The sequence below is a fragment of the Sminthopsis crassicaudata genome, chromosome 5 (assembly GCF_048593235.1).
Source record: "Sminthopsis crassicaudata isolate SCR6 chromosome 5, ASM4859323v1, whole genome shotgun sequence".
NCBI lineage: Eukaryota > Metazoa > Chordata > Mammalia > Dasyuromorphia > Dasyuridae > Sminthopsis > Sminthopsis crassicaudata.
The window spans coordinates 305,955,997-306,027,224 of NC_133621.1; the positions used below are offsets into that span (position 1 = coordinate 305,955,997).

Sequence of the window (71,228 nt, forward strand, 5' to 3'; positions counted from 1 at the left end):
TCTCCAGGAACCAGGGGAGCTGAGATCTTAAGCTCTTCTTAGTAAATGATGCAAAGCGTGGAGCTCAGTGGAGGGAAGTCGCTGCCCGGTAACCAGACCTGGGCTCTTCTTCTTGGCACTTTTGAATTGGCTAAGCTCTGCCAGTCCTCCTGAGGCTGATCTTTTCTCGGTGGGTCCTGGGCATACAGCTGGAACTCACAGTTGAGCAGTGAGGCTCAGTGGTTAGAGTCTTCTGCTTCAACTGAATTCAATTCAGCTGACATTTATTAGGCACTTATGGTATTCGGATTCCATGATATATGTGCATAAAAACCCAGTCCCTGCCCTCAAGAAGTTTGTAGTCTAATTGGAGCTGGCACTTAGCACATAGTAATAGCAAATGTTTATTGATGGAATAATCGATCGATGGCGGATGAGGCAGGAGCCATTGACTATACAACCCAATATTCTAGGACAAGTGTATTAGAGAGGATCAACAACAGGTTGAGTGCAGCTTTATTTTAACAAATTCCAAAAGAGAGCGACCAGTTTTGGAGCCTGCAGAGATCGGGCTTCAAATTCTGACCCTGCTACAAAAAAGGCAAGTGACCTTGGATATGGAGGCAGCTTTTCTGCCTCTTATGGGCCGTAGCTGCAAAATGGAAACAATAATGAGCTCTGAAGCTCAAATGAGACAATCTGTTTATGCTTTTGAAGACTTCAAAGGACCACAAATATGCCAGCTATTATTATTGTTGTTATTATCATTATTAATATTTTAGATCAAAGCTGAAGACAAAACTCATGCACAAGAGGGCGAGACTTCATTGTGGACACCTTCCTTAGACAGATGAGACACTCTGTTGGCTGCTCTCCTTAGGAGAGAAAAATATGTTATTATACCATCATTCTCCTTGTGGGGAGCCCATACTCCTTGTGTGAGAACCGTGGAGGGCTTGAACACAAAGGGAACTGCAAACATTTCAAGACCACCATGACTGCATGAACTCAATGAGTCAGCAGCTGCTCCCAGCTTCTACCCCAGAATGTCTGGGCCTTCACAAAACTCTCTGTCTCTGTTTCTGTCTCTCTGATTCTCTGTCTCTGTCTCTCTGTTTTTCTCTGACTCTGTCTTTCCCTCCCTCTATCCCTTCCTCTTTCCCTCCCTCCTTCCCTCTCTCTCTTCCTTTCTCTTCTCTCTGTCTCTGTCTCTGTCTCTCTCTGTCTCTCTGTCTCTCTGTCTCTCTGTCTCTCTCTGTCTCTCTCTGTCTCTTCTCTCTCTGTCTCTGTCTCTGTCTCTCTTCTCTCTCTCTCTCTCTCTCTCTCTCTCTCTCTCTCTCTCTCTCTCTCTCTCTCTCTCTCTCTCTCTCTCTCTCTCGTTAATTTCTGAATGACCTATAACCCAGGGTCCTGCTGCTCTTCTCACTATTATTTAGTTAACTATGATCAGTTAATGCTTAATTTATCACTGTATAGTTTACTTTGGTCTGATATAATGCTCCTATCTGTGGCTCTCTTTCAAGATGGAGCCTATACTTGAAACTTCTTTTATGTCAAAACACATGCAGCCACTAATGGATGATTTCCCGGCTAGGATGACAGAGCTATATATGAACTCACTTTCTATGAGTAAGGAATGTCTGTCTCGACAGAAGCAGAAACCCGGGAGTTTTTATCAGTCCGGAAGCATTTATCAAGCCCTGACTATGTGCCAGGCACTGTCCAGGTCTGCAGTTCAACTGCAAGGTCAACATGAATCAACAGTGTGACATAGCAGACCCAAAAACCCAGTGCCATCATGGGCCATATTAAGAGCATATTTTGGCATTGCCACAGAGATCGGGATGCCAGAGATGGACGCCGGCTGTGCAGAGATCCCTGTGTGCTCTTTGGCTCCTGCCAGGGGGAGTTTTGCCCTGACCTTGGGACTGGTTGAAGGTAAAACTCTGACTGATAGATTTACCCTGGCCTAGCCTTGTGATTTGTGGGAAGGAAGAAGAAAATGATAAAGAAGGGAAGATAAAGTTCCATGAATGGAGAATGGCCACGGCCATGAGGTCACTATCACTGGATGCTGGAACCCAAAATATTGAGCTGGTGAAATCTACCTTAGCTACAGACAGGAGATGGTGAATCCCCCATCCCCTCTCCCCTTCCCCTCCCTCTCTTTTGAGAGGTTGTGAGCCTGTTTCCTTGGGGAAGAAAAACAGAGGTGGAGACATGGAGATGTGGTTCTGTTTCTTGGAAGCCTGTTTATTCATTTTATGTCTGAAGATTTACTTTGTGTTTTATGTTAGCAAATTAATTAAAAGAATGTAACTGGTATCGCAAAGCCCATCAGTATGGGACTCTCTTCTCATGGAGCGAATAAATGCCTTGGGTTTGAGTGGGGGGGGGGAGCCAGAGTCATCAAGATTAGGACAGAGGAGGGGAGATAGATCTCTTGAAGCTGAGGCATCTAGACAACTTCAACCTCCCCCAAAGCAGACCTGGGGCAATGATCCCCCCTAATTGGGAGACAATCCCATGCCAATGACTTTGAAACTTGGTTTACAAGTATTTCTATTTGTATTGCTAAAGTGTGTGCATTATTATTTGAAGGCAACATACAGAGAGGTGGGAGGAATGGGAAGGGGAGAGAGAGACACAGAGAGAGAGAGACAGAGAAAGAGACAGAGAGAAAGAGAGAGAGAGACAGAGAGAGAGAAAGAGACAGAGAGATACAGAGAGAGAGACAGAGAGAGAGAAAGAGACAGAGAGATACAGAGAGAGAGAGAGACAGAGAGATACAGAGACAGAGAGAGAGAGAAAAAGAGACAGAGAGATACAGAGAGAGAGAGAGAAAGAGACAGAGAGATACAGAGAGAGAGACAGAGAGAAAGAGACAGAGACAGAGAGAGACAGAGACAGAGAGAGAGAGAGACAGAAAGACAGAGAGACAGAGAGAAAGAGAGAGAGACAGAGAGAGACAGAGAGACAGAGAGAGAGAGAGAGATACAGAGACAGAGAGAGAGAAAAAGAGACAGAGAGATACAGAGAGAGAGAGAGAAAGAGACATAGAGAAAGACAGAGACAGAGAGAAGAGAGACAGAGAGAGACAGAGACAAAGAGACAGAGACAGAGAGAAAGAGACAGAGAGACAGAGACAGAGAGAGAGAAGAGAGAGACAGAGATTCAGAGAGACAGAGAGAGAGACAGACAGAGAGAGAGAGAGACAGAGATAGAGAGACAAAGAGAGAGACAGAGAGAAAAGGGGGAGGGAGAGACACTGAGAGAGAGTGTGAAGGAAAGAGTGAGAGTGAAAGAAAGTGAGAAAGGAGAGAGAGAGACACACACACACACACACACTGAGAGAGAGGCACAGAGAGAGACAGAGACAGAGAGAGAGACAGGGAGAGAGGGAGGATATTGGTGTTTTGCCGGAGCACAATTGGGCCGGGGGCTCAGAGCTAAGAGACAAATTTACAACCTCCCAGGGTAGAGAGAAAGCTTTTGCCAGAACTTTCTCCAGGAGCATGAGTCTAGCTCTGGCTAGAAGATCAGCGGGTTGGCAGGGGGCAGATGTCCACCACACTGCAGGTCTGGCTTGAAACAAAGGGCAGTCCTGAAGAGGGGCAAGGGCGGAGGGAGTGGAGGAAAAGTCATTTCCCCAAGCAGGAGCAGGTTTCGCCGAGATGGGCTCCAGGAAGAGCACCCATAGCCAGCCTGTTTGGTGGAAGAAATTCATTCTGCTCGACCCCCGAGAATAGAATCAGAAGCAAGAGGAGAAATTTACCAAGAGGCTTTTTAACAATTGGAGTCGAATTAAGTCAAACCAACCAGTGCTGATTACACATTTAGGTGCCAGACATGGCCTAAGCACTGAGGATACAAATAAAGGTTAAAAAAACCCTCGTTCTCTCGGGCTTCACGATCTAACTGGAAAGGGAGCTGGCGCTCGCAAACAGAACGAGCCGCCCGGGAGGGCATGGGCGCCGGCCGCTCGCAGCCTGGGCGCCGGGGGTGACTCAGGGAGTTCTCGTGCAGGTGCTGGCTGGCCTAGGTAACCTGTGACGCCCCCTGCGGTTCCGAGACGCTGAGGCACTGGGCAGAGGGACAAACAGCTCCACGGTATAGCGCCAGACGGCCAGATGCAGCCAGAGCAGGGGCTGGAGATGCTCCCTCTACGCCCATCTGCCTCCCTTCCTGGCAGGGAGGGGTCATCTGGTCCCCGCGGAGCCCCCGGGAGACAGAGAGCTCACTCTCTCTGAGGAAGGCCGGGACTTTTCCAGCCATCCCTTTTGCCCCAGACAGCACGGGATGGGGGGGGGGGGGAGGGAAAGTGCTACAGCACACACATTCTCCTGGTGGGGGAGGAGCGACAGTGCACAGGATATGGCGGGAGGGCTGGCAGCCCACAGTCTCGAGAGGGGGGCTGACAGCCCCCAGGATTTCTGGAGGGGGGGACGACAGCACTCCCCTGGCGGAGTGGGGGAAGCCGAACATGCACAGAAGGAGGGGACCCCGGGAGCCCACAGAATCTTGGGGGGAAAGTGATGGCGCACAGAATATGGGGAGCTGATAGCTGACAGATTGGGGGAGGGCTGAGCCCATCCAGGGATGGGGGGGGCGGGGAGAGCTGACAGGTTGGGGGGAGGGATGGACCACGCACAGAATCTGGAGCCCTGTCTGTCCGGGACAGAGGATAAAGGTGGGACAGCGACCATTTGTGCATCTAAAGGGAGAGAGGAAAGAGCCGCGATTTGCAAACTCCCAGCGGGGCTGGAAAACAATGCCGGCCTGCGCTGGCTCCGGGAGAAGGGACGAAAACAACCTGGTCTCTGGAGGCCGGTCTCCGGAAGTTTGCTCCGCCTGGCTCCCATTCCCCGGGACTTACTCATCGCCACCCCCTCCGCGGGGCTGTTTTCTATCAGAGAAAGCCTGACCTGGTCCTTAGTTTTCTGTTTTCGGAGCCTCTGTTCCGGGAAATGGGAAGGCCTTACTGACACTGACAAACAGGGCTTGGGGAGGAGGTGAAAGTCGGACCCCCCCCCCCAGCCCCTCCACCTCTGGCCCAGTGGACAAAGGCAGCAGTGAGGCCCGGCCCGGCCCGTCTGGTGGCAGAAGGAGCTGCTTCTGCTCAAGAACCCAGCATGGCTCCCCATGTTCCCCTCCGGCGTCCCCAGCGCGGGCTAGGCTGGCCTCCTTGCACGTCCGGCCAGTCTCCTTGTCATCTCTGCCTCCACAAGCCTTTGGAGTAGGAGATCTTAGGGATCACTCGATCCAACATCCCCCCTACCATTTTACAGATAAAAAACAATCTCAGAAAGAATGTGCGGAAGGTTACACAGGTGGAAGGGATCGGGTTTCTTTTTTAACTTAAAATTGAATGCATTTTCCCGTTTTTTAAAGATACCCCAGTTTCCCAGCCTGGGAACTCCCCGAGGGCACAACTCCTCCCAGCTAGGAGCCGAGCTGTATTCTGCAGGTGCTTACTAAGTGCCCACTGAGTGGATTCCCTGGAGCTAGAAGTGAGAAGCACCTAAGGAGCAGATGGGTGGGTAGATGGCTGAAGAACTGAATGAAAGGCCTCACTGGGACCTGGATGTGTGTCTGTTTACCTTGGCCCCCTCTCCGAAGTTCGAGGGCACCCGACTCCGGGGTCAGCCGGCTTCAGTTTAACCAGGTTCCTTCAGGTCTCAAGATCCTGATTTGAGACGGGACAGAGGGATGGAGACGCCGGCCCGTGGGCACCCAAGGCTGCCCATCCTGGAGTCAGGGTTGCTGCAGCCTGGCACTGCCCACGGCTGGGCTGGCCTCCCATTCCTCCAGAGACCTGGGCTTCGGGAATTAGGTAGAGTAGTTCACCAGCGCAACTGCTGAGGTTTCTGGGACACAGGATATGGTCTTTTTAGCCTTTTTTTTTTTTTTTTTTTTTTTTTAAGGCAAGGGAAGAAAACTAGCTTGTGTTTCTTAGCCATGCCAAGAGCTGACCAAACCTGTTTCTTTCTCAGCTGTTCCCCTCCTCAGGTGGGCTCCCTTTTGGTGCCAGGTTGGCAGGGAGCTGGGTGCCTAGGGCAGAATTGGCTCCTGAGCCACTCAAGGACCCCCCACCCACCTTCCCCGACCTTTGGGACGTAATATGATGATATAGTCCCAGAGGACCTCGGTGTTCAGGAAGCTGGGACTCCACAGAGGTGGAGAAGCAGAAGCCCCTTCAAACCATGCCATGCTCCCCCGGGATAATCTTTGAATGGGCATCAGTGCCTCTTAGTCCAATAATTCTGTTCCATTAGTGCTGCCTCCTACCCAGCACCAGCAACAAGCCACCAATCAACAGGGAGACTTTGATTCCCAGGGACACCTGAGCTGTCAGCTCTTCACATTGCCCTCTCCCCCCGGGCACCCACCCTTTGTGCCAACAGCTCCTCTCTGCGCTCTCTTCCCACTGTTGCCCATCTCCAGCCAATGGAGCACTTCCTAGCTTCTCATACCCATCTTGTGACTCACCCATATCCGGGACCCTCCTTCCTCAGCTCTGCCATGAAATTCAGCCCTCTCCAAAGCCTCTTCTGCAACATCTCCAAGAAGCTTTTCATGATCCCAGCTTTCCTCTCCCCAGAGTTTGTTTTATTTTTCCCATGAACTCTGTCATAGCGAACCCTCCCTGTGCAGTCCACTCAGTCATGTAGCACATCCTGCCTTGCACAGATAGGGCAGTGAGGTACAGTGGCTGGGGCTCTGGACTTGGAGTCTGAAAGATGTGCCTCAGACTGAACCTGGGCAAATCCCTGAGCCTCAGTTTTCCCATCTATAAAAAGCATTGAGACTTTAGCGGCCACCAAATCCAACTATTTCGTTTTACAGAGGAGGAAACTGAGTTTAGGGACCTTACTAAAAACAAAAGGCAAGATCTGAAGTGACCTCTTTGGCTCCGAAGCTGTTTCCCCAGTGGCTCGCTGGCTGGGTGGGCTGTATCTCTGAACCAGACTGTGTTCCAAGGGATGAGGACCAACTTCATCCTTGTCCCTTCCACTGGGAGGACATCATTGGGCACAGAACATGCACCGGGGGACAGCCAGATGGTAAAGAGTGGAGAATCCCTGCCATGTGGCCCCTCTTTTGCAGGTCTCCAATTTCTCCACAGACAGGAATTAGGTGGAGGAGTTCACCAGTGCAGCAGTGTAAGCTGATGTGGAATGGAATATTTCAGAAAAGTCTTTTTACCTCCAACCAAAATAAATAACTAAATAGATAAATAGATAGATAGATAGATAAATGAATGAATGAATAAATAGATGGATAAATAAATAAATAAATGGATGAACAGATGGTCAAATAAAGAAAGAAAGAAATAAAGAAATGGATGAACAGATGGATAAACAAACAAACAAACAAACAAATAAATAAATAAGTGAATGAATAAATAAATGGACAAATAAATAAATAAGTGAGTGGATATATAAATAAATGAATGAATGAATGAATAAATAAATAAATAAATAAATGAACAAATAAATGAATGAATAAGTAAGTAAATAGGGTGTGACCTTAGGCAATTAACTGGGAGATTACTGACTTCTCCAGACCCCAGATGAGGACCCTGTTAGGTTTTCTTTATCAAGTGTTGACTGTGCTCCAAGAACTGTTCTTGGTGCTTAGAGTAATGAAAGGTAGCACAATCCCTGCCCTCAAGGAGATTATACTCTAATTCGAGACAATAAATGTTTGTTGGGGCAGCTAGGTGGCATAGTGGATAGAGCACCAGCCCTGAGGACCTGAGTTCAAATGTGACTTCAGACACTTAACACTTCCTAGCTGTGTGACCCTGGGCAAGTCACTTAATCCCAACTGTCTCAGCAAAATAAATAAATAAAAATAAATATTTATTAAGCATCTACCATGTGCTAAGAACAAGAGATGCAATTAATAAGAAGAAAAACAGTTCCAGTCCTGAAAGGTGCTTACAATCTAATGGGGAGGGTGGGGAGATAGACAACACCATAAAATTTTTTATTACAATCAACTATTTAAAACTACAAAGCCAATCAAATTACTTATTACTAATAAATGGATTGAAAAACCTAAGATTTAAAGGTCTGTATCATTATCTAATCACTTTATCACCTGATATTTAGTAACAATCATTGATCCAAGTTCTCGCTGAACCTTTCCTGATTTCCTCTGGGGATGGCCTCAGAAACCCCTAAAGAAGGGCCATGAAGTCCCCAACTGTCTCCAATCTCCCTGCTGCTGAGAGCTTTTTCTCCCTGATAGTCAGGACCCAGAACTCTCACTACCTACCTATCTAGTTGGGATTTGGTTTTTATTGGTTTAGTCATTCCATTTGTGTCTGATTCTCTGTGACCCTACTTGGAGTATTATTCTTGGCAGAGATACTGAAGTCATTTGCCATTTCTTTCTCCAGCCCATTTGACAGGTGAAGAAACTGAAGCAAATAGGGTGAAACGACTTGCCCAAAGTCACACAGTTAGTCAGTGTCTGAGTCTGTATTTGAATTCAGGTCTTCCTGATTCCAGACCCAGTGCCCTAGCCACTAATTTCCTCGGTGCTCCTCCCCTCTTTTTATAAAAAGGTTGCTATTCTGCATGACATGGCTGTGAGAGAAAAAGACTATGGCCATGCCATTCTGTAATGGGTACTACAAATCTTGTTCTTCTAAAATCTGGAGAAGGTGCTTTTCCGGCTTAACGTTGTCACATCCTGGGTGCCAAGAGGCTGGCACTCATTTGCATTGAATTTGTGACTGTGAATTCACCTCTAACTTAGTGGTAGAATGTACAGTATTCACTCTCAATAACATGCTTCCTTAAGTTTGTGATAGAGAAGTAAGAAAATGATAGAATCCCAGAATTTCAGAATTAAAATGATCTCAGAACTTATTTGGTTCACCTCCCACTCTAAGAGAAATCCCTTCTCTATACCTCTGACAGTGACTTAGATGCCCATTGAATCATTTCTCCAGTGCTGAGCCACCCACTGCCTTCAGAAGAAGTCTGTTCCATGCTGGGAAGGCTCTGCTAGGAAGCTTTTCTTAACAGTGCTTTAAAATAGGCATCCCTGACAACTCTGAGGTACTACTACACATCTCTCAGATTGGCTAAAACAACAGGAAAAAATACTGGTGAATGTTGGAGGAGATATGAGAAAACTGGGACACTAATGCATAGTTGGTGGAGTTGTGAAATGGTCCGGTTATTCTGGAGAGTAATATGGAACTATGCCCAAAGGTAAGCCCAAATTTTGCATATCCTTTGATTCAGCAATGTCTGTACTGGTTTCTGCATCCAAAAGAGATCATAAAAAAGGGAACAGAACCGGACTTCCGGCCAAGATGGCGGCGTGGAGGCAGACAGCTGCTTGAGCTCCTCATTTTCTCTCAGAACTTACTTCATGACAAGCCTCTGACTTAATGCTTGACCCAGAAAGAAATCCATAAATTATCACCAAGAGAAGACATCCTTGAAAGTCGCCAGAAAAGGTCTGTGTTTGTTCGGGGGAGGGTCAATCAGACTGGGCGCAGACTGAGGGCAGACAGCCAGAGCAAGACAGGCAGCTCACACAGCTCAGACCGGAGGGGGAGGGGTGTGATCTCTGCCGTTTCTGCGAAAGGGCTTTTGCCCCAGTGTGGATGATCCGTCTTGGCAGCAAGCCAGGAGCAGCAGAGAGGGTGTAAACACCGGAGGTGAAGATTAAAACCCCAGAAAGCCAGCGTCTCTCAGAGCCCGGCCACCCCCAACCCCCACCTGGACTGACTCGGTGTGTTCTCAGAGCGTCAGAGCGCAGACTCAGTACAGTCATTGCTGTTCTGTTAGTGGCTCTCTGCTGCCCTACCCCCAGTCTGTAGAGGAAGCCCATTAATAACATCCAGCCCTATCCCCCGCAAAACAGACCAATTGTTTCTCTTGTCAGTTTGTTTTCTTTGATTCCTACTCTGACAAAATGAACAAAAAATTCAAAAGGGCTCTAACCATTGACGGCTTCTGTGTGGAGAGGGAGCAGACTTCGAATGCTGAGGAGACTAGGAACAGACTGTCCACAGATGTATCCCCTGGGAGGGATATAAGCTGCTCCTCAATACAAAAGAACCTCATAGAGGAAATCAAAAAGGCTCTCACAAGAGAGCTGGAAGAGAAATGGGAAAAGGAAAGGGAAGCTTGGCAAGAGAGCCTGGAGAAGTCATCCCATGCATTCAAAGACAGAATGGATAAAGAAATCAAATCATTGAGAAACAAGATTAGTGAGCTGGAAAAGGCAAACAACTCCAAGGAAAACAGGATTAGTGAGCTGGAAAAGGTAAACAACTCCAAGGAAAACAGGATTAGAGAGCTAGAAAAAGAAATCAGCTCTCTAAAAAATAAAATGGATAAAATGGAAAAAAATTCCATAGAAGATAAAAACTCAATTGGACAATTACAAAGAGATATAAAAAAAGTGAGTGAAGAAAATACATCATTGAAAATTAGACTGGAACAAGTAGAAATGAATGACTCAAGGAGAAACCAAGAGGGAGTCAAGCAAAACCAGAGAAATGAAACAATTGAAAAGACTGTCAAGTACCTTACCAGAAAGACAACAGACCTGGAAAACAGATCCAGGAGAGACAATTTGAGAATAATCGGACTCCCTGAAAAATGGGAGGAAAAAAAGAGCTTGGACACCATTTTCGAGGAAATTATCAAAGAGAACTGCCCAGACGTTTTGGAAACAGAGGGTAAAATAGACATTGAGAAAATTCATCGATCACCTACTGAAAGGGACCCTAAAATCAAAACGCCAAGAAATATAGTGGCCAAGTTCAAGAATCATCAGACAAAGGAAAAGATATTAGAAGCTGCTAGAAAAAAACAATTCAGATATGGAGGATCCACAATAAGGATAACACAGGATCTAGCAGCATCCACATTAAAAGAACGCAGGGCCTGGAACATGATATTCCGAAAGGCTAAGGAACTTGGTATGCAGCCAAGAATAACTTACCCAGCAAGAATGAGCATCGTTTTCCAGGGAAGAAGATGGACATTTAACGAAATAAATGAATTCCATCTATTTTTGATGAAAAAACCAGACCTACATAAGAGGTTTGATCTTCAAATACAGAACTCAAGAGACTTCTAAAAAAGGTAAAAAGAAATCTTGAGAACTATACTTCTGTCAAAAAAATATGTAAAGAACATATGTACAATTTGTCTTAGAAACTAGAGGTGGAAAGGAGATTATATCATAAAAAAGTATAAAGTGGTGGTACTACATCTCATGAAGAGGCAAAGGTAACCTATTATATCTGAGAGAAAGAAAGGAGGGAGATGAACATAGCGTGTATCAATAGACATATTCGATTTATGGTGAAACTTCTGCCACTTCATTGAAAAGTGAAAGGGAAGGAGTAAGCTAAGGGGAAGGGAATACAGTAATTTCCAGGAAAAGGGGTAAAATAAGGGGAGGATCTTTAAGGTGTGGGAGGGATCCTAAAAAGGGAGGGCTGTGAAAAGCAAGTGGTGTTTACCAGTTTAATACTGGATAGGAGGGTAAAAGGGAAGGAAAGAAAAGGGGTAAAATAAGGGGAGGATCTTTAAGGTGGGGGAGGGATCCTAAAAAGGGAGGGCTGTGAAAAGCAAGTGGTGTTTACCAGTTTAATACTGGATAGGAGGGTAAAAGGGAAGGAAAGGGGAAAAGCATAAGCAGGGGTTAATAGGATGGCAAGCAATATAGAATTAGTCCTTCTAACCATAAATGTGAATGGGGCAAACTGCCTCATAAAGAGGAAGCAGTTAGCAGACTGGATTAAAAGTCAGAATCCTACTATATGTTGTTTACAGGAAACACACCTGAAACAGGATGAGACATTCAAACTAAAAGTAAAAGGGTGGAGCAGAATCTATTATGCTTCAGGCAAAACCAAAAAAGCAGGAGTAGCCATCCTCATCTCAGATCAAGCAAAAACAAAAATTGATCTAATTAAAAGAGATAAGGAAGGGCATTATATCCTGCTAAAGGGAAGCATCAATAGTGAAGCAGTATCAATATTAAACATGTATGCACCAAGTGGTGCAGCATCTAAATTCTTAAAAGAGAAATTAAGAGAGCTGCAAGAGGAAATAGATAGCAAAACTATAATAGCGGGAGATCTCAACCTTGCACTATCAGAATTAGATAAATCAAACCACAAAATAAATAAGAAAGAAGTCAAAGAGGTAAATAGAATACTAGAAAAGTTTGATATGATAGATCTTTGGCGAAAGCTAAATGGAGACAGAAAGGAATATACTTTCTTCTCAGCAGTTCATGGAACCTATACAAAAATTGATCATATACTAGGGCATAAAAACCTCAAAATCAAATGCAGTAAGGCAGAAATAGTAAATGCATCCTTTTCAGACCATAATGCAATCAAAATAACATTTAATAAAAAGCCAGGGGAAAATAGACCAAAAAATAATTGGAAACTAAATAATCTTATACTAAAGAATGATTGGGTAAAACAGCAAATCATAGACATAATTAATAACTTCACCCAAGAAAATGACAATAATGAGACATCATACCAAAATGTGTGGGATACAGCCAAAGCAGTAATTAGGGGAAGTTTTATATCTCTACAGGCCTACCTGCATAAAATAGAGAAAGAGAGGGCCAACGAATTGGGTTTACAACTAAAATTGCTAGAAAAGGAACAAATTAAAAACCCCCAGACAAACACAAAACTTGAAATTCAAAAAATAAAAGGTGAGATTAATAAAATTGAAAGTAAAAAAACTATTGAATTAATTAATAAAACTAAGAGTTGGTTTTATGAAAAAACCAACAAAATAGACAAACCCTTAGTAAACCTGATTAAAAAAAGGAAAGAGAAAAAGCAAATTGATAGTCTTGAAAATGAAAAGGGTGAACTCACCACTAATGAAGAGGAAATTAGAACAATAATTAGGAGCTACTTTGCTCAACTTTATGCCGATAAATTCGATAACTTAAATGAAATGGAAGAATACCTTCAAAAATATAGCTTGCCCAAATTAACAGAGGAAGAAGTAAGTAGTCTAAATAGTCCCATCTCAGAAAAAGAAATAGACCAAGCTATTAATCAACTTCCTAAGAAAAAGTCCCCAGGACCAGATGGATTTACAGGTGAATTCTACCAAACATTTAAAGAACAACTAACTCCAATGCTATGTAAACTATTTGAAAAAATAGGGATTGAAGGAGTCCTACCAAATTCCTTCTATGACACAGACATGGTACTGATACCTAAACCAGGTAGATCGAAAACTGAGAAAGAAAACTATAGACCAATTTCCTTAATGAATATTGATGCTAAAATCTTAAATAAGATATTAGCAAATAGACTTCAGAAAATCATCCCCAGGATAATACACTATGACCAAGTGGGATTTATACCAGGAATGCAGGGTTGGTTTAATATTAGGAAAACTATTAGTATAATTGACCATATTAATAATCAAATTAATAAAAACCATATGATCATCTCAATAGATGCAGAAAAGGCATTTGATAAAATCCAACATCCATTCCTACTAAAAACGCTTGAGAGTATAGGAATAAATGGACTATTCCTTAAAATAATAAGGAGCATATATTTAAAACCTTCAGTAAACATCATATGTAATGGTGATAAACTAGAACCTTTCCCTGTAAGATCAGGAGTGAAACAAGGTTGCCCACTATCACCATTACTATTCAATATAGTACTAGAAACTCTAGCCTTGGCAATAAGAGCCGAGAAAGAGATCCAAGGAATTAGAGTAGGAAATGAAGAAATCAAATTGTCACTTTTCGCAGATGACATGATGGTATACTTAGAGAACCCCAAAGACTCTGCTAAAAAGCTATTAGAAATAATTCAGAATTTTAGCAAAGTCGCAGGATACAAAATAAATCCACATAAATCCTCAGGATTTTTATACATTACCAACACAATCCAACAGCAAGAGATACAAAGAGAAATTCCATTCAAAATAACAGTCGATAGTATCAAATATTTGGGAATATATCTACCAAAGGAGAGCCAGGAATTATATGAGCAAAATTACAAAACACTTGCCACAAAAATAAAGTCAGATTTAAATAATTGGAAAGACATTCAATGTTCTTGGATAGGCCGAGCGAATATAATAAAGATGACAATACTCCCCAAACTAATCTATTTATTTAGTGCTATACCAATCAGACTCCCAAGAAACTATTTTAATGACCTAGAAAAAATAACAACAAAATTCATATGGAAGAATAAAAGGTCGAGAATTGCAAGGGAACTAATGAAAAAAAAGTCAGAGGAAGGTGGTCTAAGTGTACCTGATTTAAAGCTATATTATAAAGCAACAGTCACCAAAACCATTTGGTATTGGCTAAGAAATAGACTAGTTGATCAGTGGCATAGGTTAGGATCACAGGACAAGATAGTGAATAAAAATAGCAATCTAATCTTTGACAAACCCAAAGATCCCAAATTTTGGGATAAGAATTCATTATTTGACAAAAACTGCTGGGAAAACTGGAAATTAGTATGGCAGAAACTAGGCATGGACCCACATTTAACACCACATACTAAGATTAGATCAAAATGGGTCCAAGATTTAGGCATAAAGAACGAAATCATAAATAAATTGGAGGAACATGGGATGGTTTACCTCTCAGACTTGTGGAGGAGGAAGGAGTTTGTGTCCAAGGGAGAACTAGAGACCATTATTGATCACAAAATAGAACATTTTGATTACACCAAATTAAAAAGTTTCTGCACAAACAAAACTAATGCAAACAAGATTAGAAGGGAAGTAACAAATTGGGAAAAAATTTTTACAGTTAAAGGTTCTGATAAAGGCCTCATCTCCAAAATATACAGAGAATTGACTTTAATTTATAAGAAATCAAGCCATTCTCCAATTGATAAATGGTCAAAGGATATGAACAGACAATTTTCAGATGATGAAATTAAAACTATTTCCACTCATATGAAAAAGTGTTCCAAATCACTATTGATCAGAGAAATGCAAATTAAGACAACTCTGAGGTATCATTACACACCTGTCAGATTGGCTAAGATGACAGGAACAAATAACGATGAATGTTGGAGGGGCTGTGGGAAAACTGGGACACTGATGCATTGTTGGTGGAGTTGTGAAAGAATCCAACCATTCTGGAGAGCAATCTGGAATTATGCCCAAAAAGTTATCAAAATGTGCATACCCTTTGACCCAGCCATACTACTACTGGGCTTATACCCCAAGGAACTACTAGAGAAGGGAAAGGGTCCTGTATGTGCCAAAATGTTTGTGGCAGCCCTTTTCATAGTGGCTAGAAGCTGGAAGATGAATGGTTGTCCATCAATTGGAGAATGGTTGGGTAAACTATGGTATATGAATGTTATGGAATATTATTGTTCTATAAGAAATGACCAACAGGAGAAATACAGAGAGGCTTGGAGAGACTTACATCAACTGATGCTGAGTGAAACGAGTAGAACCAGGAGATCATTATACACTTCAACAATGATACTGTACGAGGATGTATGCTGATGGAAGTGGATTTCTTCAACATAGAGAAGATCTAATCCAATTCCAATTGATTAATGATGGACAGAACCAGCTACATCCAGAAAAGGAACACTGGGAAATGAATGTAAACTGTTATTTTTATCTTCTGAATCCAATTCTTCCTGTGCAACAAAAAATTCGGTTCTACACACATATATTGTATCTAAATTATACTGTAATATATTTAACATATATAAGACTGCTTGCCATCTGGGGGAGGGGGTTGGGGGAGGAAGGGAAAAAATCTGAATAGAAGTAAGTGCAAGGGATAATGTTGTAAAAAATTACCCATGCATATGTACTGTCAAAAAATGTTATAATTATAAAATAAAATAAAAAATTAAAAAAAAAAAAAAAAAAAAAAAAAAAAAAAAACAAAAAAAAAAAAGGGAACAGAACCCACATGTGAAAAAAATATTTGTGGCGGCTCTTTTTACATGGCAAGGAACTGGCGGCCCATCAACTGGAGAATGACTGAATAAGGTATGGTATATGAATGTTATGGATTTTGTTGTTCTGTAAGAAATGATCAGCAGGGTGATTTCAGAGGAGTCTGAGAAGACTCACAGAACTGATGCTGAGTGAAGGAAATAGAACCAAGAGAACATCGTACAAAGCAACAACAAGATTGTTGATCAACCATGAAGGACTTGGCTCTTTTCAACAGTGAGGTGATTCAAGGCAATTCCAATAGACTTATGATGGAGAGAACCATCTACATTCAGGGAGAGAAACTTGGAGACTGAATGTGGATCACAGCAAAGTACTTTTACCTTTTATTGTTGTTTTTGTTTGCTTGGTTTTTTTCTTCCTCCTTTCTTGTGTGTGTGTTTTTTCCCCTCTTTTATCTGATTTTTTTTTTTTTTTGCTTAACATGAGTATATTAAATATGTTAAATATTGCACATATTTAATTTATATCAGATTGCTGTCTTGGGGAGAGGGGAGGGGGGAGGAGAGGGAGAAAAATTTGGAAAACAAGGTTTTGCAAAGGTGTATGTTGAAAACTATCTTCCTGTGTATTTGGATAAATAAAATATTACTAAAAAAAATTTTTTTTAAAGGACCATCCCTGTCACTTTTCCTCCCTCTTCTCTGTTCTTCCCTCTCCTACCCTCTGGGCAGAAAGGCTAATATTTTCTAGGTAAAATCTTCAGATCTTTGGGGACAGTGATGAGGTCTTCCCAGAGTCTTCCCATCTCCACCAAGGCTTCATTTATTCAGTTCCCTGATGGCCACAGGAGAACATGCACCCCAGTAACTTGTGGGTAGAATGATAGTCTAGAGTCTGGAAGACCCCAAGTTGAAATTCTACCTCATACACTTATTAGTTGTAGAATGTGGGCTGTGTCACTTCACCTGTCTGCCTCAGTCTCCTCATCTACATAATAGGAATAATAACAGCATCTATCTCCGAGGTTCTTATAAGGATCAAACAAGACGCTTACTGCATCACAAACTTTGCAGCCATTATTAAAATTATCGTCACAGCCACTCATGTAGAAAAAATGACAACAACAATCCAGTTGAAACTGGACTTTGGAAATGGAAATTGGGTGAGCAAAGGTGGCCCTAAAGAAGCGTGAGAAGACACTACTTCCCTTCCCTGATTCTTTGAGAGGTGGGGGACCATGGAGAAGGAAAACTGCATACAATGTGAGCTATTCTTAGATGCTGGCTTCTTTGGTTGAATTTTTTTACCCCTTTTTTCTTTATTATAAAGAGTGGCTCTCTCGAAGGAGCAGGGGAAGTTTTGGTGAGAAATATATATATATATATATATATATATATATATATATATATATAATATATATTTATATGTATAAATATATCAATCCTATAATATATATGAAATATATTAAAAATCCTATAAAATGTACTTTTAAAGATCAATCAAGAAAAAAGTTTGTCCTTCAAGGCCCCCAGATTGGTGCCATCCTCCTTCCCAACATATAATCAGTCAATCCCCAGGATGCCCTCCCTGCCCATCTTCACCTCAAATACCACCTCCTCCAGGATGCCCCCTCTGATGTTTCCAGCTGGAGGCATCCCAAACCTCCCACAGCACTGTGACCACTCCTCCCTAATGGGAAGGATGTGAGTGAGAGTTCCCGGTCATTGGGTGTCTCACCCCTCTCCCAGATGAGGGAAGCTCCTGGGGCTCTGTTAGATGCAGAAATGACTGAGGGTCCCGAGGTCCCTTCCCACCAAGAGGCCCTTAGGCCATCCCTGGTAGCTCTGTGATTTCTGGCAGGTCCTGGCCCTGTCCCCATGGCTGCCTGGCCCTGTTCCAGCTCAGGTGACAGCTGGCTGGGCAGCCCCTCCTGCCCAGACCTCTTGCCCTCCCCACCCTCCCCGATGCTCAGCTGCTATTTGCTCAGGCAGAACCTCTTACTTCCTGCTGGCCCCGGGTTCCCCCAGTGAAAGTCTGGGCCTTTTCTGGGAGGGAAGTCCCGGGAGGGTGGGGTAGGGCCAGACCAGAAGCGGGAGGGCCTTGTTTTGGGTTTCTGCAAGGGGTCACTGCCTGGGCCAGACTCCAGCACCTGCGACTTTCTCGGGTCACTCTGCGGCTATCTGACCTGGAAAGGCTGGGCTTGGGCAGGGTGCCCCGTCGGGCCAGACCGAGCTGCATTCCTGAGCTGCCGAGCGAGGTTGGGGGTTTAGGGCTATGAATCAGCCTCCTCCTCGGCTGGCTCTGTCGCCTTTTTTCCCAGCCTCCCTGCCTCCGCCACTGGGGCTTGTGAGAACCTTGTGGGGAAGATATACAAGGAAACTGACCCCTGCCCAACCTCCATGGCACAGAGCCTTGTGGGGAGCATGTGCCCCTGCCCAGCCTTGGCTAGGAGGGCTTGTTGGCAGGACATGGCAGGGACAAGCTATGAATACGGGGGGCCTGGGAGAAGGGCAGCCAGCCAAGGCTGGGGCCCCTCTGGGCTGAGGGCTGCTGGGGGAGTGAGTGGGGGGCCCCAGCCTCCCTGCTCCTCCCCCAGGTCTGGCCTGCTTTGTCCTCCTCTGTCCTTAAGCCTGTTTGATCTAAAACATCTGCTCCCCCTTGAAGCTTCTGCCCCAGGCCTAGGAAACATCAAAGTTCCGGGTCCTTCCTTCTAATGAGCTTGGGCAGCCACCTGCACCAGGGAAACACTCTGCCATGTATGTTCCCACACGTGGACAATCCAGGGAGGAAAGCCGCGGCTCCTACAGACTTACCCAGAGAGATGCTGGGATGGGCAGACTCTGGGCAGACAGAGGTGAGGGGGAGAATTAGGAAAACCAAGGAAGTCTCTACTAAGAGGCAGCCAAGAGGGCCCACTGAGATCCGGTGCCAGCTTTGCCTTGTATTTCCTGCTTGTGTAGTCTTGGCCAAATTTCTTCTTCCTCTCTCTCAGCCTCAGTTTCCCCACCTGTGAAACCGGTTCCCCGAAACTGCCCAACTCAATTCAATTTAGCAAGCATGCTATGATGGACAAAGCAGGATTCTGGGGATTCAAAGACCCCACTTTTTCCTGACTCCAAACCAGCACAGGGAGAAACCCATATTGGGCAATGGGAGAGAGACTGGGGCTCTGGCTGGTCCGTTCTGAAGTAGGTCTGTTGCCCTTGCTGATCCTTTTCTGTAAAATGAGGACCAATGGCCTTGCTCTGGCCTCCTGCTTGGACCAGTCTAGAAGCAGCTCCCAGGAGACGGGAAACCACTCTGCAAATAATAGGTCTGCTCGCATTCCAGAGAGCAGAGTCATGTTGGGAGACTTCAGGGTTTGGGGCCGGCCGATACCACACCAAAGTTGAGGGTTCTTCGGGTTGTTGTTGTTGTGGCTGACACCGATACATAATAAAGCAGGAATGCGGGCCTAGAGGGTGGAGGCCCAGGAGTTCCAGAGCCTGCCGCTTTTTGGGTTTTCTCAGCTTCATTTATACATCAATCGCAGAGGAAATTGAGAGCATTGTCAGCAATTTCATCGGAGAATGCTCCAGAATCCTGTTAAAAAAAAGTTTTTAACTTAATATAATCAAAATTATCCATTTTGCATTTCATAATATACTCTAGTTCTTCTTTGGCCATAAATTCCTTCCTTCTCCATAGATCTGAGAGACAGACTATTTTGGTTCTTCTAATTTGCTTCCCTTCTAATCTTGTCTGCATTGGTTTTGTTTGTGCAAAAAAATTGCCTTGGACCAAAATGGGGGCCCAGCACAGTACCTAGCATATAGCAATACTTGGTAATTGCTTGATGATGTTTTTTTTTGGGGGGGGAGGGTGCAGGATCCTCATGGAGTTAAGTGAGAATTATGAAAATTTTCCAAGCCCCAACTCAGATACTTGTCTAGACAGTGCATGGGCTTTCAATTAGCACCAGACGCAGGTAGTTTTAAAAAAAAAATAGACTTAATCTTATCCATACCTTTACATGAAATCACATAGTATTTATAAAGCACTGAGCATAGGGCCTACCATCTAGTAGGTGCCTAATAAATGCTTATTCCTCTCCCCCTTCCATTTTCAGATGGCCTGTTTTATAGTAATTAAGTTTATCTCTTGAACCCAAGTGTAAAACTTTGTTTTTTGGATTTTTTAAAACTTTTTATATTTGGCCCAGGGTCCTGTGTTGATAAGATATTATTAGGCTATGCCATCCAACATTAGCTCTGCCTCCTAGTTTATCTGGAGATATCTGGTATCTGAAGATTTGGTAAGCGTACCAAGTGTGCCTTTGACTAGTTCACTGAGAAAATGTTAAATAGCATAGAATTGAGCAGGACACTCCCCTCAAGTTGACTTAGAAACATTAATGGCTACTCTTTGAAGCCAGCCATCCAACTATTTCTAAAACTCCCTCACAGTGCTTCTGTCTGATGCACATTTCTCCACCTTCTCCAGAAGAAGAGCACGAAGTACTTTATTGGATGCTTTGTTAAAATGTATACATCCACTAAATATTCCTCTGACTGACCAGTCTAATAATCCTGTTCAAGAAAGGTAATGGGGTTAGTGGCTTGTTCTTGGGGGAGTACTAGCTGGCTCTGATTGTTGTTTGCTTTTCTGAATGGTCCCTTAACATCTCTTTAACAACAACAACAACAACAACAACAACAACAACAACAATAATAATAATAACAGAATTTTGGCAAAAATCACAAGCAAGATCCCTAGCATGTTGATCCCTTCCCTTTGTAACAATCGGAACATTTACCTCTTCCAACTTTGCTCCCCATGATCTTCCAAAGAACATTGTCAGCAGCTCATCAATTACATTTATCTATGCTTTTGATATTCAAACATGTCATTCTTTTAAAAAAAACAATATTTTATTTTTCCAATCACATGCAAAAACTTTAATATTTTTAAAATTATATAATATTTCATTTTCACCAATATACTCAAAGATAGTTTTCAACATTCACCTTTGCAAAACCTTTTTTACATTTATTTCTTTAAAATTTTCACTTCCTCTTATCATGTATCTGGGGGAAAATACTATTATTTAAAAAAAATCAAGTTCTAGAATTCTCTCCCTTTCTCCCTTCCTCTCTTTACCCCTCATTGAGAAGACAAGCAATTTGATGTAGGTTATACATGTGCAGTCAGGCAAAACATATTTTCATATCAGCCATGTTGTGAAAGAAAACACAGACCAAAAAGAAAAATAAAGTTTAAAAAGCATGTTTTAATCTGTATTTAGACTCCATCAGTTCTTTTTCTGGCAGCGGATAGCAATTTTCATCATGTCTTTCAGAGTTGTCTTAGATCATTGTATCGCTGAGAATAACTAAGTCATTCATAGTTGATTGTTGCAATGTTGTTGTTATTTACTGTTTGCGGTGTTCTCCTGGTTCTGCTTATTTCACTTTGTATCAGTTTATATACTCCTCAGGTTTTTCTGAGAGCATCCTACTCATCATTTCTTATAACACAAGATCACAATTATATACAACTTGTTCAACATTCCCCAATTGATGGTATCCCCTCAACTTCCAATTCTTTGCCACCACAAATAGAACTGCAAATATGTTTGTGCTTATGGGTCCTTTTTTCCTATCTCTTTGAGGTATAGCCCTAGTAGTGCTAGGTCAAAGGGTATGCATGATTTTATAACCCTTTGGGCATAGTTATAAATTATTTTTATATATTTATATAAATTATATAAATCAGTTTACAACTCCACCAATAGTGCACTAGTGTTCCTATTTTTCTACATCACATCCCCTCCAACATTTGTCATTTTCCTTTTCTGACATATTAGCCGATGAGATGATACCTCAGAATTGTTTTAATTTGCGTTTCTTTAAACAGTTGTGATTTAGAGCATTTCTTCATATGACTAGAGATAGCTTTGATTTCGTTGTCTGATACTTCCTGATTATATCCTCTGACAAATGAAGAATGATTTGCATTCTTATAAACTTGATTCAATCCTCTACATACTTAAGAAAGGAGGTCTTTATCAGAGAACCTTGCTGTAAATCCCAGCCTACTTCCAAGTTTTCTGCTTTCCTTCTAATCTTGGCTGCATTGGTTTTGTTTGTAAAAGACCCTTCTAATTTAACATAATCAAACATTATTCATTTTATATACCATAATGCTTTTTATCTCTTGTTTGGTCATAGATTCTTCCTTTATCAATAGATCTGAGGTTTATGCTTTCCTAATTTGCTTATAGTATTACCTTTTATGTCTTAATCATGTACCTATTTTGACCTTAACTTGGTATACAGTAAAAGATGTTGGTCTGTTCGTAGTTTCTGCCAAGCTGCTTTCCAATCTTCCAGCAATTTATGTCAAAAAATGAGTTCTTGTCCCCAAAGCTTTGGGTTTATCAAACCCTAGATTATTATGGTCATTTACTCCTCTGAATCATATACCTAGTTCATTCCAGTAATCCATCACTCTATTTCTTAGCCAGTGATAGATTGCCTTGATGATTATTGCTTTGCAATACAGTTTGAGGTCTGGTACTGCTGGGTCACCTTCCTTCACATTTTTTTCTATTGGTTCCCTTGATACTCTTGACCTTTTATTCTTCCAGATGAATTTCGTCTTTTTTTTAAGCCTTATATCATAATATCTTGGGAATTTAGTATGGCACCAACCAAGTAGATTAATTTAGGTAGAAGTGTCATTTTTATATTGGTCTACCCATGAGCAATTAATATTTTTTTCAAAGGTTTAGAACTGACTTTCATTTGTGCAAAAAGTGTTTTATATTTATGTTTATATAGTTTCTTTCCAGATAAATACTTCAGTATCTCATATTGTCTACAATTGTTCTAAATGGAAATTCTCTTTCTATTTCTTGCTGCTGGACTTTCTTAGAAATATATAGAAATACTGGTGACTTAAAAGGTACTATTTTGCATGCAACAATTTTGCTGAAGTTAATATTTCAACTAGTTTTTTAGTTGATTCTCTAGAATTCTCTAGGTATATCATCAAATCATCTGCAAAGAATAATAATTTTATTTGTTCATTGTCTATTCTAATTTCTTTAATTTCTCGTTCTTTTACTGCTATAATTAGATCTAGTATACTATTCAAGTATATTATTCTTTTGAGAAAATTGATTTGATTTCATGAAGGGCAGCTTGCCATTTTGATAATCTCTCTTTCCTCCTCCCTCTGTCTCTATCTGTCCATCTCTCTCTTTACCTTAATTCCCCTCTCCTCTTTTTCTCCTTTTCTTGCTCTTCCTCCTCCTTTTCTTCTTCTCCTTCTCCTTTTCTCTCTGTGTCTCTGTGACTGTATTTGTATCTCTGTCTCTTTCCCTGTGTCTCTCTCTGTCTCTGTCTTCTCTCTTCCCTCCCTCTCTTTTCCTCATGATCCCTCTCTCAGCTCCCAATTTTTTGTCCCTAGTTCATAGATTTAGAGCTAGAAGGGACCATAGGGAGTATCTAACCCCTCATTTTTCAGATTAGGAAACTGGGATCCAAAGGAATTAGGGACCCTTTTTCAAGGTTACACAGAGTTCTCAGATTTGAACCTAGCCTCCCTTTCCAGTATAAAAAAAAAAAAATCTTTCTTATAGAAAAAGCAGAAGCAAACTAGGAAGCCGTTGATTTTGCCTCCTCTCCATTGCTTGTAATCTCTGGCCTATCCATCCTTAGCTGTGGTTCTGTCCCTTCTGTCTCATCTCTCTTACCTACTTACCCACCCCATTCCAATTTAGCTAAAATCCCTGAAAAGCTTAATTTTTCTTATCACCCTCAGCTCTTTCTGAGCTTTAGTACTCCTGACAATGTCCTTAAAGGGTCATATCCTTTTTGTATTCATCTTCCATTGTTTGCCCTTGATTTGATGACTTTAAAATATCATTTGGGCTGGTGAGTTCCCTGTGCCTCCACAACAATTTCTTCAAAGGATTCCTCCTTTTCTTCCCTACCAGATTTGCTTATTTCTCTGGGGCTCAGTTTCCTCAAATGTAAAATGGGAGGATTGTAGAGTTTTGTTTTTTTAAATTCCCTTTCAACTCTGGAGGCATGAGTTTTTAAAATCTTCCCCAGAATTTCCTATTTCTATGCTGATTTCCCTTATAAAGCTTTAGGCTTTTTCTGAACCCTTTGAAATTTGTTCTCCTAAATATTTAGGGATAATAGTAGACAATTACCAGTTTTGTATGTCTTCATCACAACTTCTAAGATGGAGCTTTCCTACTTCCTATGCTTTTTTATCGTGTCTACCCCAGAAGTAGGGGTTATGGAGTGTTCAGAAGACTAGCCCTTTGGTATGTGGGCTCACCAACCCATTTTCAGACCTCCTTATCCACCTTTGTGTTCAACTAGTCGCCCGTTTCTCTCATGTGGCTCCAAGAAGTGATAGCTTGTGCAGTAGCCATACTTCAGTAAAACCATCTTGGCAGGCAGGCTAAAACAGAATGAAGGTAATCAACAGTGAGTCAGGGGGATGTTTACCCCAAGCTCGTAAAGAATACCCCCGGCTAAATGGACAAATGAGAACAATTTGTTCCAACAGCCATGATGGTGGCCGAAGAGGTGCTGTGAAGTACTGAGAGTTTGATCAGACATTGGAGAAGTCAAGATTGACCACTCCATCTTGGACCATTGCCAGTCATCCTGACTTTTGTCTTGCCACTGGATTTTGATGTCTCAGGAAGAGAGGAAATTGATGGCTGTGCAATCTGCCTCACTTAGACCTAATTCCTAAAAAAAATCTAATTCATAAACAATTCAAGACATCATCCATGATATCATTGGTCCTCTTCAAAAACAAAGGACAAACAACAACCCCAGAAGCTAAAAATAGGATTTCCTCTTATTAGTCTCTCCACTTCTTAAGAAATGAAATTATCATTTTAGATAATTCAAAACATCATGAGTAGCTCTACACTGTCACAGAGAACTCTAACACATCTCCAAATAATTGAAGTCCATCATGACTATCATATATGCTTTAGTGTGAGATTTGAGATTTATTTTCTGAATCCCTCATCTATTTCTCCATTCTGGCCAGGTGGTCTGTAGCTTACTCCAATGTCAACATTTCTTCTTCTTCTTCTTCTTCTTCTTCTTCTTCTTCTTCTTCTTCTTCTTCTTCTTCTTCTTCTTCTTCTTCTTCTTCTTCTTCTTCTTCTTCTTCTTCTTCTTCTTCTTCTTCTTCTTCTTCTTCTTCTTCTTCTTTCTTCTTTCTTCTTTCTTCTTCTTCTTTTTTCTTCTTCTTCTTTCTTCTTCTTCTTCTTCTTCTTTTCTTCTTCTTCTTCTTTCTTCTTCTTTCTTCTTCTTTCTTCTTCTTCTTTCTTCTTCTTCTTCTTCTTCTTCTTCTTTCTTCTTCTTCTTCTTCTTCTTCTTCTTCTTCTTCTTCTTCTTTCTTCTTCTTCTTCTTCTTCTTCTTCTTCTTCTTCTTCTTCTTCTTCTTCTTCTTCTTCTTCTTCTTCTTCTTCTTCTTCCTTCTTCTTCTTCTTCTTCTTCTTCTTCTTCTTCTTCTTCTTCTTCTTCTTCTTCTTCTTCTTTTTTATTCTTTTTCTTCTTCTTCTTCTTTTGCTGTTTCTGTAAGACTGTGGTTCTGCCCTTTTGACTGTCCCATTCTGTGAATATATCTTCTAAATTTATTCTCCTTCTCCACTTTCCTTTTGCCTTACCCATTTTTTAAAATAAAGCATATTGTTCCAAAGTCATACTGCAGCCATCTCACCAAGTCTCAGTGATAGCTATTGGTCATTTGCCTTCTTGTATTAGGTTTTCTGGGTCACTTTGTATTTTATCTCTGTTTTCCACCTTTGTGTGTATTTGTTTAACATGCATTTTGCTTCCCTTGGATTTCCTTGTGTCTCTATTGCTTTTTTTCCCTACATTGTAATTGTTATCTTGTTCCACTGGCTTGGTGGCTCTACAGAGGTGCTTTTCTCCCTGCCTCATCGCCCTTTGGATGTGATTTTTTAAAAATAGAATGTATCATTTCCAATCCTTGTTGAATGCACTATGTCCTGGCTCAGGAACTTATTATTCCCATATTTAAGCCATAGTCCAGGAGCCAAAGAGATGAAGATAAAAGCAGAGATGTGCTTGCTAAGCCACTCTCAGTGATCTTCATGAACTGGGAGGAGGGAACGGTGGCGCATAGTCCAAGAGAAGGGCAAATTTCTTCAGGATTTTCAGTGAAGGGGAGAGGGCAGAATCTACAAAATGGAGGACGGAGAATTGCCACAGTCTGCAGCATTTCTAGCATAACCTTTCCCTCTCAGGTGCTGGGTGGCAGATTCCACCTGGAGAAGGCCACCTGAGAGAGCAAGCCCTGTAGGGGGCAGCACTCCCATAATGCATGGTGACCCAATGGTGCATGAACTGGCTTGACAGAACAACCAACTACCCCTTGTGGCTCTCATGCTCCATTCAAGGGAAGAGACCTGGAGACCTGGCCCTGGCCCAAAGGCTTCCACGGGGCAAGGAGAATGTTCTTGCCCAACACAATCTTCTCCATCTGCAAAGAGGCAGTCCCATGCAATAAAACTCTGGGTTGAGCCAGTAGACTGGGTCCCCAGCTCAGTCCTGCCTCTGATTGACAAAGGATGTCTTGGGGAAGTCATGTTTGCCCTAGAGACACCTAAACCCACACAGAGGGTACTGGGGGCTGTCTGCCATCTTGCCACCATCTTGATTCAGTCTAAGAGAGAACCAAATGCATTGTAGGAGGCAGATGCTAGACTAGCTGTCTCTCTCCAAAGTCCTTTTCAGCTAAACATTGTGTGTGTGTGTGTGTGTGTGTGTGTGTGTGTGTGTGTGTGTGTAGCTTGGGGGAGGGCACAAGTCCTTGGAAAGGCTTCATGCAGAAGGGGATACTTGAGCTGAGTCTTGAAGAAAGTGGGGAGGGGAAGGCATTCCAGTCCTGGTGAGATGGCAAGAGAGCTGGGAAATGGAGCATCTGGTGGGAGGAATTGGGAGTTTTCGATTTCTCTAGATCTGGTCGTCAGTCCATTTCCGAAGTTGTAATTCTTTGTCTGATTTGGGATCGCCTGGTAGCAGGCCCTGCTCTAGACCGCTCATGGGCAGGCAGGGATCCCAGCACCCCGCAGTTCTGAGGTCCTGCAGACCCTTTCCAGCCATTGATACTGCTAGGGGTATATATGGAGAGGGTGGGCTACACCCTGCTGGAGGGAGTTAAAAGGCAGACAGAAAGAAATGGAGGTGGACTTAATATTCTCAGAAAGGGAAGGGCCGGAGGCAGGGCTCAGATTCAGCTCAGAAGGCCATGTCCCTGAGGATCCCAGACCACCAGGAAGGGATGGGGAGGCTTTTTGAGTCCGCCCTGTCACCATGGAGTTGTGCTGGGCTCTGCAGAGGGAGAAAAGGGAGCAAAAGCCCCGGACCCTGTCCTCAGGAACTCCCAGTCAGGACTCAATATTCTGGCCTGGCCACTCACTCCCTTTGTGAGCTTGAGCTCCTACTGAGCCCATTTCCTGCACTGTAAAGTGGGACTGGGGGAGGTCATCTGAGGATTCTCCCTGCTTTAAATCAATGAGCCTTCCTGGAACTTAGTACATGCTGGTGTTGAACTAACACTAGGGATAAAAGAAGGGCAAAAGCCCTCCATCCCTGTCCTCCAGGAAGAAATGGAAAAGACCACTTGCAAACAACGTCCACACAAGAATGGAAGAGCATATGGAAGGTCACCTCAGAGAGGAGGAGCAGCCGGGTGGTCTAGTGGATAGAGCGCTGGGCTGGGAACCAGAAAAATTCAAATCCAGCCTCCAACACTTACTAGTTGGGTGTCTCTGAGCAGGTCACTGCTCGCTGTCTGCCTCACTTTCCTCCCATGTAAAATGAGCTAGGGAATGAAACAGCAGGCTGGCCCAGTATCTTTGTGTCGGCCAGGACTGATCCACAACAGAGGCCTGAAGCAGCAGACCTGTAGTCCAGATGTGAGGGGATGGAACCTGTGCCAGAGTGGGGGGGATGGTCTCTACCAGACAAGGCCCAGGGGGAATGACCGCAGAGCATTTTCCTCAGGGACCCTCTTGGCCAAGGAGTGGTGCCTTTTCACAGGGGAGCAGACTGAGGCTCAGAGAGAGATGGCCTTCCACAGTCACACGGTCTGACCCCCATCCCTGAAGGTAGTCCCAGTTATTGGGCTCACCAAATATTGCCAGGGCTGTAAAAGCCAGTACAGTGTCCAATAGTTAAAGGCTGTCCTGTCAAAGGATTCTCCCAATTCTGTGTGGTCCTCAAGGGCAGAACCAGAAGTGGTGGGAGGGGCTGGGAAGGGGGACTCTTAACAAGGAGAGAGGAGGACTGGTGGAAAGAAGGAGCTGAGCCTGAGGGGCTGGGACGGCAGCCCCAGGACGGCAGCCCCAGGACGGCAGCCCCAGGATGGCTGCAAGGGCCTGGCCTCCCCCCTTCCCCCCTGCGGACTCCAAGGGATCCCCAGACAGGGGGACACACAATACCCATACGGACACGTGCACACACCTGTAGGCCTCTATCCCAGGTACTCAGGGTGGAGTGGGGAAGACCAGGTTCTAATTCCTCCTCAGACGTTCATTAGGTGCGTGACCTCGGGCAGGTGATTCTCAGATTCTGTGCAATCAGGAGGTTGCACCATGAAGTCCCTTGGGGCTCCAGGGCGGCTCCTGTGACATCCCTACAGTGCAGGAGCCGGCCTTCCTCTTCCCACGTGAGCTGTCTATGGTCTTCAGGCCTACATGCACAGTTCCCAGCCCTTCCTTTCTGAAGGCACAGAAAGTCACTCAGGACTAGATACCATGGCTCATTAGCACCAGGGGAGAGGGGGGGAAGGGGGAGCTCCCAGCCCAGCTAGAGGCCATGGGCTATGCCCTGTGGTTGTGATCTGGTACCTTGGAGAGGGTCTGGAGCACACAGGTGGGCTCTGGGTAACAGGAAAACAAAGGCCCTTGAAGATAAAATGCACCTTTCTAACAATGCAGTCCCCAGTGCTTCTTCCCATTTTACAGATGAGGCAAAATGATTTGCTCCAGATCCCCCAAGTCTCATGGACTCCAAACCCAGGTCTTTTTCTCCAGCCTCACAAAGAGAGCCTGTCCATGCTCTCCAGAGCTGAGGCTTCTGTCCTGAGTCCAGTCAATAAAACTTAGAAATCTTCCCCTTACAGTTAGTGCTTCCAACATGGGGTGGGGGAACTTTCCCAGGCCCTGCCCTCAGGGAGCTCCCAGTTTGGGGGGACAGAGGAGGAGCCCCAGACTGTGCCCTCAAGTTAAACGGGGCAGATTGACCCCAGGGCTGGGCAGTGGTCATCAGTCTTCAAGGATTTGGGGCGTCAGAGGTAGGTGAGAAGAAGGTGGATTGGGGCAGTTAAGGAGAATGCCCTGAAGGGAATACCCTTCAGAGGCAATAGAACAGCAATATGGAGGGCTGCAGGGCCTGGGGAAGTTGGTGATACCAGGTTGGGAAGCCCTTGATTGCTTGGCAAAGTGTGGTTTTGACCTGGTGAGCCATAGGGAGCCATCGATGGTTTCTGTGCCAGGTCAGACCTGTGCATTGCTAAGGTGACTGACTCCATACTTGGAAGGAGAAGGTCTGTGAGCAGGGGGACGCCCTCCGGGATGACGCGGAGTGGCGGTGGGTCTTTCCTGGTTATTTCAGGCCTGTCTTAGGGACAGAGTTTGGTCAAAGATCCCTCTGCTGGAAACCAGCCCCGAAGGCCTGCTCTACTTGGCCATACTCCAGGGGCCAGCTGTGGGAGTGCAGCAGGAGAACTGAGCTGAGCTGGAGCTGAGGTCAGGCTTGGCCATTCGGCTGACCTCGGGCAAGCCCTTTACCTGGCTGAATCTTGATTTCCTCACCTGTAAATTGAGGGGACTGGAGCATCTCCCAGCTGGACAGCCGCCCGGACCCCAGGGCAGGGCTGGGCAGAGGAGGGGGGACCTCTGAGCCAAACTTGCCCAGGCCTTGCCTCAGTGTGTCCTCTCAGGACTTGTGGAGCCTTTCCCCACCAAGAACTACGTCCCAGAAAGGACACTGCTGGGTGTGAGGGAGAGGAGGGCAGAGGCGGGGGAGGGCTCTGAGCCAGCCGGCAGAGAGGAGAGGGAACGGTCTCAGCGGGAGGAGGGGACGGAGTCAGGGAGAGCCCAGAGAAAGGAGGATTTGGGGGAATCGACACAACCGCCAGTACAGTGCCCAGCACACAGCAGGCACTTAATGAATGCTTCTTTGTTGATTGATCCCAATAGTTAAGGGCTGTCTTGTCAAAGGATTCTCCCTGTTCTGTGTGGTCTCCAAGGGCAGAACCAGAGGTGGCGGAGGGGCTGGGAAGGGGGAATCTTAACAAGGAGAGAGGAGGACTGGTGGAAAGAAGGAAAAAAGTCTGATTGAGTCATCAGGCAACCAATCAGTGATGGGAGTTATCTGGGAGTGGAGGGGCCACTGCAGGAGCTTGGGGCTTCCCCATCACGGGAGGTGCTGCTGGGAACCCCCGAGGTGTGGGACTGAGTGACCCCTCTAGCTCTAGGAGCCTGTACTCTGGGTCAGAAACCAAGAAGGTGGGGGGGGGGGCGTCCCTGAGCCAAATTCCAGACCCCAGAAGGGCAGTCTGGGGACCAGAGGCAAGGAGGCCTAAGTCAGCCGTGAGACCCAGCAGCTGGTTCCGTCAGGGATGCCTCAGTCTCTGGATCGGGTGCCCTCGGTGTCCCCGAGTTGGCCGGGCATGTGAACTCTGACCCGCAGGCCGGCACGCTTGCCCAGTAATCCCCGAGGTGTCGTCACCCTCCGGCGCCCACCTCTGGCCTGACCTGAGCTGCCCTCCCCGGCCTTGTGGGCAGAGATGCCCTCGCTGAAGCCGGGCGGGGCTGGCCCTGAGCACTGGCGGGACCGGTACCTGGCACTGTGAGCCGACGTGCAGTCGGCGGGGAGAGGCCGGGGACCGGACCCGCAATAACAAGAATGATGTGATACTATCAAGGATAATGAGGATGATCAGCATCATAACATCAAGGATAATGAAGATAATAAGATCAAGGAAAATCATCATCATAATAATCCCCAGATAGGACATCGATCCCCAGGCATTCAACCTCCATTGCACTTAACAGATCTCCGATCACTGCTCACCCCGGTCTCCAAACGAGGAAACATTTTCACAATCCAGACGCTTGGCAGGAAAAGTCAGGAGGCGGCGGGCGTCCCTCCCAGCTGCCTCATCTTCTTTCTCAATCACAGAGAGGTGTGGGGAAAACTTTCTATGGCAGGACTTTCTATCTCTGGCCCACTTTGGGGAAGCTGATCAGCACGTCATTGCCCAGTGCTGTGGCCTGCCCCCTCACGCCTTCCATAAGGAGTGAGTTTGGGATCAGAGAATATAATCTCCGATGCACAAATATAGTCATGGCTCTTCTGTCCTCCAGAACCTTCAGTAGCTCCCTACTGCCTGCTCAGTAAGTTTTGATATCCTTTGCCTGGAATCTGAGACCCTCCATGGCCTGCTGCCCCTCCCAGCCTTCTCTCCCCGTAGTGTCCCCCGGGGGCTTTACAGTTTACTGGATGCTTTGGCCCCTAGCAGCAGCAGCTTTGTCTCCTGGCAGAGCCTCAGGCTGTGGCCAGGGAGGCATCCCCCTCCTCCAGTGAATCCTGCCCATCCTTTGAGGGTGCTCCTGCCGGGAAGCCTTTCCTGGGCCTCAGGTCAGCAGAACACGTGGCTTCTCCTTCCAAGATGTAGTTATCATAAAACCTCAGGTTTTACATCTCATCCTCCTACTAAAAATTGCCTCCCCCTCCCATCCCTTCCAGATTTGGGCCCATCTGGGCGCCGGTAGAGAGAGATTTGGTTTTGCGGCTCCCTCTCAGCTTGCCCATTCAATTCGCCCCACTCGCCCAACGGGAGCTCGTATTTGTCAGTGCAGAGTTCTGCCCTTTGCCAGGCCCTTCCTCCTTGGATGGTCCAGTTTGGGAAGACTTGGGAGTGGAAGATGGCCTCCAAGTTGGGTTACTCTGACTGCAGGATGGCCTGGACTTCACAAGAGTATTCACAGTGCTGGAGAGCGTTCCCCATCCCTTGACAGAGTCCCTGGCTAGCACATCCCAGACACGGGGCCATCCAGGCTGAAGACTTTCAGGGATGGGGTCTCCCTCCGGGTCAGGAGGCTCAAATCTGCTCCTTTGGCCTCCTGTCTCCCCGCTGCTGCCCATGTCTCCTGATTCAAGGTTCTGCACCTAGGGGCCAAAGAATTCAACCCGAAAGGTGGAATTCCAGGCACTGGGCTGCTGGGCTGGGGAGGGTGGGATAGAGCCGTATTTAGGGGACCGGTGGTACCTGAAAGATGTTGGGATGCTCGGGAACATCCTGGGATCCCGGAGCATGCAGGTTAGGGTCCATTTCTACCACCATTTTCCACCAGTCCCTGATTCCTCAAGAAACTCTGTGCTCTCTCTCTGTCTGTCTCTGTCTGTGTGTCTCTCTGAGTCTCTGTCTGTCTCTTTATCACTCTGTTTATCTCTCTGTCTCTCTCTCTCTGTCTAACTCTCTCTTTCTCTCTGTCTCTTTATCTCTCTGTCTTTCTGTCTCTCTCTCTGTCTCTCTCTGTGTGTCTAACTCTCTCTCTCTCTAAAGTGCACCAGGCTGTGTTTATAGTAACGACACCTGGGTCCGGTGCTCACCTGGTAGCTGTTCCCTGTGTCCCTGGCCCCGTGCCCAGAGCCAGCTTCCTGCTGCCAGGACCTCCTCAGGATGCAGGACTGACTTGGCCAGCAGAGAAGGAGGGGAGGAAGGAACAGGTTAGAGCTCGGTTGTTTGCAAACAGAGGCTCCAGGTTCCCACCCTGGGCCGGGCCTGGGCAGGAAGGACCCAGATCACCCCTCACTTGTATTTGCACAGAAGGGGCCTGCCCCAGAGCAGACATCGCCACCCAAGAAACCAGAGGTGCCTCGTTCCGGCCCACCTTCCCCGCTTCTGCCCCTGCTCTTGCAGGGAGTGAGACCTGTTCCGTCCCCCAGCTGCTGCCCCCTGTCCCTCCCCCAGCTGCTGCCCCCTGTCCCTCCCCAGCCTCTCCTCCCACATCTGTGGAAGGCAGTCTCCTCTTCAGCCCCCCTTGTGCTTTGTCATTTCTCCTCTGTCCCGTCCTGCCCGCTTCCCTCCTCTGCTCGGGACCAGGCTCGGGGCTCAACCTGGGGACGGGAGCCAGGCTCAGGGTGCATTTTAGCAGAGGGGGAAGGCTCATTTGGGGGCCAGGCTTGGAGTTCATCCTAGGATCGGGGCAAAAGCTTATGTGAGGACCAGACTCAGGGTTCAGTCTAGCATCAGGGCGAAGGTTTGGGGGAGACTCAGAATGAAGGCTTATTTGGGGGTCATTGTTGGGGTTTATTGGGATCAGAGTCCTAGCTGGTAGAACCCGCAGGGCTGAGCTTTGCCCATAGCCGAACCTAGGAAGTGGCCTCCATTCTGGGGAGAGGGGAAGGCCAGAGAGCCCTTTCTGACCCGCCATCAAGTCTGTCCTGCTGCTGCCTGGAATCCCTGACCCTTGGGGAGCACTCCTTCCCTTGCCATAGAGGTCATTCCCCTTACCTTAGGGACTTCTTTTTTCCCCTTCTTTCTCTTTTTTTGCTTGTTTTTTTGTTTTGGCAAAGCAATTGGGCGTTAAGTGTCTGAGTCTGAATTTTAACTCAGGTTCTCCTGACTCTGGGCCATCTATCTCCTGCCCCATTGAGCCGTCCCTCTCCTGGAGATTCTGCTGCGGACACCCCAAGATTTCCAGCTCTCCTCCAATGTTGTATCTGCCTCCACCCGCCTGCGTGCCCACCAGGCTGTACCCCAGCACTCTCTCACGGGCCCAAGGACAGGGAGCCCCGGCGGGAGTGCCTCAGGGCCGCACCAGCACCCCAGCTTGCAAGCGATGGAATTGCCAAGCACCAGGGATGTCTCCACAGGTCAGGGAGATGCGGGCATCCTTAAGCGCTTAGGTCCAGTTGTTGGCGAAGGAACCCAAGAAAGGGGCGGCCTCCGGGTAAGGAGACAGAAAGGAAGTGATTATGAGGGGACCCCTGGGACCCAGGGGATGGGGATGGATGGTCCAAAAGCCGAGGAGGTAGCAGCATGGCGCCTTCGTCTGGATGTCGACTCCTCGCGGAACCCTGGCAACCTGGACCAGGACGAGGGACATTGTCCAGCCGTCTCCATGGAGCAGAGCAACCCACCCAACTCAGAAGGCTACGAAGGGGGAAGCATTTGCCTGAGAATCTTCCTAAAAAACAGAAGGAGCTTGGGCTGCAGTCCCCCCACAGACAAGGCATCCTGGGCGTCTTGGAGCCAAAGTTTTCTGATCCATAAATCAGGGACAGGAACAATGACCCTGCCGAGGTCACTGGGGGGGTACAGAGACCGTGTACGTCCAAGTTCCGCCCTGAGACTTGTGGGCGGCCGCCCTGGACCCCGGGAGCCCCATGGTCCTGGCCCAATCACAGCAACACCTTCAGCCTATTTTCTGCTTTCCTCCGTGACCCGCCTGGCCTGCAAACCCCGAGAGGCAGGCTCTGCGCCCTGACCACAGGGCTTCTCAGCCCTGTAATTACATCGCGAGGCACGCCGTGCACCGTGTAATTAGCCAGGTCCCAGTTTCCATTTATACCATCCTTGATGGGAGGGATCGAGGGGGCGGAGGAGTGTTTCTAGGGCTGCCAGTGTCTGGCTCCAGAGGGCCGGTGCCCGGGGCCCAGCCTGGCCACGGGCACCTTTCTGATCTGCTCTTGTGGGCAGCCTCCCCCTTTTCTCCTGTTCTTGATGCCCTCTGGGGAGAGCCGAGCCCCAGGAAAGCCAGGACTCCATGGCGGAAGCCAGCCCATCTCAGTCCATGTTGTCTTAGGAAGGCTTACATTGACAGATGTGCTTCTTTGGAATTGTGTAGATACAGCCACCCTCGCTCTGGTGCTGGAAGGAAACAGACGCCTTCTAGTTCCACCTCCCCATTTTACAGATGAGAAAACTGAGGCTCAAGGACATGAAAGTGGTTTGTCCAAGGTCACAATGTCCTAAGTTGGACTCAGCTCCTCCAGTCTTTTCACTTTAGGATTCCCCTTGGCCTCAGGGAGTCAGGAGCTCTGGGTTTCAGCCTTTGATGACCAGTCTTATCTGAATCACTTCCTGAGCCTCGGTTTCCTTATTTGGAAAATGAAGGAAGTTGGACAAAATGGTCTCTAACTATATTATATGTGTGTGTGTATGTATATATGTATATATATATTTTTTCAATAGTATTTTATTTTTCAAAATACATGTAAAGATAATCATTTGTTTTTGTAAGACTTTGTGATCCAAACTTTTTCTTCCTCCCTCCCCAAGACAGCAAGTAATTTGATATAGTTCAAAATGTTAAAACATCACTTAATCTCTGTCTGCCTTAGTTTACTCATCTATAAAATGGGGTTAGGAACAGCGTCAGTGGATCCTCCAAAGTTGTTATGAAGATTAAATGAGAAAATATTTGAAAAGCTCTTAGCATGGGGCCTGGCACATAATAGGACTAACCACATGCTAGCTATTACATTGTTATGAGATTATCTCTAAGGTTCTTCCTGCTCTGCCCTTCTGGGGTTCTAGGATTTGAGCTGCCTTAGGGAAGAGAGGGATGCTCCATCTTAGAGTATTGGTGGGATCAACTTATTGAATGGAAATCATAAAAATATAATAACTTTGCTTTTGTTTTTTTAAATAATATTTTATTTTTCCAAATACATGCAAAGATAGTTTTCAACATTCACCTTTGCAAAATCTTGTCTTCCAAATTGTTCTCCCTCTCTCTCCCCTTCTTTCCCCTCTCCAAGATAGTGAACAATCCCATATAGGTTAAACAAGGTTGCTAAACATATTTCTGTATTCATCATGCTGCACGAGGAAAATCAGATCAAAAGGGGAAAAAAAAGCAAAAGAAAGAAAAAACAAAAACAAAACAAGCAAAAGATAAAAATACTATACTTTGATCCACATTCAGTCCCCATAGTCCTCTCCCTGGATGTAGATGGCTCTGTCCATCCCAAGTCTGTTGAAATTGTCCTAAATCACCTTGCTGTTGAAAAGAGCCACATCCATCACAGTTGATCATCCCATAATCTCGTTGTTGCCGTGTACAATGTTCTCTTGGTTCTAGTCACTTCACTCAACATCAGTTCATTTAAGTTTCCAGGCTTTTCTGAAATCATCCTGCTGATCATTGCTTACAGAACAATAATATTCCACTACATTCATTACCATAATTTATTCAACCATTCCCCAACTGATGAGCATCCACTCAATTTCCAAATGACTTTGTTTTTCTATTGGGTTTTTAAGTTTGAGAAGTGAGATGTTAGCTTTAGAATTCAGCCTCCGAACAGATCTAAGAGGTTCTGGGGCAGGTGAGAATTCACCTTCCTAGAACAGGCTGGATCCTCCCTAGTAGGATCAGCTCAGAGCATTCAGGGCAGGGTTTCTAATGCCATAAAGCTCACAACCCACCATGGGGGTATTTCCCCTGTAATTATTAGTTGACATCAATTAGTTAGCCAGACTTAATTAGCTTTTAGAAAGACCTATTTACATGTGTTGCCTATATCAAATTGTTTATTTTCTCAAGGAGAGAGAGAATTTGGAACTCAATATTTAAAAAAAAAAAGAATGTTAAATTATTTTACATGTAATTGAAAAAGAGAAAGGTCTGTTTGGGGAGAGTACTAAGGATCTAACCTTTTTCCATGGGCTAGCCTTTCAATGCTTATAGAGAGCTCTCATGCTTCCTTGTCCCTCCTCAATTCTCTTTTCCAATCCCTCAGGTCCTTGGTATAACTGTGTATGGCACAGTGGGTGCCTGGATTGGATTTGGATAAAGAAGAAATAGTTCAAATTTTGTGTGACTTCGAGGCTCAGTCTTCTTTGCTGTAAAATGGGCTGCTTTCTATGCCATTGGGCTGTTTTCATATGGAAAATGTTATAGACCTCAGACAGGGCTATTTTTCTTCTGGATCCCTGTCCTAAGCATCTTGGTTTCGGACTAATCTGGCTATGGGTGAACAAGAGAGAAGGCAGAGGGCCTGAAGAAGCAGTTTTTCTTTCTCTTAGTCCTTCCTTGGTCTGGCCTGGCCTGGCCCACTAGATCCCTCCCTGCCCCTGGGCACTGAGCAGACAATGGGCCACAGTTTCTGGGCCAGGAGTTTCCTGGGAGAAACCAGAGCTTGGTGAAGGGTTCTTCCTCCTCTGAGGACCCTGTTCCCCTCCATTCTCCCCGGAGCCTCTTGCCCCAGCCCGAGTAAAAGCAAAGAAAACTTCCTCTCAAGGAGAGAGATTTCAGCTCAGCAGCAAGAGAAATTGAATTTCCTTATCCTCTTTCCTAGGCTGTGTGGAGAAGAAGGAAGGTGGGTGGCTCTTTGTCAGTTAGGAGGTCTACTTGGATGGAAAGGCTGGAAGGGGTTGCAATCTGCACTGGCAGAAGGACTATCACATTGATGCAATTGAGGGTCTCTTATAGGATCAAAGATTACAAAAAAAGAAAACTATCACCCCCTCCAAGCTTAGAGGAAATCATAAAAATATAATAACTTTGCTTTTGTTTTTTTAAATAATATTTTATTTTTCCCACCCCTCTGCTTCATCAAGGGTATCTCACCTGGTGCAAAAAAGATTTTACTGCTCCCCAGCTGATGGGGACTCCCTCCCCACCGACCTGGTATCGAGCTAAATAAACACTGTATTATTTGCTTTATGTTTATATACAAGTTAATGATATAAAATATATGTTTTTACGGTCGCAACGATGACTCACCCATTGTCTTGTGGGTTCCTCAAGGGTAGAAATTGTTTTCTTTGTAATCCTGGCTCCTAGACCAGTCCCTACCACATAGTAGGTGATTAATAAGTACTTGGCTGATGGATGGATTAATAGAGCCCATCAAGACCAATCCCATTCTGGTACAAATGGGGGAGACTGAGGTCCAGGGCATTTGTCCTGTGTAAGGAAAGGGAGCCTGGACCTTGGGAGTTGGGGCCTCCGCATACTCGGCCATTGACCCACCTTGTGACTTGAGAATGGTGTCAGACCCTCTCTGGGCTTGTTTTCCCACTTGTAAGATCATGGTTCTGCCATGAGGGGAGAAGGGCTGGACCCGATCCAAGCCAGTAGCTGGGGAGATGAAGGCAGTGGCTGTCCAGGTGTTCACTGGGGCTTGGATTTGGGCCCCGTCCTCCTGGGCAACAGGAGACTTCCTCACAGAGATTGCCTGGCCTCCCTTAGTCCCTTCTGAGAACCAGAAGCGGAGGGAGCAGAGATCCGGGATTGGCTGCCAGAAGCTCACAGTAGCCAGAAATCTCTTCAAACAGGATTCCTGGACTCATTGGGCTTCCCCCGCCGTCAGTGGGCTCCGGGATCCATTCCCAGCCTTGCACTTGGCCCCTGCCCCTCTCAGCCGCTCCGGCTTTTTGTCTGATCTTGCCAAGGCATCGCTGGCCCCTGGGAACTGAGGGACAGGCTGACCTTACTCCTAATTCCTTCCTCATGCTCTCCAGATTACCAAGGATGCTGAATAAAGCACTTAGCCTCAGAACCACTCCTGCCTCACTTCTCTTACTCATGCTCTATTCTGCTCCTGATGGGACAGCTCTCACCTCACCTCCACCCCTGAGTCACATTCATTCTTCCAGGCCTAGTGGAGATTTCCCACACAGACACACTTTGTCTTCCCTGGCTACTACAGCTCAGCCTCAGTTCCTTGTCTCCAATTCCTCCAGCCTTCAGAGACTGAGTCCCACAGGGCAAAACTCAGAACCTTGATTCTGGACTCCCTTCTCTTCCCTTCCCTTTCCCTTTCTTTTCCCTTCTCTTCCCTTTCTTTCTCTTTTCTATTCTTCCTTTCCCTTTCCTTCCTTTCTCTTCCCTTCTTTTCCTTTTCTTTTCCCTTCTCTTTCCTTTCCTTTCCCTTTCTTTTCCCTTCTCTTCCCTTTCTTTCTCTTTTCTACTCTTCCTTTCCCTTTCCTTCCTTTCTCTTCCCTTCTTTTCCTTTTCTTTTCCCTTCTCTTCCTTTCCTTTCCCGTTTCTACTCTTCCTTTCCATGCCCTTTTCTTCCTTCCTTTTCCTTCTCTATTCTTGTTCCTTCCCTTCCTTTCCATTTCCTTTCCAATTCTTCCCTTCCCTATTTTTTCCTTCCCTTCCTTACCCTCTCCTCCCCTTCATTTCCCTCCCTTTCCTTTCCATTCCCTCAGTTGCCCTTCCTTTTCCTCCCCTCCCTTCCTTTCCCTACTCTTCCTCTCTCTTCCCCTTCTTTTCCCCTTCCCTTCCCTATTCTTCAATTCCTCTGCCTTTTCTCTCCCTTCCCCTTCTCTTTCCCTTCCCTTTATCTCTATGGAGATTATCTCAGCTCTATATATCCAGTCTCAGTCTTTCTTCTGAGCTCCAGCTCTGAATTACCTTAGACCTCTCAACTCTACATCCAGTAGATTTGAACTCAGCACACCCAAAACAGAACTCATCACCTTTCCCCTAAACTTTTCCCTCTTCCTATCTTCCTTATTATTGTATCAACCTCCCAGTCCCTCAGGTTCCCATTCTTATAATTATCTTGGACTCTTCATTATCTCCCCCCTCCCCAAAACCAATATGTCACCAAGGCCTATTGACTTCTCAGCAGCATCTTTCCAATCCACCTACTTCTCTCTGACCCTGCCCCACTCTGGTGCAGTCCCTCACCACCTCATGTCTGGACTTTTGCCATAACTGCTGAGAGAGGGAGCTCCCCTCACTCCGGTCCATCCTCCATTAAGCCACTAAAGTGATTTCCCTAGATTGAAAAATTTGATTGTGTCACTCCCCCTTTCAATAAGCTACCATGGCTCCCTATTACCCGTAGCTTGTTATTCAATGCCCTTCATGACCCTTCCCTCTCTCTCTCTTCTGTGCAATCTCTTTTCTAGCATCTCTGATCTTCTAGCTGCTCCTCACACATAATGCTCAACCTGTTAACTCTTGACTTTTTCATCAGCTTTCATCAGACTGTGAGCTTCCGGAGGGCAGAGACTATTTTGTTGCCTTTCTTTGTATCCCCGGGACTCAATCCAGTGCCTGCCTTAAGCAACACTTGTTTGGCTAAATGATAATGTGCAAGGACTCTTGCTGTGTGCTGGGGAGCTCAGGCCCTTCCCCAAGAACCTTATGAGAAAGGAAGAGGGAGATAGAAGCCTTCTCCTGGTTCCATGTGGGTCTCTGAATGATAGAATCTTGCACTTGGCGGGGACCTCTGAAGAACCTGATCAAACTGATCCTCCCTATTTTCCCCCCCAAAAATGACATTCTTCAACCTCTGCTTGAAGACCTCCAAGAACGGGGACCTGCCACCTCCCTAGAGTTAGGGAGCTCATCCTTGAATCCAATCTAAATTTAATTAAACTTCTCCACTTCCCCTCCAAATTCTGCTCCCTGAGACCGAGTAGACAAGGCTGATGGCTCCTTCTATATGACAGCTTTTTGAATCCTTGATGGTCACTCTGACAGTCCTGAGGTGCCCCTTCTCCTGGGTCAACATCCCCAATCCCTTTGGTCAACCATCTCTGGGCAGTTTCCAGTCCCCTCACTAATGCCATGCCCCAACTGGACACATGACCCCAGGTATTCTCCGGCCGGCCACCAGTCCCTCGGTCTCTCTCAGTGGAACTTGGCTGACCGCCACATCAAGCTGCTGACTCATGATGACCTTGCAGTCCATGAAAACCTCCAGGTCTTTTTCAGGCAAGCTGCTTCCTGTCTGCCCTCTCCCAGATGGTACTTGGTGAATCCAAGATTTTTCAACTCAAGTATAAAACTTGATTATTCATGCTTTAAATTTCAATGCATTCATATCTCTAACTGACATGGATGCAACCATCCAGGCCTTCTCATCCAGTGCAACCCTTAGGTGTAGCACAGAAAGTGTTAGATTTGGAGCCCAGAGGATCTGAATTCAAGGTCCAGCTCTGTCATTTACTACCTGTGTGTGCCTGAGCAAATTACTTGAACTCTCTGAACCTCCACTGGCTTCTCCATAAAGAGGGTAGGGTCTTCAGGGAATCCTCCCCGATCTCGGATCCTATGATCCCATTGGTAACTTCCCCACAGAGAATCTCCCTAATGAGCTAAAAGCCTTCTTTCCTCTACTGTGAGGTTTCTTATCTTTTTGTGTGGGAGTCTTTGGGAGTGAAGTCTGAGGAAGCTTCTGGATCCTGCTCAGAATCATGTTCTTAAGTGCATAAAACAGGGGGAGCTAGATGTGCAATGGATAGTGCACAGGCTTTGTTGATAGGAGGATCTGAGTTCAAATACAGCCTCAGATACTTAACACTTACTAGCTGTGTAATTTAACCCTGGACAAGTCACTTAATTGCCTCACCAAAAAAATTAAATAAATAAAAATTAAAATGAATGCATAAATACAGGTTAATAAAAGAAAGCATTCATATTGAAATGAATCATACAAACTCAGGGAACTCTATCCCCAGAGTCCCTGGAGGGGACTTCTCTGATGCTTTGCAATATTTGGTGTGGAATATCAGGACAACCATGGTTCCTCGGTCCATCATTTCCCACTGTCCTTTCAGGAGAGCTCTGTCTTTGGTTCTCACTTTATATTTCTTGGAGGACATTTTTTCTCATCTTTTCAAATGGCAGCCATCTTTGTAACATGGTATAACTGACTTCAATTAAACAGCACTCATCACAGTGCTTGACACATAGTAAGTGCTTAGTTGACCACAGGAATCCCGCTACTAGGTCCTGAAGAGATAAAAAAATTAAAAAGAAATAAAAAAGAAAAGAAAGAAAAAAAAAAAAAGAAAAGGACCCCCATATGTACAAAAGTACATTTGTACTTAAATTTGTACTTATTTAAGTAAAAATACAAAAGTAGCTCTTTTTGCGGTGATGAAGAATTGGAAACTGAGAGGGCCTCCATCAATCAATAAAAGGGTGACCAAGCTGTGGCAGATGATTTCGATGGAACTCTCCTGTGCTATAAGAAATGGTGAGGAGATGGTTTTATAAAATGTGGAAAGATTTACACGAACTGAAGCAACACGAAGGGAGCAGAACCTGGAAGACATTGTATGCTGTAACAGCAGTATTGTACGATGATCAGCTGGGAATGATATAACTCATCTTGATTTAAGTAAATGATTTGAAGAATTCCTAAAGAGCCATCTACTTCCAGGGGAAAGTGACAAGCTCTGAGGAAAGATTGAAGCAGACTTTTCTTACTTTGTTTTTCTTGTAATGTAGATAATGTGGAAATATGTTTTGCATGATTTCCCATGGATAAAGGGTTTTATATTGCTTAGTGTGTGGGGAAGGGTTGGAGACAGGGAAAGAATTTGGGTAAATAAAAATTAAGAAGCAAAAATAAATGCTATTTGACTAATAAACATTTGTTAAGCACCTACTATGTGCCGGACACTTCGATTGGTTTGAGGGAATACAAAAACAATAACAAAACATTCCTTGTCTATAAGAAACTTACACTTGACTGAGCAGACACAACTCCTCCAAAGAAGAGTAGATGAAAGGTAATTTGAGGAAAGAGAGAAAAATGACTACTGAGAGGATGAAAGAAGTCTTCATAGAGGAGGAAGCACCTGAGTTGAGTCTTGAAAGGAGTTTACTCATGCATATATACTGTGGAAAAAAAATTCTAAATAAATTAAAAAAAAAACAAAACACTTCCTAGCTGTGAGACCCTGGGCAAGTCACTTAACCCCAGCCTCGGGGGGGGGGGGGGGAAAGATGAGAGAAAGGAGTATGATGATACAGTATGGGTGTGTGTACATGTGTGAATGTGTGTAAGAAAGAGATTATGAGTGTGGAAGTGGCTCTTTGGGTGTGTTTGTAAGTGTATCTGTAAGAGTATATACAAAGTATTAAAGTGTGTGAGGGGTATATGTGAGTGGGAGGTTCTATGCAAGGGTGTGAATGTGGGTTCAAGTAAATGTATGTGAATTTGTGGGGAAAACACGGGTATATGTAGTATGAGTGTGGGTGTTATGGGTAGTCTCCTCAGCCCTGCAGAAGGTCCCCCCCCATGAGGCTGGTAGAGATGCCCTCATCCAACTGTTTTCTTCCCCAAAATAATGACTATAAGAAGAGAAAGGGGCAGGCTTTCCCAGGCACTCAGCCTAGGCTCCCTGCAAGTCTCAGGAGCTGTCCAGTACTCTCTCTCCTGAGACTGTCTTCACCCAGTCAGGTCTGGCTCCTTCAGTTAACTTCTTCAGCCAAGAACAGGAGGGTCTGTGGGGGGGCAGCTAGTAAGTATCTAGGCAGATGAACCTCTGTAGAGGGAGGGACAGCTCTGGACAGGGACTGGTGGCTTCTAAGGAGTCTCACTGATAGTTTATAAGGCAAGTTCATAGGAGCCCCTAGTGGGAGAAGTGTGATGGCTAATGTTCCCATTATATGGATTAGGAGGTCTAGGCTCAGAGAGGAAACAAGACTTTGTCCAGATTGGCCCAGAAAGCCAGCATAACTATTCCTCATTGCAAAGATTATCCATTGAGGTAGAGCTTTCATGTCAGGGGGCAAGAGGTTAGGTCCTAATTGCAGATCCATCCCTCTCTGATTGCTTGGGTCCTTTTCAATGGCTCCATTAGGAGCATGAGGAGCCAGGGCCTCTTGAATATTTTATGTTAACACTTCAGAGAACCACAGAACCTCAGATCTCAGAGGGGCCTCAGAGGCACTGAGACCCAGCCGCACCTAAATGAGAACCCCCTTTCCAACATCCCTACCAAAATGTCTATCAGCTACTAATGCATAGTGGACCACTCGCCACTTCCCCAAGCAGTCCATTCCATTCTGGGATAACTCTCTCATCAGCACTATCTTGACCCAAGATTTGCCTCTTGATGACTCCTTCTGCTCTATTGCTCCTAGTTTTCTTCCATTGGGGATAAAATAGGACATAACTAATCCTTTCCTTTGACATCAATCATGTCTGTGCTTTTCACCTCACTCTTGATCCTTCTCCTCTCTAAGCTAAATGATTTCTCATAAAGTTTGAAGGTGAATATTCCTCTAGCACCCAGGTTATCTTCCTTGGATGTTCTCCATTTTAGGGAAGACTAATTAAAATTTAAAAATTAAATTAAATTAAAATTAAACTCTGAGGTACCATCTCACACCTCTCAGATTGGCTAAGATGACAGGAAAAGGTAATGATAAATATTAGAGGGGATGTGGGAAAACTGGAACACTGATGCATTGTTGGTGGAATTGTGAAATGATCCAACCGTTCTGGAGAGCAATCTGAAACTATGCTCAAAAGGCTATAAAACTGTACATATCCTTTGACCTGGCAGTGCTAAGACTGTGTCTGTATCCCAAGCAATCATAAAGGAGGGAAAAGGACCCTTATGTGCAAAAATGTTTGAAGCAGCTCTTTTTATGGTAACAAAGAATTGGAAAAGGAATGGATGCCCCTCAGTTGGGGATGGTGATATACGGAAGTAATGGAATAGTATTGTTCTATAACAAACGACCAATAAGTTGATTTTAGAAAGGCCTGGAAAGATTTCCATGAACTGATGCTGAGCAAAACAAGCAGAACCAAGAATACATTGTACACAATAACAGCAAGAATGTGTGATGATCAATCATGAAAGGTTTGGTTCTTCTCAGTGATTCAATAATCCAAAACAAACCCAATAGACTTTGGACAGAAAATGCCATCTGTTCCAAGGAGACTGAATGTAAATCAACACATACTATGTTCACTTCTTTTTTTCTGTCTTTTTAGCTCTCCCTTTTGTTCTGATTTTTTTTTCTCCAAACAGGATACATAAATCAGTATGTATTAAAAATAAATAAACTTACAAAAAAACCACATAGGACGCAAAACTGAACATAGTTCTCCAGATGTGGGCTGACCAGGAAAGAGTACAGAGGTACTCCCACCTCCTTACTCCAGTACCCTCAGGCTTATTAGTTTTGTGTCTGTCATTTCACAGGGCTGACCTATCACCTTTCTCTAAAATTAAAAGCATGAAAGCTAAGGAAATCATCAAGATAGCTTAGTAAGAGATGGGAAGAAGGCCTGAGATAAAGGTTTAGGGTGGGGATAGGGGAAGGGGGTCCCCTGCTTACAGAATGAGAGATGGAGGATGATCCAGCAAAGAAGAATGAGAAGGAAAAGACAGACATATAGAAGAAGGAGCAGGCAAGAACATTTTCATGAAAGCCAAAGGTGGAGAAACCGTCCAAGTGAGTCCAAGTCAGGGTGGAGGGTGTGAGAAAAGGCCCCTTGAGAAAGCTATTAAGAAGCCATCGCTAACCCCAGAGAGAGCAGATTCAGTCAACTATCGGGCTGACAGTGTGAAAGGAGAACTAGCCCGTCCAGAAAGGAGACCAAGCAGAGCTGACAGAAGATGCAGAAAAGGCATTGAGAAATGAGTTCGCTTCATTTTCTGAGGGAGGCCTAAGCCTTCCTTCCTGGAGAGTTCTTGGCAAAGCTGCATCCTGGTCCCTTCCTAGAAGGCAACTTCTCTTAAGCTGGGGGGTGGGGACTCACCTGAGAAGTCTCTGGGGTCTGCCAGACAATTCACTCAAAGGCCTCATTCTCTCAGGAGGGAATCTGAGGACAGAGCATCAGCTGCTAGGAAGCAGCCAGCAGAGCTCGCCCAGACAAATCAGTCCTAACCCGTGAGCATCCCTTCAGGACTGACTGGGTGTAAGGCCTTCTCTGCAGAAGACTTTGGCCGTGCAAAAGTGAATGGAATTGAGTCTTTGGGGGTGTATAGATTAGTTTTGCTCACTCATTTCCTTTTCTCTCTTTTTAATACTTCATTATGGGAGGAACCATTTGGGTGAAGGTTAGTGGAGCAGCAGCAGACGCAATATTGTCAGCAAGGTAGACCAGAGAGAGAGAGAGAGAGAGAGAGAGAGAGAGAGAGAGAGAGAGAGAGAGAGAGAGAGAGAAAGAGAGAGACAGAGAGAGAGAGAGACAGAGAGAGAGAGAGACAGAGACAGAGACAGAGAGAGAGAGAGACAGAGAGAGACAGAGAGAGACAGAGAGAGACAGAGAGAGACAGAGAGACAGAGAGACAGACAGAGAGACAGAGACAGAGAGAGAGAGAGAGAGAGAGAGAGAGAGAGAGAGAGAGAGAGAGAGAGAGAGAGAGAGAGAGAGAGAAAGCCTAAACCTGGCACTGGACATGACAGTAATGATGGACTTTCAGTTATCTAGACATCTGATGGAGAGCTGCTGCTGCTGTTGTATGTGTGTATGTGTTGGTCTGTCCTTCTCTGTCTCTGTTTCTGTCTGTCTTTATCTCTTTCTCTTTGTGTATCTCTCTCTCTCTCTCTCTCTCTCTCTCTCTCTCTCTCTCTCTCTCTCTCTCTCTCTCTCCTCTCCTCTCTCTCTCCATCTGATTGTCTCTCTCTCTCTTCCCCTCTCTCCCTATTTGTTTGTATATGTGTTCCTGTCTCTCCTTCTCTCCCTGTTTCTTTGCCTCTGCCTCCCGTCTCTCTTTTTCTCAATGTGTCTCTCTTTCTTTCTCCTTCCCTCTGTCTCTTTCCTTCTCTCTTCTAAAGCAGAATAACTTATGGTCATTTGGCTTGTCTTAAATACAACTCCATCCTTCAAAAGATGGAGCTAACTAAAACAACAACAATAATAATATTGTGATGAGAAAGAGGGAATTGTTTCATGGGACTGAAGTGAAAAACATAAGGAAAATTTCATTGGAGTTTAAAAAGATGGAAACAAAGGCAGGTAATGGAAAATGAAATTTAAAAAACTTCCCATAGTCATTTAGGAACAGTGCCAGGACAGGAACTACTTACTGTTGGTTGGAAATTAAATGTGTATCAATACTCCATACTCCATCAGTACACCATACTCCAAATACTCAATGCAAATATAAAAGATCTATTTAAAAAGAGAGAAAGGAGGGAAGAGGGAGACTTTTCACAAATTGGAGGTTAACTCTTAACCAAGTGCAAGAAAAAAAGTGACCACAGAAACCAAGAGACAACGTTTATTACACAAAATTATTAAGTTTTTTACATGAACAAAATCAATGAAGATTAAAAAAAATTATCCAGTGGGGTCAAAATTTTTGCATCAGATATCACTCTATGAGAGAATTCTAATATCTAAATTCACAAAGAATAAAACAAATATGTAGAACTAAAATATTCCCAATAAGAAGTATTTTAATTATGTATATATATATATACATATATATATATAATTTTAAATTTAATTCTTAAATTTAATTCTATATGAGTCTATCAATGACCCTTCTCCAACTCAAGGAAAAAAAGAGAAATGCAAATGTAAACAATTCTAAGATTGTCCCATATCCTGAATAAACCAACAAAAATTACAATAACCACAAAACAGTCGGTGTTAAAAGGTTATAGGGAGGATGAGTCCGTTCATGCATTATTGGCAAAGCTACCAATTGCTCCAATCAATCTAGAAAACAATTTGGAATTATTCAAGAAAAGTGACTATATTCTTAGAACCCTTGGACCCCACCCTCACAAATTCTGAACATAAATAGCAAGAAAGTCAATGATCAAAAAACCAATATATACCTAAATATTCAAGGCAAAGAACTGGAAGTGAGCTGGGTTTGTTTCCTTATCACCTAGGGAATGGCTAAGCAAACTGTGGTATGTAAAAATAATGAAATAATATTCCTTAAACAAATCATTCAATCCCACTCCTTTCACCAAGAAATGAGGAATGGGAGGAATTCAGTGAAACTTAAATTTGCATACGAACTGATATGGAATGGCACGAAATGAGTCAGAAAAACAATGTACTCAAAGATTTCAACAATGTAAATGAAAAGGTCACAGACCTTTTTTGTTTTTCAAATGAAAAGGAAGCTGAGCCCAGAGAATTGCAAAAAAAAAAAAAAGTCTTTGACCCTAGAAAAGAGATGACTATAGGAACCGAGTGTCGTATACTGGATCGGTTTGTTTTTGTTTAACCTGGAGGAAGGAAAGTGAAATCAAAAGAATGTTGGATTTTTTGAGTCAAGGTAGATTTGAATTTTGGCTCCTCTGTGTATTATCTGTGCAATCTTGGGGAAAAATCATTTCAGTTCTTTGGGATTTGGTTTCCCCATTTGTAAAATGAGGGGAATGGCTCAGAATACCCACTAAAGTTCTGTCCAGTTCTAGATCAATGAGCCAATAAATTGTTGGGTTTTTTGTTACTAGGGAAACTTCATTTCTAAAGGGAGGGAAGGGATGATAATCAGAAATTATATGAAAATTATATAAAAACTTTTAAAAAGAGAGTGCTCAGAATGAGTCAAGGACACCGAGGTCCTGCTGGAGGATTGTTGTAGTATATCAGAAGGAGGATTTTTGTTCAGGGATGGTCAGGACCATATGGCCCTGCAGGATATCCTTTCTAGCTCTGAGACATGGTGACATTTCTCCCACAGATCCTACTACAGAGGATCATGGACAGAGGACCCTGGCTGCCCATCCCTCCCCAATCTAGGGGTTCTCTTCAACATGTTGGGTCAACTCTGAGGACACTCCCTGGGAGTTAGGCATCCCCTCCTATTTGGACTGCACTCCTGAACTTTCTTTGACCAAGGAAACAAACTTCCCCTCCAAGTCTTCGTAGAAGATGACAAAAGAGAGGTTTCTTCATGGATTCTAGGAAGATCTTCTCAAAGCCAATGAGCCATGTCACTGGCCTGCTTCCTGCTCCCTTGGCTTAGTCCTGGAGGTGGGAGGGGAAAGCTCTGCAGCTCCTTAGGAAGACCTTAGAGCTTCTACTCTGTTGTTATGTTTAGACCTTAGGCCCCCTGGGTCCAGCTGGTGGGTCCCTACAGTATGAACAGGAGCAGCTAGGTGTAGGGAGCTAGGGATCTGCATCCTACTTCTCCGAGCACGTGTGAAAAGCGGGAGATGCCATGTGCACAACTCTGGGAGAGCTTTGTCCGTGCCACGAAAGCAGTCAGAGAGCCTAGTCACTCAGAAGCTGTGCCCTTGTGGCTTTATCTCAATTTTCTACTTGGTAAAACTAAACTAGATAATCTCCAAGTTTCCTTCTCCTAACACAGATGTGTTGAGACTTGGAGGTCACCTTGTGAGCCCCAACAAGCAAGAGCTGAATGATGGTAACCCCTAGCAATGACCCTCACTTTTTGGGAGGTGGCTAAGAGGACTGGTCCAAGTCTGACCATTTTACCAGAAGTTGTTAGGACAGTACAGAGCTGAGGTGAAATGTAAACCACCAAATTAGAAATCCTATAAACTACCTTAAACATCAGATTCTCATAGATTTTAGTACGATTTAAGTTATTACAAATCCCTAGTTTGGGGTTTGTTTTTATCACTTACACCCTTTTGAATATTCTGTATTTTACATCCCTTCTGGATATAAGAAATAAATAGCGGCCCAACTGATTGATATTGTACATTGCCTACTTTCCCGTTCCTCTCTTTTAGGAAAATGCTAGACTCAAACCTTAACCTAAGCTTTAAGCAAATTTGTTCCTGAAGGTTTAATGAGATAATTGTGAGAAAATGGCCCCTAGTCCCCTCTTGCTGGGCTAGGCCAAGATTGAACCTGGTTCAAACCTCATGCCTAAATTTAAAACAGACAACAAGTATCGTACTCTGGTCCTTGTGGGCTCCGGTTCCTTGAGATTATGTAATTAAGCACATCCCGAGGTATCTAAGAATGAAAGTATACAGAGGACAACAAACAGAAGAAAAACAGAAAAAAATCAGCAAAGATTTCTGTTATCTTAAGCTCACTGATCATTTTTCTTCCATTTGTCATCCTTCCATTTTTGCCCTTAAATGCCTGCAAAAGAAAATGTGTGTGTATTTGCCAACAAGAACATTAAAGATGAACACTTAGATCTAACATTGCAAGATGTGCTTAACGGGGACATGAAAATCCCCCTGAAGAGCAGCCAGCCTTTACCAAGCATATATAGATGTCTGTAATGTCCGGGCTGGCTTTCTGGAGGTCTTCTGGAAGGGCCTTGGTCTCAGCAGGATAGACACCATGAGGATGGACAAGAATAGAGTCCAAAGTCTTTATTGTCTCTTACACACTCTGTGTCTGTCATAGTCTGACCCAGTCTCCTCCAGCAGTCTGCCAGTCTGCCAGTCTCAATCAGTCTCCTTCCAAGTCTGACTTTGTCCCCACTTTAAATACCCTATTATAATTACATCATCACAGTATACTGAGTATGTGTGAACTAGAGAACCATGACATCACCATGCTAAGTACTAAGTATATATGGGATCTAGAGAACCATCATCTCATCAATTTCACTGAGTTAACACCTTGTTTCAAGTATACTTTTCCAGAGTTCCAGCTCTCTACAGATGTCCATAACTGGAGACAGTTATGAGGATACTGAGATTCAGAGGATATCTCAAGGGAAGATTCCTACAATTTAGGGAAAACAATGTTGGACCTTATTAATATTGAAAAGGTGATAGAGAGAACATTGACAATTAAAAGGCTATTTTACGTCTATGTTCCCTTTTATGTTGACACATCTGAGACCTCCTTGACAAGAATAGCTGGAGCAGGGGAAAGAGCACTAGCCCTGGAGTCAGGAGGACCTGAGTTCAAATTTGTGTGTGATCCTAAGCAAGTCACTTAACCCTAATTGCCTCACAAAAAAATTTTGCTGTTCAGATTTTAATATATAGTTGGATGGCCAACTTAAATATTATAATATTAAATATTATATTTGTTTTATATATTTATATACAAAAAATATATAATATATAAATATAATATTTACGTGCTGGATAAACACGGCAAATGGACAATGAATTGGACCCAGGACTAAGCAGGAGGAGGAGAGCAGGCTGGAATAGCTTTCAGAAGATAGCATGACTCCCCTAAGGATCCTGAACGTCTTTCCTTTTCTTTCTCTCCTTTCCCATCTCTACATTCCTATTGCTCCTCATCTAGGGCTCCTACTACATACAGAAGAATCTAGTTTTCCAATCTCAAAGTTTCTGGGGGGGGGGTGAAAGGGAGTGTGATGTGGCTGATGATTCTGAGCCCCTTTAAGAACCCACAGCTGGAAGGCATGGACACCCTGCAGCCAATCTCAGGACCCAATGAGCATCATTTTTCATTGGTGTAGCCCCAGTGCCAAAGACAGAGTCCTGAACATAGTAGGTCCTTGATAAATGCTCTTTAAAAAAAAAAAAAATTGAATTGCAAGTTTTTTCCTGCTTCCCTTTCCCCTATGAAGCCAAAAGGGGTGTGGATCCCCTGGGGTTGGTCTCTTTCCAATTAGAAAAAGGTCCCTTTGACAACCATATTTCCCCATCATTTTATAAGAGGTCACTAGGCAGAATTACAACATGGCACAATCCCAGAGTCGGAAGCCCAACCCACACCCACACAGGAATCCCCTCTTCAGTATCCCTGAGAAAGTCACCCAGCCTCCAGGGACGGGAGTTCTCCAATTTCCCACATAGCCTGCTCAGAGGCAGCACTAATTGTTAGGAAAAACTTTTGTCTCAAGACAAAATCTTCCTGTCCTCCAGTGCTGAGCAGAACAAGGTTAATCCCTTCCTGGACGGCCCTTTAAATCCTAGAAGTCAGCTTCCATTGTCCCACAGTCCTCCCCACCCACCACATGTGTGTGAACACACACACACACAGAGATTATTCACCTGTGATTCAATCAATCCTTCAATCAATTTAGGCTTCCCTCCTTTCAAACCCATCAATATGCATTAAGTACCTACTGTGTACGCCACTCCTCCTCCATGTTCAGGAGGGAATGTGCCCCCAGAAAAAGGCAAAGACCATGCCCTTCTCAGTCCCCAAACAGCCACCCTCTCCCCAAGAGCTTGTGGTTTGGCATGGGAGTCCGGGCATAAACACCGGAAACATTAAATAACAGTCAGAGATTGGAAAAACAAGGAAAGCTTCTTCATTGAGCCTCTCATTTCTTCATCTTGGTCTGCAGCCAGAGGCTTCCTCAGGGTGATGCATTTGGCACCCCCTTTTATCCCGGCCTTGCCTTACCCCAGCAGTATTGCAGACACACACACATACACACACACCAGACAGATGGTTGTATCGCAATTTCTCCCCAAGGAAGAAGGTCCCTCAGCTCCAGCCTTAACTCTGACTTGCTCAGAACTTTGCCCTGACCTTGATCACAGAGGCTCTAACCCCTAACCCCAACCACAGGCTGGCCCCCAATCTTATTCACAGACTTATCTCTGTCCCTTGACACCTTATTACTACATACCCAGGAGACAAGATGAGGGAAGACGGAGGGTTCTCTGTGAACCCAGCACCACTTTCCTGGATATGGACCTTGCTGAAACTCCTTCAGTTGTTAGATTTCTCAGCACCAGCCTCCAGGTGATCAATAAGTGGATGTTTTCTGGGCCCTTTATGACTAGTATAAGAGAAGCATGGGGATCAAGAGCTCGGCTCTGACACTGGAAGTATGAATCAAAGTGCTGTTATTTACTCCTTATATATCCTTAGGAAAACCTCTTTCACTTATATAATTGGAGAACTATTCATTGTACATGCTTAGGCCGTGCCAACACAATAATAAAATACTGGATTTATTGTTGTGGTCTGTCCACTTTCAGAGAGGAACAACAATATCATCAATGTCAAGCCTCGTGCCAATCAAACTACCAAGGGACTGATTCTATTAGAAAATTAAGCAAACAATAATGAAGCTCATTTGGAGAAACAAAAGGTCAAGGACCTCAAAGGAAATAATCTTTAAAAGTAGGAAAAAAAACCCTCCCATTATAAGATCTCAAACTTTATAGTAAAATAATTGCTTTTGAAACTATTTGCCAGTTAGCCTGTCCATGGATGTCACTCCACTGTGTAAACCCTCTGTTCCAGGGAGAGCAGCACTAAGGGTGTACCCAGGATAGCAGAGAGAAAGATCCCATGCACACAAAACTCTTTGGAGGTACCAAAAATTTTGTAAAAAGTGGGCTGCCCAAAGTAGGGTATGTGAAGGTAATGGAGTATGGCGTGAGAAATAATGGGCAATGTGAGAGAATCTTGGAGAGACTCACCTGTGAGCAGATGCAGAGAAAGGATCAGAAGCAGAACAACTTGGCTCTGTAGTCTGTCACCACGGCAACAGTGAGAGTGCAAGTCTGCTGTTTAATATGTGTTTGGGATGATGCTCATTCAAGTCGGTGAAGATTTCACCTCCTGCATGCTCAGCCTGAGGCTGTGAAGGCGAACATATCCCCAGCTCCCCATTCCCATTCCCAAGGAGCTTATAGTCCAATAGGGACCGATATGACTATTTACAGAGGGATGTTATATGAGGGAGGATGAGAATAGGGTGGAGACGGAGAAGAGACCCAGAGAGGAGAGCAGTAGAGGGAAAGAGAGATCGAGGAAGGCTTCCTTGTGGAAGAGAAGGGAAGACAAGTCATGGAGGACAGACAGCACGTAAAAGCCAGAAAGTGGAGCCCCTGCCCCCAAGAAGCATCCACTCAACTAGGGAGAATCTGGCAGACTCATAAGGATGTTGCAGAATCCCAGACTTTCTGAGCTGAGAGGGAGCTGGTACAAAATGGATGTGGCTCCTGACCAAGAGTCCTCCCTCTAGGAGCCCCCTGAAGTGGGAATTGTCCAGTGATGGGAAAGTCCACTCCTGTACTTCTGTGATTGTCAAGCAGCTTCTCTTTGGGTGCCTGAGCGTGGCGCTCTTTCCTCTGAGAGCCTGCTCGTGTGTATGGGTGGTCATGAGCTAAGGCCTGAGGGGACTACCTTGAGCCTCTGGCCTTCATGGGGGCTTCTAAGCTGGCACGCTGTCAGTTAGTCTAATTTTCTGTTGGGGGCTTCTCTAAGCAGATGAGGATAATAGACACACAATTTCACACACAGAGGGGAAAAAATAGGGTAGGGATGAATAAGAGAGAGAGAGAGAGAGAGAGAGAGAGAGAGAGAGAGAGAGAGAGAGAGAGAGAGAGAGAGAGAGAGAGAGAGAGAGACAGAGAGAGAGACAGAGAGAGAGAGACAGAGAGAGACAGAGAGAGACAGAGAGAGACAGAGAGAGAGACAGAGAGAAAGAGAGACAGAGAGAGAGAGAGAGAGAGAGAGAGAGAGAGAGAGAGAGAGAGACAGAGAGAGAGACAGAGAGACAGAGAGAGAGAGAGAGAGAGAGAGAGAGAGAGAGAGAGAGAGAGAGAGAGAGAGAGAGAGAGAGAGATCCCATTTCTGAGCCCCTCCTGCTTCTCCAATCCAAACAGCTCTGGGCTCCATGGGGCTGCCCCGCCCGGCCCGGCCTCTGTCCCAGCAGCTCTGAAAGGGCCCTCTTTCTCTATCCTGGCAAAGCTGCCCCCAGCAAGCTCTGGGCCTCCTGCCCTCACCCAGGCTGCTGGCTCCAGGACCAGAGTTTCTCACTTAGGGGCTGGGGTGGAGAATGGCACCCAATAGGGGCTTAGAACATCCTGATGGGCTTTTCTGGGATGGAAATGTTTGGGCATCCCTCTCCTGGTTCCTTCCCAGGGATCCCTGCCCCAGCCCCTTCCCCAATCCCTTCTCTCCTCAACTTTGTCCAGGGGCTGCCGGGCTCAGAATCACAGACTGTGGGGGAACTGGAAAGGAGATTGTCCTGAGCAGGAACCCTCTATAACACGTCCAGTACGTGCTCCTTCCACTCTCCCTTCGAGTGATGGGAAACTCACTACATGTCAAAGAAGCCTTTCCCTTTAGGGACAGCTCTGATTTTAAGGAAGCTTTTCTCAACTATGGGCCCAAATCAGTGTCTTTTCCATCTCCTCCAGTTTCCCACTTGCGCCAAGCTGAAGAAGGCTGATCTTTCCAACTGAAGGTCTCCCAATGGCAAACCTCAATTGTGTCCCCATCAGCCTCCTCTGCTGCACTTGAGACCATCCTCCAGACCTTTGTACAGATGAGGAAAACAGAAGCCCACAGAGGGACCAAAAGTCCCACAATTCAGTTTCCCACCTACTGATGGAGTGGATGCTCCTACAGGGTATCTGTGTAGGAGGGCAACAAATGTCGGGCCCAGCCCTTAGGAGGGCTGGGTCCTGTCAGGCAGTGGCTGGAAGGAGAGCTCAGGACCGTCTCCCAGCAGGCAGCTGGCCATGCAGAGGCCGCTGTGATAGGCTTGGGATGGGGAAGCCCCCGATCCAGCCTCTGTTACCAGACAGCTGTTTGACTTCAAGCTGGTCACTTCACTTCTGCCTGCCTCAGTTTCCCCAGCTATAAACTAGGGATAACAGCACCCACTCAAAGGGTCAATAAGATAACAATAATAAAGCACTTAGCCCAGTGGCTGGAATACTGCGGGGGCTATTTCTCCCTTCCATAGCTCTTCTCTCCTTCTATCAGCCACCTTCTCTCATCAGGCCCCTAGCTGCTGCTGCTTGGCTGTCCTCCTGGGATGGGGTCCTTAGCTGAAGCAGTCAGGGAGGCCTCCTGGAAGAGAAGGGATGGGCTGGCAAGATGGGGAGGACAGAGGAAGAAGGTTGAGGAAGGGGCTGAGCTGGAAGCCCAGGGAGCCCGAGTGAGCATCGTTCCCGGCACGTGGCGGGCTGGCCAAGGCGAGAGCCGCAGCGGGCCACACAGAAGCGGGGGACACTTTTGGACAGAAGCCCTGCTCAGACCCAGGAAGATGGACGGCGGATTTTGCACTTAGCAGGGATTATTAACTAATCAGTCATCGCCCTTTTAGGGACTGCCCCACAGGAGGCAGAGCTCTGGCCTGGAAGTCGGGAGTTGTGACCTCCCCACTTTACGGGACCTTAGAAAGATTCCTTTCCTTCCTGGGCTGCCTGCTTTCTCCACTGGGGGAAGGGTGCCCCCCATCCTCCCTGAAGCTCTGAGATTCTATAAGAGAGAAACAGCATAATGTAATGTAATCGGGAGCCAGCTGGCCTTGAAGGCAGGAAAAGCTGTGTTTAAATTCCGACACAATCCAGGAGGAGCTCCTTTACCTGGCAGTTAAGGCCCCTTCTCTCCTGTAGCCCACGGCCTGGCCTTGGAGCCCTTCTCCACAACCAGGGCTCCCTGGGGTGAGGGGAAGAGAGACTTCCAGCAGGGCCTAGAAGTGCTCCTTTTGGGGGGGGGGGAATGGAGGCTTAGCACCTTAGAATTCACCTGCACAGGGTGAACGTGGGGGGCTGGGAGAGGAGGTCAGGGGACGTGGACTGGGTCTTACATTCCCAGGAGTTACTTTTTCTGGAAAACAAGGGCCGGCACCCCTTCTGTCCTCCCTCCCAGGGCTGACGTCAGAAGCGATAAAAGGTTATCGGGGACCCTGCAACTCCTCCTTCCTTCAAGGCTCTCCCAGGACTGGGGGCGGACTCTAGGAAGAAGCAAGGCTGAGGCCCAGGAGGCCGCTGGACAGAAGAGGGTCCCCCCGCTCAGAACCCCCCCCAGAAGCCCCTCTGGCTGGGCCGTTCCATGCTCTCTCCCTAAGGTTGCTGCCAGCCTGGACGCTCGGGGTGAGGGAAGGGAGAAGTGAGGCAGCTGCAGCACACCGGGGAGGAGGCAAGGAGGCTGCTGAGCTCTGGGCGGGGCTGGCTGGAGGCCTGGCAGGGCCTGCTCCTGCACACTCTGTCCTCACAGTGTGTGGGACAGTCATTGTGTGACCTTTCAGGTTTTGTGTTTTTTTTTTTTAATCCAAAAATAATCCCTAGTAAATGCTGGGGCCAGAGCAAATACCCTCCTACGGCAGCAGGGCCTGGCCCTGGCCCCCGACCAAGACTGATATTATTAGCACAGAGTAACCCCGGCAGGGTGGGGCTAGCAAGGACCCGGCTCTTCTTAACCCTGTGCGTCCCATCTTGAACCTGGAAGAAGATCCAGGGCTTCCTTTAGGGCCCTGGGAAAGGCGTCCCACAAGAGCGGCCTCTGTCTCTGAAATTAAGCCTTGAAGGGACTTTGAGGTCAAGCCCTTGCCTCACCTCCAACCCTCCGAGGCAAGGGTTATTATACTCACTTTATAGATGAAGCTCCAAGAGATTCTAGCTTACCTCTAAGGTCCCCCCAGCCAAGATCCTGGACTTGAGAGACTCTGGGAAAGATGGCGGCAATATCACCGATTTAATGTCGGGAACCTGGACTCCGCCTCCAGGTAGAAAGACTAAGCCCTCTGGAAGGGCTCTTGACTCATCTGCCTTTGATACCCTCTCATCCCCTGAGACAAAGGATCGGGCACCAGAGACAAAGGATCGGGCACCAGAGACAGGCCTAGTCCCCACAGAGTCTGAGAAAGGAAAGGCCTTGGATGGCAGGAGAAGCATTTGAAGGGCAGAAGTTCTAGGGGTCTCTCTAATGCCAGCCCAAGAGGCCCCAGGGTCACAAGCTCAGAGGAACAAGTTCATCTCCTTGATATAGGGATAGGGAATATCCTGAGATCCCCTGAGATAAAGGGAAGGCATTTACCCAAAGTTATCCGATGAGTTGGACTAGAACCCTGGTAAGCATGGGCCTGGTAGATAGTTGGTACATAATAAATGCTTGGGGAAAGTTTTCAAAATAACCTTCCCATATCGGTGTTCCTGTGTTTGCATTGCTGCCGTGTCCGCTGAGAGTTCCCCGTGTTCCCAGGAAAGGGCCTTGAACGGGGGATTCCAAGCACCTGCTGTGTACAGAGCTCCCAAGCGGGAGGCAGGAATACAGAGTTTAGACAAGAAGCTCCGTTCCTCAGCTCTGCGTCGGTGGCCAGACACGAGGAATTCAGCCTCTCGGTGGTCTCTCCAATCTACGAGTGCTCTCCGTCCAGGGACACGGGCAGAAGCCCCCTGTGGATGGTTTTTTGGCCAGGAAGTACCCACCGCCACCTTGCCATCTTTGTGCCAGCCTGCCTGAATTTAGCCAGGGTCCTTGGCAGGGCCTGAATGCCAAAATTCCCAAGCTGGGAAGAGAGGCTGGAATTTGTCCTCTCTGGACCCAGAGTGTGCCTCCGAGCAAACAAGAGTGGAAGTCATTCCTGTGCAAGGAAGGCTTCCCCTGGAGTGATCTTTCAGAGGGGTTTTGAAGGATGGGGAGGGAGTGGTCTGGTCATCTGCAAAATGGGAGAGAGACTATTAACTCTCCCAGGTCCCTCCAATGTCTTGTAATCAGAGGGCAAGATAGGAAACCTTCCAGGCCCAGGGAATGGATGAGCAAAAGCATGAAAGTGGAAAAGTAGGCGTATGCTCCAGGGACAAAGGCATCGTCCATTTGGGCCAGAGCTGAAAATATGTGGACTGCTGTCCGTACCCAGTGAGGCTGAAAAAGTAGGTACCAGACCGAAGGCCTGCCATCAGGTTAAGAGAGCAAATTGTAGTCAGTAGGTAATAGGGAGCCACAAGAAGATTTAGAGAAGAGGGTGAACAAGATATATTTCAGTGTTTGCTCTGACAGTGGATGAAGGTTTGTGGGTTGTGGCCATGGCTGACCTTCTGGGAAGTGGGACCAGTTGGTCTCCTGCCATTGTCCCTCCCCAAAGGGCCCAGCTGGGACATTTTAAAGATTAAAGGGCAAGAAAATAGTTTTGTTTTGAGAAAGGTTTGAGCCTCAGCTAAAGCCTGTGAGGAATTGATCGATTAGAGATACAGAGCAGGCCGGCCCAGAAGATAAGCGAGAATCAATATTTACCCTTATCCTGAGCAGGGACATCAAAGGGAGGCCTCTTGGGCCCCAAGCCAGGGTCAGGGAGGCTTGGGACTTTTGAAGGCACCTCTGCCCCTGACCTGTGACTCAAGAAGCAGGCCAAAAACTGTTGACACCCCCACACCAGCCCTTTGGGTCAAAGAGACCCAGCCACCAGGCCAGGTTTGGTCACATTAGTGCACCTGACTATGGCAAAGTGGGAGCAGGCCCAGGCCCTGCCCTCAGGGAGCTCCCTGTCTGGGGGAGATTGAGAGGATGGAGGCCTTTAAGTGTGCATTTTGTCCTAGAGGCAATGGGGAGCCACTGGTAATTCTTGAACAAGGGAGTCATACGATTAGAGCTGTCTCTTATAGAGACTACTGTAGCAGCCATGTCGAGACTACATTGGGGAGGAGAGCACGGGATTTTCTCGGCTAGGCTGCAGGTCTCCACCTTAGGAGGCCGGGACTATGGAGTAAGTTGTCCATGGTCTGGGTTGATTAGCTGATTGTGGAGTGGACTCTTAGCCTGGCCCAGAAGCAAAAGCTGGGAGTCCCAGTGTGGAGGTGCCAAGGAGGAGAATCGCTCACTGGAGCAAGGGGAAGCCTGGAGGAGACTGTGGCTAAGGCCAGGCGGTTGTCTGTCCCTTTGAGAGTGGCAGCATGGGCCATGGGCCGGACTGCGGTTCTGGACCAGAGAGCTCGAGTAAATTACCCCTTCTTTATCTGAGTATCCCGGGTTGGGTAAGCTATTTGACCGGAGCCTCAGTTTCCCATTCTGTAAATTGATGGATTGGGTGTACTCTGGAGCCGGGCTGCACTGATATTTAGGCAGGGTGAGAGCCCCCTAGGGAGGCACCAGTAGTTGTGGCCTTTCCCTCTGATTCTTGGGTCCTTGGAGGAATGGCTGAAGTCTCCCTGGGACAGCACCACACGGAAGGAAGAAGGGGCCTGGATTCCAGTCCTGGGGCCCAGCCCGTCTTGGCCAGATCAATTCCCTTTTCTTTCTGTGTGGACTTCACCCCTGAAATGGGAAGGCGGGAGGCCTGGAGGCTCACGCTCCCTATTACTTAGTGATTACCTGGTGATGGATATATTTTGTGTGTATATGTCTCTCTTGTAAGGACAGGGACCATTTTATTTATTTAAGGAAAAACAAGGGAAGGAGAAAAGAGGGGGAGAGAGAAGGGGAAAGGAAAGGGACTTGGCCTCTCTTAATCCCCCTCCCCCCACCAGCCTCTTTCCCTGTCCCCCTCCCCCTACAACCACTTAACCCCAGGACCTTAGCAAAGTGGAGCTAATGGCATTGACTGGCCGGCTCCTCCGGATGTTGGCAGGATTAATTAAGGCCTTCTGAAGGAGCTTTGAAGATGAAAATTGGCCGATAAGTGCTAAGTAATAATTCTCCTTCCCAGGCTCCCCCTGGACCCACCTGGCCTCTCTCTCTCCCCTCCCCCCTTCCTGCCTCCTCCTCTCCCAGCCCGGGGCCCAAACGTGCCAGGACTTTCTGTGCCCAGGAAGAAGGAACAGGGTGTTTATTTGTATAAGATCACCAAGAGAGGACCGATCCTCCCTGGGCAGTGCCCTGGGCATCAGCTGGGAACTGACTGGAGCTCTGGGGAAGCAAAGGAACATGGAGGAGGGACGGGGATGGTTCTTTCTCTCCGGGGCCCATGCCCCTCAGCACCCAGAGCCCAGAATGAGAGGTTATTGGGATCTGGAGTGCTCGGGCAGGGGAGCTGCCCCTTATTGCGGGCTCAACTCCACCTGGCCGAGCCTGAAGGCACGGAAGCCCCCACCTAGGGGAGACCTTCATCCTCCCGCCCCTCTCGGGAAGGAGGCTTGACCTGGGGTACTCGGACGGTGGGCACACACAGGGCCCCTGGTTAAAAAAAAAACCCACAGGCTCTGAGGCTCAAAGCACAGACTTGGCAGGAGGAGCTCCCATGCTGTACAGTAGACCCAGCACAGGCAAAGCACAAAGTGGAGCCCGAGCGAACCGGGCACATCTGACAAATACTAAAGGCAAGCCTTGTTTTCTCTCACATTGGGAGCCCCCTGAGGGCGAGGTCTGAGGCTGATAGTCTCAGATAGTCCAGAGGGAGAAAAATACAAGCTCCTGGATCCTGCCTGGGAGCTGTGAAGGATACAGAGAAGGAAAGTGAGGTTCAGAGAGGGGAGGGGAGTGGTTAGAGCTCACAGACTATAAATGTGGGAGCTAAGGCTCATACCCAGGGCTCTGGACTCCAGACACAGCCCTCCCTCCTTCTTCTTTCATTCCCGGGTCATCATAGCCCAAGAACTGAGGGATCTCAGTGTGGACATGGCCCGTGTGGGAACAGAGCAGTGGGGGACAGGGCAAGGAGGAAGGGGAGGAGGAGGGTTGGCAATGAGCATGAAGGATGTGGGTGCCCAGAGGCCTGGGGTCCAGCACCCACAAGGCCTGGCCGGGACATCCTCACAGACCTGGGGGCCGGAGAAGTGCAGGGGGAGGCTCCAGCGAAGCTAAGCCGGGGTCTAGAGTGGGCCGCCGGCTTGGGGCTGCCTGTCAGAGGCTGCTCTCCGGTCACGGAGACTGGAGGCAGAGGCTGAGCCAAGGGGCCCCAGCCCCAGGGGGCCGTGATGACGTCGAGCAAACTCCTCTGACATTTCCCTGTCCGGCTCAGCACTTCCCTGGGAGGCAGCAGCTTTGGCACCCGGAGGTGCCCACAGGGCAGGGCGAGGTGCCAGGCCTGGAACGAGGTAACTTCTGGGTGTGGAGTGGGCAGGGCCTGGACACAGGCGCCCATAGGCGGGAGCAGCATGGACTATGAAAGCAAGAAGGGGTTCCAACCCCTGGGAGTCCAGGAAGGGGCCCTTTTTACAACTTACTCACAGTATCCAGTTTATTGGTCCGCCTCCACTCTGAATTCTGGGAGTTTCTTCTGCTGGCTATCTCCGTCCAGACCGGAAAGTGAGCTGGATTTGACAGTCCACGTCCTGGGTTCAAATCTGACCCGTGGGTCCAAATGGCAGAATGACAGAACCCAGCAGAATGGCTCAGGAATGACCGGGGGGAGTGGCGCCCACTCCCTCCCCCAGAGTGGTTAGGACTGGGCTTCTCTGGACTCCAGAGCCTCAGCCTCTCTGGGTGGCCAGTCCCTTCCTTCCCGGATGGGCCTGCAATGGCCGAAGGCTTCTTTGTCTACGATGTTTCCCCTGGAGCTGTCCAGGGCAAGTTTCTCTTGCCCTCCTGAGAGGCTGGTGAGAACTGCCCTCTTTAGCCTTGGGGGTCAGGAACCCCTGTAAAAGGATCATTCCCCTGGCAGCCTCCAGCCTTGATTACCCGCCAGCAGATGCTGCCAGGCAGGGGATAGCCAGGGTATCCCAGGCCCCAGCTGCCTCCCTCTACCTAGAAGCTAGAGCCCAACGCCCCAACTTTGCACATGGGGAAACTGAGGCTCAGAGAAAACAAGCGTTTTGGAGTGGTGCCCGGGGAAACGGGGCTGGAAGCCATGCCCCATGCCTGCTGGTCTGCCACCTTCACCATCGCTCCTGACCAAAACCGTGACAGAGCTCCCTCACCACTCAGTTCCCTTCCTTTGGGAGTAGACATTCCCAGCGGGCATCAGGCCCAGAACTCCTCAAAGCATGACTCTACCCTCCCCGCCAATAGAGCCCCACCTCTGCCCCCCGCCCCCCCGACCCTGTTTTCTGTCTTCTGTCCAGTCCTCAAGGCTCAGAATCTCGGGGTCCCCCTGCTTCTTCCCTCCCTTCCCTCCCCTCCCACTATCCTGGGTGGCACAGTGGGCAAAGACACAAGCAGATCCAGAACGGACCCATCCATCGATTGGGGGTCAAGAGAGCCGATGGCAAGCCTCCCAACCAATCAATGAGTGTTTCCTCCACATGAACCCTAGTTCTTGGGGGCAGATACAAAGGCCCCTGCCTCGGCCCTCCAACCCTTCCCCATGGCCTCGGGCCGGCTGCCTTCTGCCGGGCCCAGCGCGGCTCCGAGGGAGCAGACAAGGGCTGGCCCTCTTCCATGTGCCCCGGACCAGCCCAAGGCATCTTCCAGCGCCCGCTCCAGCCCGACTCCCAGCTGGGGCGACCCTGCAGAGGGGCAACCATCTTCCCAGCTTCTCTCCTCCTGCGCCACCCTCTGAGGAAAGAGGGGGAAAGTTGGTGGGGACGGGGAGACTTTCACCTGCTGCTGCTGCCCACCTCCAGCCTTTGGAGAAGAAGGGCCTTCCCTGTGCCCCTCACCTCCGTCTCAGCGTGCAAGGAGCATTTGCCTCTTTTTCTAGCCTCAAACTTAGCTCAGGGGCTTAATAAACGTCCATTGATTGGTTGACCCTGCGGGAGGTAACAGTCTGTCTTTCCACCCTCCCGTCCCTTCCACATCCCTGTCTTGGGGACCCCAGCGGCTACTCCCCTCCTGGAGCCCGCCCCTGCCTCGCTGTCCCTGCCAGCGGCCTCTTCCTCCAGGAAGGCCTCCATGAAGCCTGCTTCTTCTCTGCCTCCCAGAACAAATCGTGGGATCTCTCCGCTGAGCATCTCCCGTCTATCTGCCTTCTCCAGCACGTGCTTTTGGTTCCCCATAAGTCCCATGAGAGCGATGATGGTATCCTAGCTGAACCTGTATCCCCAGCCTCATTCAGGGCTCTGGGTATAACAGGCGCTAAATAAATGTTCACATTTGGCAGCCTTTCAGAGCAGGGGATGGTGACTGGAGAGAAAAAGTAGACAAACACTGAAGAGGAGGGGGAGCCATAGAAAAGCCCCTCTTTCCCTCAGGGGTGCCATCTGGAGGGCCTGTGTTCAAATCCACTTGCCTCTCTGTGTGTCTGGATACGTCACTTAGCTTTTGCCTCAGTTTCCCCATCTGTAACATGGAGAGCGTATCGACATCCAGCCCTTCCGGTTGTGGCGAGGATCCCAGGAGATAATATTTGTAGAGTCCTCCCCAAGCCTTAGAGTGCTCTGCGGATGCTCTCTGATGCAAGGGCCGAGGGCACCCACGGCCAGCCATGTGCAGAAGTAGCCCCCAAGCCCTGGCTCTGTGGGCACAGAGCAGCCGGGTCCTCTTCCTCCGGGCAGGTCGGCTCACACGTACTGGGGCTCCTTCTGCTGAGACTCGGCTGCTTCCCCTGTAAAAGGGGACTGGCCGGACTCTGAGCCTGCGTCGGCCCGAGCTGAGGCTCGGCTGACCATCTGAGCAGAAGAACCGGTGCTTCCGGACGCACATATTTTTAGTCCAAGAAGGAAGGCTCAAGACATGGGCTTAAGGAAGGAAGGAGCCCCGGCTGATCGTCTAAATGACTAATTGGTGGGGGGCTCTCGTGTGGACGGGTCTTGGCTCTCCAGGGTATCTATGGCATTCTGCTCCTTCCTTCCCCAGCTGTCAGAGCCCCCGAGAATGATGGGGGATAACACGCCAGCGTGAACCCTATCTAGCTTTCTAAACTTGGTGCCCAGTTCTTCCTTAAAAATAGCCAGTTCTGGAGCAGCTGGGTGGGGCAGTGAATAGAGCACTCTCCCTGAAGTCAGGAGGATCCGAGTTCAAATTTGGCCTCAGATATTTAACACTTCCTGGCTGTGAGACCCTGGGCAAGTCATTTAACCCCAATTGTCTCAGCAAAAAAAAAAAAAAACTTTAAAAAAATTAACCAGCTCTTATTGAGAGTGTCCAGCCAGTTCTCTTCCCACCTCCAGGCCTTTGCTCACCTAGAGCACCATCATCCCACATCCCGACCCCATCCCCCAAGCTCCCATCCCTTTCTCCAACTCCTAGTCATAATGTAAGGTCAGAGATCCTACTTCCCTGAGGACTCCTTCCTGACTATTGGACTGCTGACTTCTCGGAATCCGCCAGCCCTTATGAGCAGGAATCTCTTGACCAGCCCTAGATCATGCCCAGTCCTGCTGAGTGACTGTTCCTTTGGACAAAAACCAGGTTTTTTCTTCCCACAATGGAACAGAGTACAGGGCTAGATCATACAGGAAGGGAAGGGAGAAGAGAGGAAAGGAGGAAGGAAAGGAAAGAGAAAGGAAGGAAGCAAGGAAGGAAGGAAGGAAGGAAGGAAGGAAGGAAGGAAGGAAGGAAGGAAGGAAGGAAGGAAGGAAGGAAGGAAGGAAGGAAGGAAGGAAGGAAGAAGGAAGGAAGAAGGAAAAATGGAAGGGAGGAAGAAGGAAGGAAGAAGGAAAAATGGAAGGAAGGAAGAAAGAAGGAAGGAAGGAGGGAGGGAGGGAGGAAAGGCAAGAAAGAAAGAGAGAAGAGAAAAGAAGAGACAAAAAAAAGAAAAGGAGAAGAAGGAAGAAGGAGGAGGAGGAAGATCATAGAGGAAAGGAAGGGAATGGGAAGAAGAAAAACAGAAAAAACAGAGAGATAGAGAGAGAGACAGACAGACAGACAGAGAAACAGAGACAGAGAGAGACAGAGACAGAGACAGACAGACAGAGAAACAGAGAGAGACAGAGAGAGAGAAAGAGACAGAGAGAGACAGAGAGAGAGAGAGAGAGAGAGAGAGAGAGAGAGAGAGAGAGAGAGAGAGAAAGAGACAGAGAGACAGAGACAGACAGACAGACAGAGAAACAGAGAGAGACAGAGAGAGAGAGAGAGAGAGAGAGAGAGAGAGAGAGAAAGAGACAGAGAGACAGAGACAGACAGACAGACAGAGAAACAGAGAGAGACAGAGAGAGAGAAAGAGACAGAGAGAGACAGAGAGAGAGAGAGAGAGAGAGAGAGAGAGAGAGAGAGAGAGAGAAAGAGACAGACAGACAGAGACAGACAGACAGACAGAGAAACAGAGAGAGACAGAGAGAGAGAGAGAGAGAGAGAGAGAGAGAGAGAGAGAGAGAGAGAGAGAGAGAGAGAGAGAGAGAGAGAGGAGAGAGAGAGAAAGAGAGAGAGAGAGAGAGAAATAATTTCTAGGCTTCATCTAGAAATGACTTCCCAGTCCTAAATTTATTCTGAGATTATTCATTCTTCTTAACCCCGGGACAGAATCAATCAGCTTTCCTTAATCCCTATAAACGCTTTTCCTTTTAAATTGTTGCTTCAATATTTCACATCTTCGCTCTGGAGGCTGGGAGCAGGTCCTGTGGACATAACAAATGAATCGCATCGATCCTTCTCCGGGGTCTAAATTATTCATCTTGAGCCCTTCCTGGCAGCCGGGCTTCTCTGCCCTGTCCCCGCCCGCAGCCCCTCTCTCTGAGGCCCCCCGGCCCGGGAGGGGACTCGCTGGGAGGCCTGCGTGGGCCCGGTGGGCAGTAGGGGTAGCCGGGCCTGGGGTGCCTGGCTTTCCGCCCCCGCAGGGCCAGGGGGGCTCGGAGCCTGCAGCTGAGGCTGTGGTTTCCCTCCACTCTCCCGGGGCTCCCCTGAGAGTCTGAGAGAGCCTCCCCGGCCCCACCCCTCCAGCTGGGGCCCCAGCCTGCCGCACCCCGAGAGCTTGCTTCTGGATCAGGGTTCGCCTAGTTCTGCTGGGCCTCCCATCTCAGGGAGAAGAGCTTCCAGGGGCAGGGGCTCAGGGCCACTTCACGGGGGGGGCCGCCGTCCCCAGGGTCACTCAGGCCCACGCAGCAGCCCGCTGCCCTCCCCTTTACCGTAGCCCACACCTCTCCAGCTCCCTCAACTCAGGCACAGCCCCCTCACCCGCACCCAGATGTGGAGGTCCCCACAGACTGGGTAACCATCCCACCTGCACAGCCTCCTGCATCTGCTTTTGAGATTCATGCTTCTCAAGCCTTTCCCTTGTGACCCAGCCTGCCCCGGGACCGGGATATGGCCCCCAAGATTGTGATGCACCCCCCAGGACTGAGACACGGCCCCCAGGACCGAGACACGGCCCCCAGGACCGAGACACGGCCCCCAGGACTGAGACACGGCCCCCAGGACTGAGACACGGCCCCCAGGACTGAGACACGGCCCTCAGGACTGAGACACGGCCCCCAGGACTGAGACACGGCCCCCAGGACTGAGACACAGCCCCCAGGACTGAGACACGGCCCCCAGGACTGAGACACGGCCCCCAGGACTGAGACACGGCCCCCAGGACTGAGACACGGCCCCCAAGATTGTGATGCACCCCTCAGGACCGAGACACGGCCCCCAGGACTGAGACACGGCCCCCAGGACTGAGACACGGCCCCCAGGACTGAGACACGGCCCCCAAGATTGTGATGCACCCCTCAGGACCGAGACACGGCCCCCAGGACTGAGACACGGCCCTTAGGACTGAGACACGGCCCCCAGGACTGAGACACGGCCCTTAGGACTGAGACACGGCCCCCAGGACTGAGACACGGCCCCCAGGACTGAGACACGGCCCCCAGGACTGAGACACGGCCCCCAGGACTGAGACACGGCCCCCAGGACTGAGACACGGCCCTTAGAACTGAGACACGGCCCCCAGGATTGAGACACGGCCCCCAGGACTGAGACACGGCCCCCAGGACTGAGACACGGCCCTCAGGACTGAGACACGGCCCCCAGGACTGAGACACGGCCCCCAGGACCGGGATACGGCCCCCAGGACTGAGACACGGCCCCCAGGACTGAGACACGGCCCTTAGGACTGAGACACGGCCCCCAGGACTGAGACACGGCCCCCAGGACTGAGACACAGCCCCCAGGACTGAGACACGGCCCTTAGGACCGAGACACGGCCCCCAGGACTGAGACACGGCCCCCAGGACTGAGACACGGCCCCCAGGACCGGGATACGGCAGCATCTCTCCCCATTTGCTCCCTCTCCCAGAAGGCCCTGGGAGGATGACCCCTTGTGAATTGGATTGGCAGAAAGCTCAGAGAGCGGCCTCCTGATGGGCTCTGTCTCCAAACTCCAGAGCCCCAGAGCTGACAAGGGTGACAGCCATGGAGCACGAGCCCCTCACTCTTCACTGGGGGAGCAGCGCAGAGATGGGGATCTCATCCAGGCCCCAGGATTCTTTGTGGAAGGAGGCAATGCTCAGAACCCAGAGATAAGGGCTCGTCCCGCTCTGTGACTGTACAATGTGGGGATCTTCGGGCGCAGGTGCTCCTCCTCTGACTCGGTGATCCCCAGAGGAGGTCCGGCAAGGGCAGAGGAGAAGTCTCGGGATCTCAGTCCTCAGAGCTGGGACCAGAAGGCGGCTTGGGGTCCCTCCTCTATCTGGGGGGCTGCCACTGCTCCTGGACCCCCGGGGGCTGGAATCATCCTGCAAACACAGAGACTCCCAGGAAACTTTTGTGGGTTAGCTTCATGGCCGGCGGACGTTGGATGGATGGACGGAGGAGGGAGTTGAAGCGTGAACAAATGAAAGGGATGTCCGTGGTAAGTGGGTGGGAGGGAGGGCGGGAGAACAGACACATGGGACGGACTTGGTAAAACGGATAGGGAGATTGATGGACGGCACCAGGGGAGGTAGGCGCGGATGGATGAGTGATGGATGGATGAACAGAGGACGAGTGGGGAGACAAATGGAGGGATGGACGCATGGAGGATAGATGGATAAATGCTCACATGATGGATGGAAGGAGGAAGGATGGGGGCAGACGACTGAGTCATGGAAAAGACATGTATGGACGGAGTGGACAGCCAATGAGAGGAGAGCTGGAGCCCCGAATGTCCCCGTGCTGGCCGCCTCGTGGGCCCCTCTGTGAAGCCGTCCCTCGGCTTTCCATGTGGCCTTCTCCAGACTCCCTTATGGAGGGGGTTATCCCCTGTTGCCCCCCCCCCCGGGGCGGCCAGAGGAGCCAGGACCTGCTGGGAAGGGGGCTGGGGGCCCTGCTCCTGGGAGCCCCTCCCCCAGCCAGAGCCCCAGAGCGAGCTCTCCACCCGCGGCCCTGCGGCCTTGACCTCGGCTGCTGGAGCCAGGCCCAGTGAGCCAAGCTGTTTGTCTTTCCAGCCGCTATCTCCAAAGGGCCCCGTGGAGGCTGGCCCCTCCCTAGCGCCGGCCCCTCCCCAGGCTCCGTGGAAGCCCTTCGGAGTTCATGCAAGTTCCTAGGACATCCGAGGGGAAAGGTCCTTGGGGGTCATCGGGCCTGCCGGGTCACAGGGCACACTCACTCACAATCTCTGCACGGCCTTTATTTCTCAGGGGAGGAAACTGAGCCCCAGACCCGGGGCGGGGCTTGCTCGAGGTCCCCCCAGAACGAAGCTCCCAAGAGCCACTAGAATGGTTTCCTTCCCCGTAAGCAGGGGCTCTCCCCTCCATCATCCCACCTGTGGGCACAAGTAGGGAGGTGCCGGGGGCTGAGGCCGAGGGCGGCTGTCAGGGGGATTCCCCCCCAGCTGCTCCTGGGGTCCCCGCCCGGAGCACCGGCTCCAGCTGCTTCAGCCTCCGAGGCCTAGGCCGCAGCTTCCGAGCGCACAAAGAAGCCAGTGACCTCTGACCTCCGGCCAGGCCAGGCAGGTCCTTGTCACCTGGGAGGAGGGAACCCTGGGGCACCCCCCCAACCTGATGTCAGGCTCCTGGGGGTCATGGGGCATCTTTGGTCCAGACCATCCCATCAACCTTAGGTCCAGAGCCTCCCCTTCCAGGAAGCCCACCCTTCCTGCCCCAGCTTTCCCTCCTGATTCATTCCTCTGATATCCCCAGACTGGAGAGATGGAGCCCCTGGGGAGGCTCTACCTGGCCCATGCTATGTGTCCACCTGTCCATCTGCCCCCCCAGACTGGGGCCCCTGAGGGCAGGGCCTAGTGCTGCTCCAACTCTGCCCCCCAAAATGGGTGGTCCCCTAAAACCAAGGCCACTCCTCCTCTGTCCCAGACTGGGGGCCCCTGAGGGCAGGACCCAGGTGGTGACTCCCTCCAAAGTGCTAATGGTGGGTCATGGGAATGGAGCCCTGCTGCTCGAGTGAGTGAGGCTGGAGAACTAAAGGGTGTCCCTGTGGTCCCCAAAGGGAGGAGGGGGCGGGGCCACCCTGGAATGCTGCCTGCAAAGCCGGCCCCTCCCCCAGCCCCTTTGGACCTCTCCTGGTGACGTGGGTACGTGACCTGGGTCTGCCCTTAGCTTCCCACGCCTGGCCCTCACCTGGTCTCAGGACAACACCTGGAGCCGCTGGAAAGTCAAACAATGGAAAATCGGGCAGGAGCCCAGGCCGCAGGTGCCAGTTCTCACGCAGAGGGGGAAGAAAAGGCCTCCACTCGGGCCCAGCTGTTCTAGGCTCTGTTCTAGGCTGCCCCATCCAGTGCTCAGGCAAGGGGACTCAAGAGCTCATAGAACCTGCCCCCACATCACCCACCCCTTCAGAGCTGGGGATGTCAGAGCTGGGAGGGAGCCTAGAACAGGGGATGTCAGAGCTGGGAGGGAGCCTAGAACAGGGGATGTCAGGGCTGGGAGGGAGCCTAGAACAGGGGATGTCAGAGCTGGGAGGGAGCCTAGAACAGGGGATGGCAGGGCTGGGAGGGAGCCTAGAACAGGGGATGGCAGGGCTGGGAGGGAGCCTAGAACAGGGGATGTCAGGGCTGGGAGGGAGCCTAGAACAGGGGATGGCAGGGCTGGGAGGGAGCCTAGAACAGGGGATGTCAGGGCTGGGAGGGAGCCTAGAACAGGGGATGGCAGAGCTGGGAGGGAGCTTAGAACATGGGATATCAGAGCTGGGAGGGAGCCTAGAACAGGGGATGGCAAAGCTGGGAGGGAGCCTAGAACAGGGGATGGCAGAGCTGGGAGGGAGCTTAGAACAGGGGATGGCAAAGCTGGGAGGGAGCCTAGAACAGGGGATGGCAAAGCTGGGAGGGAGCCTAGAACAGGGGATGGCAGAGCTGGGAGAGACCCCCCCCAGCCTCCCTAAGTTTCCCTTGTGTTTTGTAACTCCCTCTCAGTGGCGCTGGGCTGGCTCACAGCAGGGGACTTTTGTCCTCACACCCCCTTGTCTTCCTCGGGCTTGCAGACAGTACCACACTGAAGGCTGGTTTGTTGACTGACTATATTTGAGTGGGGGACGGCCCAGTGCAGGTGTTAAGGTGTGAGTGAGTGTGTGTCTAAGTGTGAAGCTGTGAGGGAATATCCCAGGTAAGGATGAGGGAGCATATGGGGGTGCACCTGGCCAGGCCGGAGAGTCCCCGAGAGCCCCTGCCCACTCTGGGCGCCATCCCAAGGGAGGAGCCGGGGCTGCACCTGTGGCCAGAGCAAAACCCAGCTGGGTGAGGTCTCGGGTGGGGTGGTCTGGGGCTTCGAGCATGGGCTGCCCTGAGTGGCTTGATGAAGGCACATGATGCCAAGTGGGAGAGAGCTCTGCGAGCGGGTGGCATTGCCAGGAGCCCAGGGAGGTGGTCACGGGCACTCCGCAGCATCTTAGGGGCTGGCAGTGCTTCCCCTCCCCCCCAGGGCAGGAAAAGGGGGGGCTGGTTTTGTTCACATTTTGCAGACAAGGACGTTGAGACAAAAGAGCAAAGTGACTGGACCAGAGCCGCCCAATTACTGAGAGTCTGGAGGAAGTTACCCTCAGTCCTTCCAGCAACGGCCAGCTCAGTGAGAAGAGACTGGAGAGAAGGAGAGAGACAGAGACAAAGACACAGAGAGACAGAGACAAAGATAAACAGAGAGACAGACAGAGACAGAGATAAACAGAGAGACAGACAGAGAGACAGATGGAGACAGAGACACAGAGAGACAGAGACAGAGACATAGAGAGACAGAGACAGAGATAAACAGAGAGACAGAGACAGAGATAAACAGAGACAGAGAGAGACAGATGGAGACAGAGACACAGAGAGACAGAGACAAAGATA

At 47.8% G+C, this 71,228-nt stretch overlaps 3 long non-coding RNA genes across 3 annotated transcripts in view; 1 reads left to right on the forward strand and 2 right to left on the reverse strand.

The window, feature by feature from the left end:
- The window catches only part of LOC141545090 (uncharacterized), a 4,402-nt gene extending 3,585 nt beyond the window's left edge, over positions 1 to 817 (reverse strand). The window contains exon 1 of the long non-coding RNA XR_012482877.1: positions 1 to 817. This exon is cut by the window's left edge and continues 21 nt beyond it. This is a non-coding gene — a long non-coding RNA (uncharacterized LOC141545090).
- A 4,385-nt stretch (positions 818 to 5,202) lies between these two features.
- Positions 5,203 to 32,752, reverse strand: LOC141545091 (uncharacterized). The gene is made up of 5 exons (XR_012482878.1): positions 32,594 to 32,752; positions 31,052 to 32,149; positions 18,734 to 19,502; positions 6,469 to 7,147; positions 5,203 to 5,846 (listed from the first exon to the last, which is right to left on the reverse strand). It is a non-coding gene; the product is annotated as an uncharacterized LOC141545091 (long non-coding RNA).
- Positions 32,679 to 35,308, forward strand: LOC141545093 (uncharacterized). The gene is made up of 2 exons (XR_012482879.1): positions 32,679 to 32,855; positions 33,600 to 35,308. It is a non-coding gene; the product is annotated as an uncharacterized LOC141545093 (long non-coding RNA).
- Positions 35,309 to 71,228: the final 35,920 nt, after the last annotated feature.